At 47.9% G+C, this 72,089-nt stretch overlaps 1 protein-coding gene across 1 annotated transcript; it reads left to right on the forward strand.

Moving 5' to 3' along the window:
* Window positions 1–19,435: 19,435 nt before the first annotated feature.
* LOC138582376 (keratin, type II cytoskeletal 1-like) lies at window positions 19,436–35,213 on the forward strand. Its single transcript, XM_069653640.1, has 9 exons — window positions 19,436–20,063; window positions 20,322–20,542; window positions 22,044–22,104; window positions 22,315–22,410; window positions 24,055–24,219; window positions 30,125–30,250; window positions 30,967–31,187; window positions 33,366–33,400; window positions 33,936–35,213. Exons 1-9 carry the CDS (start codon window positions 19,536–19,538, stop codon window positions 34,229–34,231), a joined length of 1,749 nt encoding a protein of 582 aa, XP_069509741.1. The 5' UTR covers window positions 19,436–19,535; the 3' UTR covers window positions 34,232–35,213.
* The last annotated feature ends 36,876 nt before the right edge of the window (window positions 35,214–72,089 follow it).

The following is a 72,089-nucleotide window of genomic DNA, read 5'->3' on the forward strand; positions in this document are numbered from 1 at the left end:
TTATCTACATTTGCTGGAGAAGTTAGTTCCTCTGAACCAGTACCCAGACTTTGGTTTTCCAGCAATCACGCTATCAGTTATACTTTCTTGCCTCTTACAGAAAGATTCTCTTGTCTACAGAGAGCTTTCAAACTCTCAGTATTTTCACCTGACAAGGACTCTTGACTGTAAACTTCCATAGTAGACATGTTTTTGAAAGTTGCTTTTTAGTGCTAAGCTTTGTGGTTAGTTATCCTAAAGTGTTGAAAAGCACTCTAAACTGTATACTCAATACAAATCCCACAGCTGTACACCAGTGTTACGCGGAAACCTGTGCAGTTCCCTCTGGGACCACTGCAAAAGATTTAGGACTACAGGTGTTTGGCAGTAAACCCACTTGGTAGCAGTCTGTACCACACAGATTCACTTGGTAGCTGTGGCTGAGCAGTCAGACTTCTCTCAAGAAAAGTTAGGCAGTATGTGGAGTATACAAAATAGGGCAATTTACACAGTAGAACAAGCAAACACGGAACAGAGCTTCGGTATAAAGATATATAGTTATTTATTTATAAAAACACATCTATGAAAAACACACTGGCACTAATACGGCAAACAACTTCAATCACAATTACTATAAGTAAATCAATCCCCCTAACAATAGTTCGACAAGTCTAGGTTCAACGGCACCACTTATTTGCAGACAGAGGCGAATGCTTTAACCTAGATGGCACTCTAGTATCCGTTAGTACGGGAGAGAAAAGGCAGGGTATGAAATCAACTCGGTACCAACACTTTTACGAACAAATGCAAGGCAAGTAAGGCAGGGTCTACTGTAGATCGCAAAGTTCAGAAGCCAGGCCCACTCGGAGAGAGGCAAGGCGATATGTGCCAAAAAGTATCACAGTGGAAATGCACTTCGAGTCTTTGTCGCAAATTGCCACAGAAAGATTGGACCAGTTCAGAACAGAAAGTTAATAAAGCTTGGAGGCGACCCAATGGAGAGGCGAGGATTAAGAAACCTCACGCTAACCGTCACGAGGGAAGCCAGGCGGACACGGTACCTTGTATGTGGAGAGACAGCTCCGGCGGGGGCAGTTGTTCCTGGTGGTGGATGCAAGTCGGGGCTTTGCCAAGAGAAGAGATGATCTCGTCGTCAAAGGAAAGTTGAAGATCGTTGCACCACCAGGGAAGAGACCAGCCGCGGAGTGCTCGGTCACAAGGCACCACCTTTTGGTCGCGGTACGGGTTAGTGGCTATCCGGTTGCCGGGGTGCTCAGCAAGGGCAATTCGACCACTACGCCCTGGAAGCAAAGAAAAAGCAAAGGGGACTGGTTGTTCCCACCAGTCAGGGGAAGAAGACTCTCCAGCCGGGAGATCTCCTCTGTCGTCGGGAAGTGGTCAGTCGGTTCAGCAGGGCTCCACCGGAGGTGTCGTCGTTGCAGGTCGGCTCAGCTTTACCCTCGTCAGATTCTTAGGTCCTGTGGCGACTTCTGAAGATCCAGTCCCAAAAGCCCAGCTTTTATGCAGAAAACCCCCATTCATTCAGCCCAGCTGTCAATCAAAACACGCTAAGTGGTGAGCGGGGTGGTTCACCAGTTGGGCCAATCACAACAGAGTGCGACCGGAGTTGGCAAGGCAACTCAGTCCAGGGTGCCTAAACCCCCTCCCAGACCCCCTGTGGTACCCAGACAGAATGGCACCACTTTGGAGGGCCTCTGTGCAGAAGCCCGCCAAAGGTGGAACAAAGGGCTCAACCTTTGGTTTAGGAGTCACAGAGACGAACACAGACGCCATTTTAAAAAACGAGTTCTGGCAGAAAATACCACCCGATAGATTTATTTAAGATAAATAAACCGGTGTGTGGGATGTTTTTACCCATGCATCCGAGCCCTACCATAAAACTGTGCAGTACTGCCATGGAAAACATCATGATGGCCAGAACTCCCCAGAGAGTGCACAGGGAAAACATGAAGAATAGGCTGCCACCCATTTTTGCCTATATTGTGAGCACAGGAGGGCACTGCCTAAAACCACCATTGGGCTACACACACAGTAGCCTGAAACCATAGGGAATGGCAATGCTGATTGCCAAAAAGCAACTCAGAACTGTGGGGAATTCATTTTCTTAATCCCAAAAATGGTTGCTTTACCGGTACTCACCACTATCAGAAAGCCGGCGTTTTAAAACCACCAGACTTTTGTGTAAAACTGAACAAATGAAACAAAACTAGACCAAGGAAAGACTTGCTAAGAGGTGGATACAATGTAAAACTATATTCTGAAATGACTTGAAGGAAGTAATTATTTAATGTATCGGTAAAAATTGTCAGTTTGATTTGAATGTAGAAAACTGGGAACAAAAAGTGACATTTAGCTGAAACCTGGCTTAATGAAACTGAATTCTGCCTGACAACTACCCCCGACAGGAGTTGAAACTGGATCAACAGCCACTCTTCCCAGACCTATCTGCATCCTGCCACCCCTTGCCAAAAGGAGTTTACACCTCTCTGATTAGATTAGGGGTGGAGCACCTGGGAACTGGAAGGGACCGAACAATGCAACTTCCTTGACTCAGGCAAATGTTATATTGGGGGCGTCGTAAAAAAGCTTCCTCTTGGGAGAAACTGGGGGGCAGCTGTGCCTCTGTGAACAAGCTGGCTTGGGGGAAGTGGATAAACCAGTTATTCCACCATGTGATGTGGGAAGCCACAACCCTTTTTGACCAGGGCATAATTTAAAAAAAAGATGGATAATTCATAGTACGGACTTGTCAGAATTATATAAGTAATACCATTATTCTTGTGATTTTTCGGTGCACATTTTAAGAGGCGTTAGGACCCTGTGGTGTATTCTGGGGGGTTGCTAGCGGAAAATAGGGTCTTACGCCAAATGTCTGCATGTTGAAAATCTGACACTTCATCAATTAATGTCCATACTCCTTGCGCACATGTGCGTAATTTTGGGTAAATGTCCGATATTGCAAAACCAGTTAAAAAGCGCAAAATTTTGTCATTTTTGAATGCAAGCCCCCAGGAAGATCAGAGGCGGACAAGCATGGACCATAAGGAATATATAATGTGTACCTGTACTTTCAACAAATTGTTTATCTGGGAAAGATGTATTTGAATCAAATATAGATTTGTGGGCAAACTGACCAGGGGAGGATCCTCTGACCCATAAACAGACTTCATCATGATGACAATCCATTTCCTTCCCCCAATCATGGGAGAGAGGAGAATTGGGCCAATGACAAGTAGAGAGGGGCAGGCTTAGCTAGGCCCAGGCATACACCCATTTTCAAAACACATAAAAAGAGACTGCTGGGACAGGTAGACACATTCAATTCCATTTGCTGCGGAGCATGCTGACCGACAACTTCACACCCAGAGATCCAGACTTCAAATCCATCAATCTCCAGAACCTGTAGCAGAAATTAACTCCAGAATTTGTAGCAGAGAGGCCTGAATCTACCAGCTGAATCCTCTTCAGCAGGCCTCAAAACTAAACAAACTATTCAACAGCCGGGCGAGCTGTTTGAAGTTTTGCCGAGAATGTTTGCAAGAACCTGTAGCAGTACCCAGAAAGCAGTGTTACATCCAGAATCCAGAGAGGCTAGACCAGCAGAGCAGAGCTGACCCAGAACGCTGTGAGCAGAACCGGTGCCTGATTGACCCGCCTAGCAGACAGAACCACAGCCAGACGTGTTGACCAGATCCGTGACGAGGCCTAGTTCAAATTTATATTGTGAGTACCTAGCAGAACTGTGCAGAACCAATCTCTTAGTTAAAATAATCTAACCCAAACTATTTTAACCTAAGTAGAACAGCCTCCTAGAAATCATGTCATCTGTCATTTTTAAAGCTGCACAACTGTCACCTGTCAATTCTGCAGCTGCAAGCTGTCACCTGTCATTTTGAGTTTACTTTAAATCCGAAAAACTACCTTTATTTAATCGTCCGTATCTCTGGAACCGTGTGGGCTAGGAACGAAATTTACTGCGATTTGCTCAATTTCTCCACTTGTCAAAATAGCAGCTCCATTCTTTCTTTCGTTAAAATCCGTTTGCAACTTGGTAATAACTCGTAGAGCATTGCTAAAGTGAGCCTGAACTAATACCAACACGCATCTCCCACTCACCCTGAATCTCTAGAGGGAATTAAAATCAGTTGGCACATTTTCCCATCCATTGCCATCACATTTAAAAGCATTTTGGGCCTGTGTTTCAAACTCCTACCTGTTTCCTCTAAGCTTGCTGGGGGGGAACTGAAATTCGTATTGTATTTGATTGCATTCCTGAGAACTGTGTGCTCCTCTTTCCATCTCCTTCCATTTCTTACATTGCATAGGGGAGGGGGGTGATTTGCCAGAGAAAAAGTGATTATCTTATCTTTTGCTAAAATCATATCAAGTATTTCTGTACTGCATTTTATTCCTCATTGCTTTTCCCTTGAAACCATAAAAGTATTTTTGCTACTTTATCCATCCTATACTAACTCCTCATTGATTGTAAAGAAGTGTGCTAGTGCCAGATTACCCATTGTTGATCAACATCATATGTCTAAGTGTACTATCAGATATTAATTTATTATAAAAGTGTGATATATGTATATTGTTTAATATACCCCATAGAGTTATATTCGGGGTCGAATATAACAAGTAGTTTCCACTGCCACCAGCCACAACTCGATGAGGGGGGACGGGACAGCGCCCCCTCGAATAACAGACCCAGGGGTAATCGAATTACCCCTACCAGTACGTCCACAATAGGATGGTTTGTACTAGTTCTGTTAGTAAATTTAGGTCTAGTAAGCCAATGGTGACTTTACATGCCCGGGGAGACAGTAGTCAGTCCCCGGGTATGGAGTCTATGGTGGGGATCCTCTAGGACGCCCCAGTGTTACGGCACGGAGGGTGCGGTGTAACACACATAGAAAAACATATGAGACCATATGGAGTAAAAGACCCCATAGCCCATAGAACACATTGACATTCAAAGGAATTAACCACATTCATGTCCAAGAGTGGGAGAAAAGAGTCTCACTCTTGGCAGGATGGAAAAAAACAAACTCCAGAAATCCAGCAAAGCTGCTGGGGGACTCACTAGGTTAGGAAATTCAGCCTAAACAGAGAATTCTCCCTAACAGACCCACACGGCCAATTCACGTTTAGTACTTCCCGGAACCCCTGAAATACACGTACCCTGCTGAAAGCGCTTGTGAGACTTCCCGCGCACCCCGAAATACACGTACCCAGGACATTCGCGTGTGGAACTTCCCGCGCACCCCTGAAATACACGTACCCTGCTGAATTCGCTTGTGAAACTTCCTGCGCACCCCTGAAATACATGTACCCTGCTGAATTTGCGTGTGAAACTTCCCGCACACCCCAGGAATACACGTACCCAGGACAATCGCGTGTGGAAATTCCCGCGCACCCCTGAAATACACGTACCCTTCTGAATTCGTGTGTGAAACTTCCCGCACACCCCAGGAATACACGTACCCAGGAGATTTGCATGTGGAACTTCCCGCGCACCCCTGAAATACACGTACCCTGCTGAATTTGCATGTGAAACTTCCCACACACCCCAGGAATACACGTACCCAGGACAATCGCATGTGGAACTTCCCGCGCACCCCTGAAATACACGTACCCTGATGGAATCGCGTGTGAAACTTCCCGCGCACACCTGAAATACACATACCCTGCTGAATTCGCATGTGAAACCTCCCGCGCACCCCGAAAATACACGTACACAGGACATTCGTGTGTGGAACTTCCCACGCACCCCTGAAATACACGTGCCCTGATGGAATCGCGTGTGAAACTTCCCGCGCACCCCTGAAATACACGTACCCTGCTGAATTTGCGTGTGAAACTTCCCGCACACCCCAGGAATACATGTACCCTTCTGAATTCGCGTGTGAAACTTCTCGCGCACCCCGAAATACACGTACCCAAGACATTCGCTTGTGGAACTTCCCGCGCACCCCTGAAATACACGTGCTCTGATGGAATCGCGTGTGAAACTTCCCGCGTACCCCTGAAATACACGTACCCTGCTGAATTGGTGTGTGAAACTCCCCGCACACCCCAGGAATACACGTACCCAGGACAATCGCATGTGGACTTCCCGCGCACCCCTGAAATACACGTACCTGATGGAATCGCGTGTGAAACTTCACGCGCACCCCTGAAATACACGTACCCTGCTGAATTTGCGTGTGAAACTTCCCGCACACCCCAGGAATACATGTACCCAGGACAATCGCGTGTGGAACTTCCTGCGCACCCCTGAAATACACGTAACCTGATGGAATTGCGTGTGAAACTTCCCGCGCACCCCTGAAATACACGTACCCTTCTGAATTCGCGTGTGAAACTTCCCGCGCACCCCGAAATACACGTACACAAGACATTCGCTTGTGGAACTTCCACGCACCCCTGAAATACACGTGCCCTGATGGAATCGCGTGTGAAACTTCCTGCGTACCCCTGAAATACACGTACCCTGCTGAATTGGTGTGTGAAACTCCCCGCACACCCCAGGAATACACGTACCCAGGACAATCGCGTGTGGACTTCCCGCGCACCCCTGAAATACACGTACCTGATGGAATCGCGTGTGAAACTTCCCGCGCACCCCTGAAATACACGTACCCTGCTGAATTCGCGTGTGAAACTTCCCGCGCACCCCAAAATACACATACACAGGACATTCATGTGTGGAACTTCCTGCGCACCCCTGAAATACACGTGCCCTGATGGAATCGCGTGTGAAACTTGCCGCGCACCCCTGAAATACACGTACCCTGCTGAATTCTTATGTGAAACTTCCCGCACACCCCAGGAATACACGTACCCTGATGGAATCGCGTGTGAAACTTCCCGCGCACCCCTGAAGTACACGTACCCTGCTGAATTTGCATGTGAAACTTCCCACGCACCCCTGAAATACACGTTCACCGCTTGGCGTTTGCTGTTTGGCAGCCCTGTGAACTGGTCCAGGGTTAGCGCAGACATTTGCGATGAATTGGGGATTTTCATGGCTTTTCCTTGCGCGAGGGCGTTCTTGGGGGAGTAACTGGGCTGCTGCAGGGTCGCTGCGCCACTCTGCGCCACGGCTGGTTTTGGAGGCTAAAATCCATGAATACGCTCTGCGATGAAATGGATTTTATCGCACGCGGCTGGCGCAGTGTATCGCACTGGGACACTGTGCGCCAGCCGCGTGCGCCACTTTTGTTCGAAATTCTATGAATTACCCTGTAAATCTCTCCCTTCTCTGCTTGTTCTTCAAACAGATCATCATCGGTGATGTCAGTCACTTGATATCCTTCTTCAATGGCAATTATCGTGCACCTTTGTCTGCCCTCGTCATCGTAACCGTCACTCAAGGCTACTTTCCCTCATACTGCAGCTGGGTGTATCATCAAGGGAAATTCTTGTCCCTCCTCCTCGTGCATGGGTATTCTGGGTCTAAATAAGAACTCATCAGGGGTTCTCATGATCCTGTCTGCAAGGCCTGGCAATTCTGCCATAAGCACACGCATGCCATATGCGACGATTTCTGGCTCTAATGGTATGGCCTTCATGTCTATATGCCCGGAGTATGCTCTAATTATTTTGCATACATTTGAGTAGTGCAATCCTGGAGTGGAACATATTATGCCCTCCTTCATGAACGAGATTGTCATGTTCAACTTTTCCATTAAATCTCGACCCAAAATATTGACTGGGGTCTGCCGGGAATATAATAACAGTACATTCATTTTGCACTCTCCTATGGAGACCGGTAGTGCATTTGTGAAGGGAACATGAGTGGTAGCTCCTGTGAAACTCTGAGTATCTATGGCCTCGCCGGACAAGGAAAACTTGCCTTCATGTATACACAAGCTTGTTGCACCCGTGTCAATTAGGAAGGAATATTCACTATCCCCTATAATGACATCCACCCAGGGTTCCCTGTGAGGGTCTGGTGTCACTGATAGGATAGAACACATCAGGGTTCCCAGCGAGCTGTCCTAGTTTATATACAAATTTGGCCCACTGTGTGCTGGTGCATTTCCCCCATTCCCATTGTTACTTCCCATTTCAGGGTTCATGGTCTATGATAGTTGCAGCGGTGCCTGTAGGGATTGTCCTTGTGAAAAATTCCCCATGTTATGCGTTTGCACACCTTGCTGCGCTCCTTGTGCTTGTTGTTGCACCGTGTTATTCTGTACACCCCCTGCTGTAAAACTGCAGGTGCATTTGCCATGCCTGCTCTTGTTCCTTGGCCATTCTGCATCATGCCTTGGTTTCTGCATATGCGCACCACATGCCCTGTCATTCCACACAGCCAACAAACTGGTGGTGGTCGGATCATTTGCCCATTTGACATATCTTGGTTACCATTTTGCATATTCTGAAAACCTCCTTGATTATTTTGGAAACCTCCCTGATTGCTCTGCCATCTTCTTCCCCTAAATCCTCTTCCCCTGGGATAAAATCCTGTATTGCCCTGATTATTTTGCTGTGGATTAGCCACCTGCTGCATGCCTGTTTCAGCTGTGCTAGTTATCGTGGCTCCCTCAAGAGCATATTTCAACAATTTCTTTTGTACCAATTTCGCTTCCTCACCCTTACGAGTCGCTTCCTTTTTGCGATTCCTTTCTTGCGACAGTCTACAGTAATGTGCGATGGTCAACTGTATGTCAGCCCAAGGTTTTGCTTTGATTCCTACCAGTTTCTTGAGTTGTTTCTGCACTGGCTCTGGCAGCCCTTGGTATAGATTTCGTCCAAGATTCATGCATTTTGAGCACCCATAAGTCTTGGAAATTCTGTATATAAATTAACAGATCTTCAAACTCCTTCATCTTTCGCGTCATTATAGCTCCCGTATCTGAAGTATCTGGGTATAGTACGCGTAGCGCTTTCCATACTGTGGCTCTACAATTTTTAAATGGAGCTCCGTCATGCAAGGTATTAATGGTGGTTACACCAGGGTAGCCTGCTCGTGCCCACACATCGTCTGCTCTCTCACCAAGTATGGCGATCAGGAGGCCTTTGATGTCCCCTCTAGCTACCGTGTTTCCTCCTGTAATTTTTTCTAACTCATGTATCCATTTTCCAGCTCCCGATGTCAGCATTCGAAGCTTGTTTTTTAAATTTTCTCGATCCATGTGTGGCCATGGAATATATTGCAGTCTTATTCCCCCTTTCTTGAGTAACAGAAATTGGAATGTGTAGCCCTCTTAATCTTCCCTCATAGTTCTTCTATCCAAAGCAGGCGTAATATTCCTGCATCGCCATCTACCTGGCAATGCACTTAGTCTGTCCACATAGGGCGGTGAAGACACCCCCGTCTGACCGTGAGATGCTTCTCCATGCCAGTGTGACTGTGTGGCTGATTCTGGTGCTCTTGGTGCAGACTCATTGGTGTCTGACCATCTTATTTCCTTCTCCCTCTGGAGTCGCCTTTCACTTCGCCTCCCTTCTTCGTTTTTTTTGCTCTCTTCCCTCTCAGAGTCGGACATTGTATGTCCCCAATTCAAGCAACGTCTTGAATCTTCATTGTTCCTACTGATTTCTAATCTGTCCAGGGATAGTTCCTTATTCCCACTACTTCGGGTGATATCCTCAGTGTCGTAGAGCTGGGTGCTCTCTAGGCGCTCGTCTTCCCCCTACTCTTGGGGTATGTGTTCTAGCCCCATTTCATCATATATTCTATCGATCGTCTCTATGATGCTTCTGGTGTCGAAGTCATCATCAATATTTGCCCTAGATGTGCCTGGTACTGAATCGTATGCAGGAAAGAATTCTTCAGTGTCTTCCCAGTCCACGACTGGAGCGGGTTTTTTAACTTTTGTCCCCAGATATTGAAGATTGCGTGCTCTTTGTTTCCGCTTACGTTCTATTTCGTCATCAAATTCTTTGTGTTTCCTCGCCTCTTCTTTGATCCTATCTTCTTCCTTTCTCTTTTAATTTCTATGTTCATCTGCCCTTCGAACTTCCTCATCTCTTCGTCTCCTTATTCTTTTCTTTGCTCTCGTAACCTTTGCTGTATCTGTCTGTCTTGATTGTTGGCTGCTCTTGGGATGCGATCGAGCTGTTTTTCTTGCTCTTCGCGATATAGCTGTTCTCGCCTTTGTCTATCTTTCTTCCTTATCCTCTCGTCTCTTAACCTTGTCTCTTTCTCCTTTCTCTGTGTCTCATCTAACCTCTCCTTTTCCCTCACGCCATTGTTGCCTTTGCCATCAAATTTCAATAAAATGTGTCCTCCCATCCATTTGTCTTTCGCGAATGCTGTCTCATAAGTTCTGTCTTCGCTTACCTTCCATCTCTTCCCTTCTCTCTCCTTGTCCAGAGATGCACTTGTCTGTGCCTGATCTCTTCTTTCATCATCACGTCTCCCCTTGTCCCTTGGGACTGCGAAGGTAATATTCTTGTCCTTATCTTTCCCTTGATTGGAATACAAGTGAATTATAAACCTCCTTGTCCAATTTTGGTAACGTGGACAGAATCACAGGCTTATCTCTGCAAGGTCGTGGATCACTGGTTAGTTGCAACACAGCAAAAATACAATTATTACCCAACGATAAAAGGGACTGTCCAGTCAAGGTTGTATACAAATATCTACTTTATTATCATTCAACAGACAGTCCTAGCACACTACACAGTACAATCCCCTATGTAAAGGAATGCAGAGGAAAGGCAGTTTCTAGAAGGAAAGGGGATTCACTCTGGATACTGACAGGAGCTTAGTTTAATCGCAATAGTTCAAAGATACTTGGTTTCAACACAAAAAGAGCAATGGGTCGTAAAATGTCACTAGGGGCCTTGGGAGAAGGACCACAGGGACAGAACCACAATGTACCTTGTGTTTGTAGAGGTTCTTGTTGCTTGGCAAGGTTGAGTAGGTTTCAGGATATTTTGCAGATCCTGTGACAGAGTTCAAGATGGGAGACAGCTGTAGGTATCAGGCGGCAGCTAGTTTGTCGAGTGAGGCTGTACTGGTGGCTCAGGGTCAAGAATCTTTGTTTCAGTGCCAGATGGTGGGGCTGAAGTACAGTTGGGGTGTCTCCGATGACGTTTGTGATTATGGCTTGACAACAGTGATGCAGTCGGTTGCAGCTAGAGCAGCTCGACTTTCTCAAATATGTCCTTTAAGGCGGATGCTGTTTCCTGTGGGTCGATGCACTACTCCTAGCTTCTTCACTGGGCTTGTGTCAACCTTTAAGGTGGGCAGGCCAAAGCTGAGGAGAGTGTTGCCGGCAACAACCTTGTCCTTGGTTTGGTTCAGAGATTCCCTGGCACTTCCCACCTAGAACGCTTGCTTGCAGAGCCAAGCAGGGCATGCTATGTGCTGTCTGGGAACCTTCACTGGTGCTGCTGGAGGGTTCTCTGGATTTAGTATCTCCCTCTGTTCCCTGGAAGATGTTTAGGGGAAGAATCTTGCTTCTCCCTTTGGAAATCCTGGCCTCCCTTCACTGTCTGAAGCTGTAAGGTAGACTTTACCTTCAGCCAGAGCCCAAATGAGTTCTTTGAGTTATTCCTTGCAAAGTCTTCAGATAATCTGACAAAGGAGGGGCTCTGCTGTCTTTTAAAGCCAAATTGGCCACAGTGATTAGTGTAGGCTAATCCTACCTCAATTAACCAATCCTGGGTCCCCACCAACAATCTCCTGTATGCATGAGGTCATAACCAGAGCGCTTTGCAATGGAAAAGGTAAAGGGGTGAAAACATATAATACTAAGTCCCACCATCTTCCTGTCTGTTGTGGACTAATTGGTCTCTCTGGTTAATTGAGCTCTCTGTGGTGAGAATTGGCTGCATGCCCTCATCAAATCACATACTCCTATCTTCTGAATTGGGTCCTCCTGTGGGGGTTGCCTACTGTAAACACATAGTCCCAGACATGAAAGATCACTTCCCTTGATACTGAGAGATGGGAGCTGGCTTCAGGTTGACACAATGCCTATGAAAGGTTGTTAGGGATTCCTGTCTCCTTTGTGTTAGCCTCTGCAGCCAGGCCCCATATGGGCCTGTTTGGAGTATATTCTAGTAATATGTGAATTATGGTAATTGCTGCCACCATATGCACCATATGATCTACCATCATTCTATTTCTTTTAAAATTTCAAAAAAGCCCAGCCCAAGCGAGCACCCATCAATGCCACCCTTAGCTATCTCCACCTCACACCTCATTACTGTTCCTCTTGTTGTCCTCTGTGCAGCAACTTTGCCCCTTAACTTCTAATCCTATTAAACTCTGATCTCCTGGTCTTTAGAAATTCTGGAAGCCAAGTGTGTGCTCAGTAAATATCTAAAATAAAATAAATACTGTAAGGTACAGTGGAAAGGAGGATGGCAATAGCTGGGACATGTGATGGATGTGAGAGGTTGAGAAGGGGATTGCCTGTCAAAGGCAAGGGGTCAAATAAGGCAGTTCGTGGCATGAAGTGTTCCTGTTGAGCTCCATATAGCACAGGAACTCGAAGATGCAATTCGGCCAAATAGTTTTCCTCAGTTTCAAGCATCTAAACGCATGCACACCTGCTGTATCTACAATTGTTCCTATCAAAGTCATGCTTCGGCGCCTTGAGTTTGCTTCTTGTAGTGACTTGAAACTTGTTAAGGGATTCTTCAATATATGTTCTGAACCTTTGGCAAAATGCACAGGTGCCCACGTACAGTTGCAGGCATCCCCATCAGCACCTTTGCTCTTAACAATGTATTTACTCTGTAATTAAGTCTGCCACCAATTGCCAGCCTAAAGCTACGTGATGGCCTATCAAGGGCTGGTACGCTTAAGGTTTTAGGAAACATATTCTTGTTCCTTCCAGAAATGACACGTTGCAATGGTCTTTTTAAACAAGCGAAGGTGGTCATTGAGGTGGGGAACATGCTCCACCTGGAGCCCCCACCGTTGCAGGGCGTGCGGCGATCAGAGCGTGAAGCCGCAGAATGGAAATGACAGATACTTATGTGTGGCCGCGGGAGCCAGAAGAGAAGAGCTATTCCAACCCGGCGTAGCATCACGATGTCAGCAAGATGCCCGGCGCGTGTTGGGAGGGCGTCCTTCTGGGGTCCCTTGGGGTGTTCATTACAGCTGCTGCAGCATAAGAAGTGCGAATTAGCTGATACCCCATGATTTAATTAGTCGCTTATTATTCCACCTGTTTATGACATCTTCCTCCTCACACCAGTTCCAAGCTTTCACGAAAGAACAAAAATATGGAACGAGTCCAAAACTGCACAAAGCTTCTCCTGCCCCAATCTGGAATTCTAGCAAGTGGCTGCATAAGGAAGGCACCTGCCCTGGGGATCTGTCACGTGTGGAAGAGTGAACCGCGCCTGTTTGCCAGCCTCGCCCACTGGCGATGGCAGACACGCATGGGAGCCGATTTCTTTAGGGGTGACACTGCCAGTGATGGACCGGGAACCAAAAGTGGCCCTGGAAATGTTGTTCAAAGTGGGCCCATATTACATTGTGAAAACATATGTAGCAAACGAGACCCCTAACCCAACTGCCCAAGTATGGCTTGAGTTGTTCTCCCCCTATAAAATGTGGAGAAATGGGTCCAAATGTTACATTTTAAAACCCATTCCTTCTGCTGCATAATGATTACAATATAGTAACATTTAAATAAATAAAAAAAACTGACATGTCAAGGAGTGAGGACTAAAATATTGGAAGCTTTATAACAAATTCTTTAATTCAAATGAATGTGGGGGAAGAGGAGAGATGGAAGGTAGGAGGCAGTGTGGATGGTAAAGAGGGTAAGAGGAGGGCAAAACCAGGGTGCCTACACAAAAGTGGTCCATGGTGCAGAGAGCAAGCGGGAAATCTCCAGAGTTCCCTGTTGGCCAGTCCACCACTGGACACAACATTCACAATAAGATTTGTCCTCAGAGAAAAGCAGTTTAACTGGCCAAGGTAAAAACAAGACTTCTCATTCCAAGAGGTGGCTGAGAACAAAATAGCTGCCTTGCATGTATATAAAATTGGAGTCAAGCAAGTTATGGGGCAGCCTGTGGTGGAGGTATCTGGAGGGGTCTAATCATTCAGAGCTGACCTCCACCCCTTGAGTGCCAAGGGCAATGTTGTTTGTGTGTTGCACCCTTCTCGGCAACTAAGCAAATCAAGGGCACCATCCAGGCACTAGCACTGCACGGGGCTCATTGGAATGGGCCCAGCAGATAGTTCAGATCCTGTCCTGGGTCGTCTTCTTCCCGCAGATATAGGCTATACCAGTGCTGGCAACACGTGATCAAGGCCATGTCTGACTGCAGGTGTATGCTTATTTGGTTGCATCTTCGGAGGTTGTCTTGGCCTCTCAAAGGGTCACGCCTTTTTTCTGGACCTTCTAAACATTAACATAATAAGAAAAGGCATCTACCGCAGTGTGCTCCATGGAGTGAGGCTGCGGACGAGCTACACTCCCCCGCCATGACATGTGCAACTTTCCATAGTACACCCAGGTGCTGCTGTTCCTATCTAACAGTAGGGGCAAATGACACCTGGGAAAGACCAAACTGCAGTTTGGTAGGTACGTCACAGAATAGCGTGTTACAGTTCCCAGTGTAAAAAAGATTGCCACCCCCAAGAAAAATGTGCAAATAAATATAATTCAAACAAATGTTTTCGGAGCTGTACCTATGTAAATAGTCAATATTCATTAACAAGACAAATCAATCGGTTTCTGCAAGTAGAAACATGACTGCATTCTACAGGAGAACCAGTGACATTGAAAATGATTGCATTGTACCTGGGCATCCATGGAACCCACTCTGCCTCCTTCTCTAAGACTGGGACATCCACTACACTTATGTGAAAATGATAAGCAGGAGTGTCACAACATGTGTTGTAGCTTCAATGGTCACATTTTCATGATGGCCTTTCTATGGCTTACGTTGAACTGTTCGCTCAGGAACCATATTTGGGTGCCTTGGCTTCTGGTATTTACCAGCGGAATGTCTTGCATTTCTCCTTGGTGCTTGTGCTGTGTATATTGCCAATGTCTGTTGGTGGTCGCAAGTCCTGTTAATTGCCAGGTGTAGTCATTGTTCTATTATTTGGCACAGCATGCTCACTGGCATATGGGTCAGCGATGGCCAGGGTTCTTGCTCACCCATCCACTCAGCAGAGAGAACCGTCTCCCTTTCACCAGAGGCAAATGTCCATCTCATGATGGTATGGCTATACATACTCTCTTCATGAATGGATGCTCAAGTGTGCATGTCCCTGTGAGGACAGGGGATGGGAGGATGGATTGGCCAGTCCTTTAGCAGGTCGGACATCTTTCACCTAATTGATTATTCTTTTGAGATTGACCTCTGTCGAGGTTAAATGTTTCGGTAGAGAATAACAATACAGGAGTCAAGTCAAGGTGTTCTAAAAGCCATCATTGTCCTGAGTCACGCCATACAGCATGGGGCATGGCAGGTAGAACATGGGACGATCAGACGCGTCCTGTGTGGAATGCCAACTCCGATCCTGCTTTCCACATCTGAGCATGCGCAATCAATCATCAGATAGTACTCTGGCGGGGCTCCAGATCATTAGCCACATCCTCAACACAACTCATATTATTCCACAAATTAGGCCAATCCAGAACTGCCTGATAACCACTGTCCCACACAAACAAACGCCTGCTATTCTTCAGTGTATTACCAGCGTATAGCCATGTCAAATACCATTGGTTGTTGTAGTTGGATTGGGGTTGTTTGTTCATCTGATACTTTTTCGTAGTGAACTGTGCACAATACATCGGCTTGCATTAGAACAATGATCAGATGAACAAACAACCCCAATAAATATGAAACGGAAATGCTGTTGCCCCACCAACCTTCGCCCACTTACCTGTTTGCTCACCTACACGTCCTCTGCATCCCTGCAGCGTCATATCCGTACCTCTAGCGTGGGTCGGATCCGAAGCCGCAGGGTCCCCTTTTCTTTTTTTGTTTTTTATTTATTTTACTTTAATGTGATATAGTTTATAAATAAACTTTATACATCAAAATGAAATACACATAAACATTATTTTAATATATAAACAAATACTTAACTATTACACATTAACACTTGTTACCTAGACTATTGAGACACATAAACGTAAAAATATGAAATCATGAAAATCAATTAATGGGCACACTATAACTAAAATATGATATAATGATAAAACATACTTAGATATTTAAATTTTCATAAAACCATATATCTCTCTCATTATGAGTCTTCTCCCTTGTAAACACAATAATTCGTAATTTGAGGATTAAGAGTTGACCAAAAGAATGGCCATCACACAAATGCTTCAGATGTAAATTCCCAGGCGGCTCTCTACTGCCAGCCAAACATTGTACATTGCAATCAAGAGGCTCATATCCTGCGAATTAACACTGCTCCACCAGAAAGCCAATTCTGCAATGGAGTCAAGATTATGTACATATCTCCCATATTGGGTCTGGTATGTAACACATGTTTCCCATTTTCTACAATTGACTGGTTCTTACATATTCGGCAGTAGTGTTCAGACTGATGTATCTGGTCTATTACACCAGTGCAGGCCAAAACCGGCAAATAGTTCACCCTAAGTAGCATTATAAAACGCCTCAGTCTGACTGCTGGACAGAGATTAAAATAAAACTGTGGCTCATTCTAGGAGTATAGAACAAGCTTGGTAAATTGATAGGACTTTCAATTCTCCAAATGGGCCTAAATTCTTATCCAAACATGCATATCCGATTTTTTAGAGAGTGCAGTCCTAGTTTTAGGAGTGAACCCATCAGATGGAATATGCCACCCAATTTCTTTCAAATAAATATCGACCTTGTCTTTGAGGAAAAAGATTCCAGTTTCTTTAGAAGATTCCACCCTCAAGGTGTCAACAAGAGGGTTGCCTGTTCTGCTCAACATCAATAAATATAATTCTGCCCTTTTTTTAAGCACTAGAGATTTTAACGAGGTCAGTCCTAATTCCAACCTAATAATGGCCATCGGTATGCAGGTTGGGAGGCCTAAAATCTTTCTCTAATATTTGCCTTCCGCAACCTGTAACCAATTTAAATCCATATTAAGGAGAGCTTCCGGGCCATAAATCATCATCGGAACTAGGACCTGTTGGTATAAGAGTCGTGCAGCCCAAATTGTGAAACCTGCCTGAGTAATAGTACAGCGATATGCCAGCGAAGTTATTTGGGCTGCCCTAATCTTTCTGTTCTGTTTACATTGGAGATAGTCACCCAGAGTTTCTATGTCAATTCCCAAGTATCTATACTTTGGGGTATAGAGAATTTCCAAGTTCAGTATCTTCAGACTAGTACGTGCTACCTTTTTATTAGTGAATAGCATCACTTGAGTTTTCTGTAATTTTATTATTAGTCCGTTGCAGTTTGCTTATAGCCATAATGCTTCGGCCGATCTCTCCAGACTGCTAAATGGATGATTTAAAAGCACTAGGTCATCCGCATACGCAAGGACTGGACAGTGCTTATCGCCTATTTCGGGGGACAGTTGTGTACCTTTCTAATTGCTGCCGGTAAGTCATATGTAAACAGATTATATAAAGTAGGAGCCGTAACACAGCCCTGCTTTACTCCTCTGTTTTGAACGACTTCATCCGTCATATTACCTTGAAGATCAAGCTTAAGGGAAACTGTATTATTCTGATGAAAAAGCCTTAGATAGTATAAAAGGCCTTTTGGGCAACCAAGCAGCTCTAGTTTGGACCATAAGATATCTCTGCAGACCAAGTCAAATGCTGCTTTGATATCCACAAAGAACGCATTAAGCGGGGGACTTCCCTTTTTGCTAGCCTCTGTACGCAAATAATCTAAAATAATTAAGTTATGCATCGTTGAGTAACCCCGCGGAAAACCACTTTGAAACCAGTTAAAGATCTGCTCCTTCTCTGCCCATTCATGTAGTTTTTCAAAGATTAGGCCTGCAAAAAAGCTTACCAGTGCAATCAAGCAGCGACAGCAACCTGTAGTTGCACAGGTCGTTGTTGTCGTCTTTCTTGTGAACAGGAATAAGAGCAGCAGTTTGACATGAGTGTGATATTCTCCCTTCGCGCAGAACTTTATCATAAAGGATCTTTAGTACTCCCGCCCAGAAACAGGGGTTACATTTCAATGCGATATCGGCCACACCATTAGGGCCAGGTGACCTTGATGATTTTAACCTACTCATTTTCTCGACTAAAGTTGCAACTTTTTGCTTTTTGGTCTCCCGCCTCCCTTATTGAGAAAGCGTTGGACACCCCTGCAACACCCCAATGCCAAAAATACCGAACATGGTGAGCGGGGGACACCCCTGAAACCCTTGCTCCACTTGTCAGTATGTTTTATAATCGATCTAATGGTACTGGCCGAATTCAGTCAAATGTACCATTCGATCAAATATAAACGAACAATTTGACAAATACCATTTAAGGCGACTGATCCTCTGCTTCAGTTCCGTGGCTGCGAGCATCTATTATTATTATTTACAAATCAGAAAGAAATCCAGAAGCAGTGTCAGTGGACTACTCAAGAAATGTAGTTGAGATTTGCTCCAGTGATTTTAAAATCCCGGGAACAAATGGAGCACCCTCCAGTTCAATGCAATAGGTGGGCGAGTGGTGACTGGGTTCAATACACACAGAAGCATCTTACCATAACAATACAATGAAATTTCAATATCCATCTTTCCATATTTAAATTCGCGTTACGGCCGATACTGAATGGAAATGTGCACAGTTGTCACTACGCATTTGCCCTGGCCATGGCAGCAGTTATTTTCCCGAAGTGAACCAATGGGGTACTTGACATAATGACCAAACCTCAATGGGTGCAAAATAGCAAAGGGTAATTAATAGATGCAACATGTGCATGAAAAGCCTTCTATGCAACCATAGTAGGAATGTAAGAAGGGGACACTTCTCTTGGAAAGGACTTTGATGCTACTTTCTGTGCATGGCATTACCTGTACTAAGCCCGCATTGAAACAAAGCCAGTGCTAGTTAAAATATCTTAATTATTAGAAAATACACTAAGAACTTGATAGTCGAGATAGTTCTCCTTTTGGGAGACTGCTTAAATGTGTGTTGCCTGTTCGGCTAACAAGCCTCAGGCTTCACTATGCGGTGCCACACTGAGCCGCACAGCAAGGAGACAAAAACATGCTTCTCCAAAACAGGAATCATAATGCAAAACGCTGCCATCTAATGCCACCTCACGGCATGTACACACGATCGCTTTAAAAAAATGATGTTATCAGCTTTTTTGACATGGGAGGATTAGATGACAAGTCGCAGAAGACTGAAGTCTGCAAGCCAAGCAAGTTTTTTTTAATTCTATAGGTGTGATTAGTTTAACAGGTTGAGTAGGAGTCGTCGCTGCCAGAGATGCCAAGCCCATGATTACTCTAAATTATCCTCGTTACTCTAATGTGACCAAGCCCAACATTTCAAACAGATAAAAGGTGGAACCTTGAGCTCCATCAACAGAGGGGTTCAGTCTCCTTCACTCTATGCTCTGTTCCTGCACAACCTTGCTCTTTCTTTCAATTTCTGTCCCCCACTACGGAAGCCACCATGAGTATGAGGCAATCCTCACACAAAGGTGCAAGAGGGTTTAGTTCTTCCTCTGTTGGAGGAGGCTATGGCAGTGCAAGAGGAGGTGGTGGTAGTGTAAGGACGAGCTCAACCTCTGCCTCACACTATGTAGGGGCGGGCAGAAGCAGCATGAGTGTTGTTAACCTTGGTGGAATTAGGAAGAGTTTCATTCCAGCCAGTCTCCCTGGTCACGGAGGCTATGGAGTTGGCGCTGGAAGCGGCGCTGGAGGCAGTGGAGGCTATAGTGGTGGTGCAGGCTTTGGTGGTGGTGCTGGAGGAGGCTTTGGTGGTGGTGGAGGCTTCGGTGGTGGCGGAGGAGGTTTCGGTGGTGGTGCAGGCCAGGGTTTCCCAGTATGTCCTCCTGGTGGAATTCAGCAGGTCACTATCAACCAAAGCCTCTTGACACCACTCAACCTTGAGATTGACTCCTCCATCTCAAAGTTGCGCACAGAGGAGCGCGAGCAGATCAAGACCCTGAACAACAAATTTGCCGCTTTCATTGACAAGGTAAGGGTCGCACTTTAAGATAATTCCATTGAAATGTTAACTATTGTATATAGCATTCTGTTGAAACCATGTTTAAATGCTTTCTCTCCATCCCTAAACAGAAATCTAAGCTAAGAAAGACATTTGTGATAATGCTACAATACAAGTTAATATCGGTGCCTGCAACTTTTTTGATGCTTTAATCTGGTTTGTGCTCCAGGCGGCATCAGAGTCATGCAACTGATGTAAAATCGCAATATACCCCATCTATTGTTTAAGGTCCGATTCCTGGAACAGCAGAACCAACTGCTCGAGACCAAATGGCTCTACTTGCAGGAACAGGGTCAGAAAGGTGGGACCAAACAGAACAACCTTGGACACTTGTTTGAGAAGTACCTCATGAACTTGAATAAGCATCTGAGTGGCTTACAAAGCAGCAAGACCCGCTTGGATGGCGAGCAGAAATCCATGCAAGAGATGGTTGAAGATTACAAGAAAAAGTATGTCCATCAGTCCTGCTTCCGTTTTCCTATGTCATGTCATGTCATGCTTTATTATACTGCACCAGTCCACATTGTTCTATTCTAACAGCGCTGAGACTTGTCCACAATGTGCTTCATTGTGTGCCCCCCCCATTGATCTCCAAACCTTAGCCGTAGGAGAGGAAGGGTGAGTGGGGAACTGAGTTAAACAAACATGACATATTTCTGAAGGTAGAAGAGGAGATGGAAGCTAAGAATGAAGTGTGTGATAGTTTGCATGACTCTAGCGCCAGAGAAGAGTGATCAAAGTGTAGCGATGATCGGGGGCAAAGGGCTACTAGCACACACTGCTCTAAGAATAAGCCATTCACTCGTGAGGACAGTTTCTGGTACTTCACAGAAGCTCTGAAAGTGCTCAGTAAGTGGGTGTCTGATGGGCTTGTGCTTCAGTGCTCCCTTGAAGTAAGGAGGCGTGGTTCCGTTCGGTGTTACACCATAAAAGCGCGGTAATGAGTACTCACAAGGTGCTACCCAGGCGCTTGTGGGCCCACAGTTATGCAGCTGTTTGCCATTTCCAATGCTTTGTCATATATGACCGAGTGAAAAGACGTGTGTATTGATTGCATCACTTTGAGATACACCTTTAAGCACTCAGTGTTGAAGGGCGCAGTTGCATGCCGATCCGTGGGCATGTTTTCCGTGCAGAACAGGTTGGTCACCTGGAACACGATTCCTAAAGGAGTGAAGAATGTGTATGGTGTTGACAGTGGAGACATGTCCACGTGACACGTAGAATGTACTCAATGAGCCACCTGAATTGCCAGCATTGATCCGGCACGTGTTCCCATGACCATTGAGTATCCATGTCAAGGGTCCTCCGGGGACGAGTTCCGAGCACATTGCGTGGGCACTGCAAGTGTTGAAGGCTGGGCAACAATGGGCAGTCCTACAGGCAAACGCCCTCCACCCATGCAAGGGTTTATAGTTCTGAGGAGGTCGTTTCAACCAGGATAACATATTACCTAACACTGTGCACAGAAGAGACTTTTACTGAAACAAAAAAAGAAGCCCAGGTCCGTATCCCTGCGGCATTTCCAAACGTACAGCGTGGAAAGAATGGCGTCCATGAAAATAGGTAATTCAGCGATACATTGTGGCGCGGGGCGATTTTTGTCGTGGTGCAAAAGGTGCGTCACTGCAAACTGTATGTACAGGGGGGTCACTCTATCTGCTGACACGAGCAGAGAGCCATCAGTTTGAGTTTGCATGTATACAACACACCGTTTATCTACATCATGGCCGCTCTTAGAGCCCCAGGCTTTCCTTGATTGCCACAACCGCCTGAATTTTTTCCAGCTGCGTTTCCTCTAGGCTTGAGTGCGCTGTGTGACAGCTACTATAGTATTGCACAGTCGCTCTGGCGCGATGGGGGCTTTGTGCTACGCCCCATTCCCCTATCACTGAACCTCTGTACACATCAGGATATGCTAATCAGAATCTCCCGTCTTCCGCCCGACAGATATGAAGATGAAGTCAACAAGCGTGCAGCTGCTGAGAATGAGTTTGTTACCCTCAAGAAGGTGAGTGATGAGTGCACCTGTGGAAGTCATTGCTACTGCCATGCATTCAGACTCGAAGACTAACGGCGCAGTGCCTAACAAAAGTAACAAGTCAGACTTACTCAAGGAAGCCCGCGCTAAGTGTGACATGTTATGTGAGATCCATTTTGTGTAGTATTGTGAGTATCCACGAGAGGAGGATTGATTTGTAACACTTTGTTTGTCTCTTAGGATGTGGATGCTCTCTACATGACCAAGGTGAAACTGGACTCAGATGTAGGTTCGCTGACGTCAGAGCTAGAATTCCTCCATACTATTTATGATATGGTAATCACCCTTCGACTTCCATATTGAAACATCCTGTACACAGACATCATTTGAACATATACCACAGGGCTCTATTCTGTTGACGGTGATGGATGCCCAGGTTAATGGTCTCAATCTTAAGGTGAAGGCCTCTAATGAGGGTGAAGGTCACCCTGATGGCCAGGGCTCTACCACTACTAGAGCTTGGGCGGGGGCAAGAAAGGGTGGCCTCACTTTAGGTTCACATGACGCAGATTATCCATGTCCCCTTGACCAGTACCCGGTGTGCACACAACACAAGGATAGGCTTGGAATGGAGCCTTTATGGGACTTTGGACTCTGCACTCTGAGCTTGCTGATTGGCTAGAGAGCGGCACATTTTCCTGACCCGACATTAGACTGATCGAAGCTTTGGCAGCAGTAGTCCTGCTCAGAGCTCAGATTAACAGGAGTCTTCTTGCAGGTATTCCTGTTTCACGCATACACTGAGAGTAGTCTTGAATGTAGTGTTCCTGACCTGAGTTTAGACAGACAGGAGCCCTGGCTGCAGTAGCTCTGTTTTGAACTTAGATTGATAGGAGCCCTAGCTGAGGCTTTGCAGTTTTTTTCTTTTTTTTTTTAGCTTAGACTGAGAGTAGTCCGGGCTGCAGTGTTCCTGGTCTGAATTTAAATTGACAGGAGCAGTGAATCTCACACTGCTGGTATGAGCTTCCACCAACAGGTGTCAAGGTTCCAGTGCACCTTATCTGTGCTTAGTTTGGAAGGAACAGTGCAGTTCATATTTATGTCTAAACCCCAAGTGACATCACTGTGTGTACTGACAATCCTTTGATGAGTAATGGCTTTCACTTTCCTGTACTAGTGTTCCTTCAACAGCTTTCCTTAATCTAAGATATGTGCACTAATCGCTTGCACTAATTCCTGTCCTGATGTTACATTGACAAGAGAAGAAACTCTAGTACATTGTGATCTTGCATTGATAGGAGCCCCAATGATATCACAATACCTGTCCTTATATCCCACTGACAGGAGCCATGATTCTAGCATAATACCTTTCCCAGTGGTCGGCAACCCGCAGCTCTCCAGATGTTTTGTACTACGTGTCCAATGAGACCTCACGATTTATTGCACTGGCAAGGACTGATCGTCTCCTCAACTTCCACCAACAGAAGCCTCAGCTCTACATTCTTATACTGAGAATTCATTAGCATAAGCCCAGGCTGTAGTATTCAAATGCAGAGCTTCCAGATATCGACAGAAGCACTTACTCTAGCATTCCCAAACAGGCTAGCACTCTGAGATGCCCTCCCCAGGGTTTCGGTTGGGCGTTTCAGTTCACAGGGCAATAGTCCAATATTCCTACTCTGGCTTCCGGTCCGGGGTAAGATGTGTACCCATTCTTCTTGTAATACGTTCTCTCGACTGGAGTTCTAGTTTGGGAATCCATCAGGTCATATTTAGTGGTGTGTGAAGACATGGTTTGAGTGAAAAAGGCGATGTTTGCAGCCTGGAAATGGTTGTCACTAGAGAGGAAATGCGATGCCCTGGACATCTTGTGAGACTGTTCTCTTGCATCAGGATGATGCAGTCAGTTTAGGGGATCCAGCAAAGATGGTGCTCAGTGAAAGGTGATCTTGGCTGATTGGTGTCTAATGTTTCTTGCAGCAAATGTCCCATGCGCAAGGACAGACGACAGACACCCAAGTTATCCTGTCTATGGACAACAACAGACAACTGGACCTGGCCGGTCTCATGGCAGAAGTCAAGCAAACGTACGAAGAGATCGCTCAGAGGAGCAAACAGGAAGCCGAGAGCAACTTTGCAAACAAGGTATGGGACTTGGAATAAACAAGGTTTGAATGGATATTTCATTTAGGTGCATTCCCGCATGAAAACATGCACAACGCCTTGGGCTTCTGTACTGCACATGACCTGCACTCTTGACCTACCATTCAAGAGACAATCAGATTGCACATAGATGTGCACCGAGTGCTGTTCCATGAGCATTTGGATTAACACTTCACTTGTTTCGCCCACATCAGGTATACGTTTTACTGTCACTGTGCAAAAGCAGAAACTCCCCTGACTGCCTAAATCCCTGCCTCTCTACATGAGAACAGTGAATGCCACGCTGCCCAGTGTCATTACCATCTTGGAGCTGGGCACCTCATGGGCCGGGCCTTATTCTCCTTATGTTGCTTATCCTCATGGGTCAAACTCAATAGAGAGTTGTTGGGACATCTGATAATATTAGGATAGGAAGATTTGCACACTCAAAAATGGTCCAGTTAAAGAGTTTGTGCTTCCTTACGTTGCAGTCTCAACCTCCATAACATGCAGCTTAGAGAGTTCAGGAGTCATTGCGATATAGTCTCAAACTCCATAACATGCAGCTTAGAGAGTTCAGGCGTCTTTGCGATATAGTCTCACACTCCATAACATGCAGCTTAGAGAGTTCAGGCGTCTTTGCGATATAGTCTCAAACTCCATAACATGCAGCTTAGAGAGTTCAGGAGTCATTGCGATATAGTCTCAAACTCCATAACATGCAGCTTAGAGAGTTCAGGCGTCTTTGCGATATAGTCTCACACTCCATAACATGCAGCTAAGAGAGTTCAGGCGTCTTTGCGATATAGTCTCAAACTCCATAACATGCAGCTTAGAGAGTTCAGGCGTCTTTGCGATATAGTCTCACACTTCAGAATATGCAGGTTAAACAGTTCAGGCGTCTTTGCGATATACTCTCAACCTCCATAACATGCAGCTTAAACAGTTCAGGCGTCTTTGCGATATAGTCTCAAACTCCATAACATGCAGGTTACAGAGGTCAGGCGTCATTGCGATATAGTCTCAAACTCCATAACATGCAGCTTAGAGAGTTCAGGCGTCTTTGCGATATAGTCTCAAACTCCATAACATGCAGCTTAGAGAGTTCAGGCGTCTTTGCGATATAGTCTCAAACTCCATAACATGCAGCTTAAACAGTTCAGGCGTCTTTGCGATATAGTCTCAAACTCCATAACATGCAGCTAAGAGAGTTCAGGCGTCTTTGCGATATAGTCTCAAACTCCATAACATGCAGCTTAGAGAGTTCAGGCGTCTTTGCGATATAGTCTCAAACTCCATAACATGCAGCTTAAACAGTTCAGGCGTCTTTGCGATATAGTCTCAAACTCCATAACATGCAGGTTAAAGAGGTCAGGCGTCCTTGCAATATAATCTCACACGTCAGAGTATCCAGGTTAAAGAGTTCAGAAGTCCTTACAATATAGTCTCACACTTCAGAGTATCCAGGTTAAAGAGTTCAGACGTCCTTACAATATAGTCTCACACGTCAGAGTATCCAGGTTCAAGAGGTCAGGCGTCCTTACAATATAGTCTCACACTTCAGAGTATCCAGGTTAAAGAGTTCAGACGTCCTTACAATATAGTCTCACACGTCAGAGTATCCAGGTTCAAGAGCTCTTATTTCCTTACTTTCGAATCTCGCACTGAATCACATAATGGTCTTATTGTTCAGGTATCCTTACCTTTTTGTTTTTTTATTGTTTATTTAGTTTCTTACAAAACCTTTTACAACACTGACATTCTGGTCACTTCATGAAAAAGAAAAGTCCTTTTACATTATATTAATTCAGCTTACTCCCCAGGCCGAGTATAATGTCACTGTCGATCTTGACCACCCCGCTAGCGACAGCCCCTCTCCAGCGTTATTATCCCCCTTTGACCAATGATGTTTAGGAGCCCATATCTCGTTACAGGACCCCCAATCCTTTACTACGGTGTCGCGATAGCGTCAGAGCCGGGCTGCTCCGACGGCTTTAGGCATTCATTAAAAAAGTCAATTAAGGCAATTGATAAACTCACACATTCAGTTTCCACCATTCGTCTGCTGATAGAGATTCTGCCTCCCTGATGAATTTTGGATCTCATTTCTGATAAAGCCTCACATAACATCCCAGGTGCAGCAGGGTTTCATGAGACCCTATCTGTTTACAGAACCGGCAAGTTGAAGGGGCAAGACCATCTTTGTATCTGATCGCTAACATTTCTCTTGTCGGTAATAAATGAAGTCTCAGTTCCATTCACTGTGATCTGTATTTAGTGTCAGGGAATTTATTCAGGTACGGCTGGGGCTGTCCAAGGGATTTTGTCTCATTGTCCAGCTGCGTGTGGAGCTTGTATGCGCTTGCTTCCTCCACAGCTCGAATCCTGTCTGATTCCCATCGTTTTTTCCACGTTTTATCTGTATTTGACATCAGTTATTCAGGCGAGGAATCCACTGCCAGTAAAAGCTTTCAACATCTCTGTTCCCAGTTTTGGCCCATGAGGTTCTCATATGTTTGTCAATTCTTTGTGTAGTAGTTCAAAGCATTTAGTCTTATTCAAGTCTATGTATTTTCTAAAGAGACAGAGAGATTTCCAGTCCACCGAGACCTCCAGCGAGATTAGGCCCTGCTCACGTCTCAATATCTGCATTGGCGTTGATTTAGGTACGCCCATTACCCGCTTCCAAAATTCGCCCTGCATAAACGACCAAAATTGGCCTTGTGTGGCCTTTGTTGACTCTGAGCCATAAGTTAGTATTGGAATTAGTTCGGCTTTACAGAAATCCATCACTGGTTGCATGGGAAAGGCGCCTGATTGGACATTGCTTCTGCTTTCCCTATGAGGCTAGCCGTGTAGCCATTCTCGACAAGATTTGCCGAGAACAGCAGGCCCAGATATTTGAAAAAGGTGACTATCTCCAGTGCCTCCCCATCAATTCGCCAAATAAATTGTTTTTTCCCCTTGGAGGAGTACTGAAGTTGCATCCCCTTCGTTTTTTCCTGGTTGATGGTAAGTTTGTTTGTTTCGGTTTATGCCTCTAGATGATTAAATTGTCTCAGAAGGCCTATTGGGGTCCTGTCCACCAGGACCAAATCATCTGCATAGAATAGGTGTCTCAGCTCTGTTCCTCCAACCTTTGGGCAAACATTTTTGCATCCTTTCATGCAGTCGGGTAGGTCACAGAAATACAAATTATAGATGTAAGGAGCCAACGGGCAGCCTTGTTTGACTTCACGCTCCGTTCGGATTTTAGTCGACATCAGCCCCTCCCCATTACATTTTATTCTAAAGGCTGTATCTGAATGTAGAGCTTTAATGTGTGCCATTAAATCCGGAGGACATTAGATTCTTCCATGGCTAATGCTGTCAAACGCTTTGGAGAAGTCAATGAATGCCAAGAAGCATTTCTATTTTGATTTGATCATTTTGGTTTTTAGCACGCAAAGCAAGAACATTGAGCTCGATGTTCCGGCTCCTTCAGTAAAGCCGAATTGGAAGAGGTCTTGGTGGCTTGAGTCCATGGCCCAACTTTTCAATCTTTGTAGCAGAAGTGTAGCATACAGCTTCCCCAGTACATCTAAGAGCGCTATCGGCCAGTAATTCTCTGGGTTGGCACCATCTCCTGTTTTGAGAATAGGTTCCACAATCACCTCTTTCATGACTCTGGGATAGATCTTGTTTCGAGCACTACATTTAGAATCACATCCAAGGCGGCTGCCCATTCAGTCAGGTTCTCCTTTAGCATCATGTTAGTCAACCCATCTGAGCCAGGTGCTCGAGAAGCTTAGTGCTTATTATGAAGGAAATTAAATCCTCTTGGCTGTATGATAGGTTACAAGGCGTGGCTCTGGTTCGGCTTGTTGGTTCATCTCTTGGGCACATGTAAAGATTCATATAAAGTCTATCCAGTCTTTCTCTCATACTCCGTTGACCAGCGGCTGGGGTTGTTTACCAGTAGCCGAGTTTATAATTGCCTATGACTCTCATGAGTTGTTTTTCCTCAACATGGTTTCTAACATCAACTGGGCGTTTTTTCTCAGGATTTCCAATTTCTTGGATTTTACCCAGTTCTTGTAGGTGTTCTTTAATGTAATAATTTCGTATGCCTTTTCGTCCGCATCCATCTTTAGTGCTATTTTCACGTCTCTTGTTAGCATTTGTTTTTTCCTGGCAATTTCCAGGTGAAAGGCGTGTTTGTGAGCTGTTTGGGTGTGCTGCATGAAAGGTTTTGCCTTGTGGTGCGTCATCAGCAGCCCTCACTTGTACTCCTGTTGTAGGTTGGCTTTTTAAAGTTTGTGTCAATGTTATGACATCTTGCTTATCCATCCCTAGCCTGGTCCCTCCATTGTCCACCCTCAGATTCGGGTTGTAAATATCGTTCAATGTTGAGTTAAGTTCATGCCAATTGAACCTTAGAATGTTATGGCCGCTCTTCTCCGTATAAAGTACTTCTAGTAGGACGATCGAGTTCCAACATGCCAGGTAGGTTTGGGTACTTTATCCTTTTCCAGTGCACCCTTCAGCACGTGGAAATGGCAGGATTTCATCAATTGAGCCCAGGCCTTCCATCTCTTAGCTTTTTTGGGACCCAGTATTTGTCGACTTGGTACCTCCCATTTGTTGACCGGTCCTGCAGACCAGATTAAAGTTGCTGCACACAATGATCACACTGTTTGGTCTGCTATCTGCTTCTTCTATGAGTTTTGCCACTTCTTGCAGCATTTGTGCTACAGTCCTTGGTTTCGGATTCCAATAGGTGTTAATGAAAGTGAGGTACTTTCTTCATTACGTTGTGTGCTCCCCTTGGTGGTTCTTAGTCTCAATCTAGTTGACTGCAGGTATGGTCGGCAGTTTATTGGAGAAATTGGCTCATACTGGGTCCCTGATTTCACCAGAGTTAGGTGTCCTGCAGCTGGTCTGCCTCACTTTGCAATCTCACACTCCAAAACGTTAGTGGGAAAGAGTTCTTGTGTCCTTACCTTGCAGCGACACACCCCAGAATAGGCTGGGTAACTATCTCAGGTCCTTTATTTTACATTCCCAGACTATAGAACGTGTTTCCTATGTTAACGCTCTTTTGAGTCCTTACCTTGCATTCTCGGAAATAACATTGCAGCCTTACACTGCAGAAATGAGTGGGTAAAGAGTTCACGTGTCCTTGCTTCATGCTACGCGGGTTTAATTGTCATGTAGTTTCAGGGAAACCGTTAAATGCTGTTACAGAAAATGTACACTAGTTGCACATGACAGTTATATTGCCACACTCCATATTAACTTGTACTTAGCGACAGCTACACATGCATTCATTGTGACCAAAGCAAAGCCAACCTAACTTCACAGCACGCGCCACCTGGACTTCCTTCCGCCAGCAGGCCAAACGAAGATATAGTGCCCTCATCGTCACTGCAAAAGCTGGAGCAAGTAGCATAGGCGCAGGAAGGATGGCCTGCACATCACACACAGCTGCCTAGCCTCCCGGTACCAGCAGAAAGAAAGCAGTCTTCACGTCAAAAGAGATCATTGGGGTGGGAAAAAGCTTCGGCAAAGCTTGAAAAAAACAAGTGGGATGCTTTTGTTGAAAAAAGGGGACGAATGGTAGGTCTTACTAATGGGTTGCATTGCACTTCAAACTCAGCCTGTGTTGTCAAAAGACCTCAGAGGAATGTGGATAAAAGCAAGAGTCTAGGATTGTTTCAATTGAAACTCATTGAGGAGAACCTCCACAAGCACCGAGCAACAGCAGATCCTCATCTCTGCTGATCAAGGATTTGGCATGTTCTGGTGCAGGCGGTCCTTACAATGGTCTCTTCATACTGTACTTTGACATGACCCGGGGACATTGAGTGCCTACTGAACTCCTGGCATGCTGCCTCTATCTAACCTTTTCCTGTTTCTGACTCTCCAGTACCAGCAGCTGCAAGCTGTGGCTGGCCAACATGGCGACCATCTGAGAAACACGAAGAGTGAGATCTCCGAAATGAACAGACAAATGCAGAAGCTGAAGGCAGAAATTGAGGCAGTGAAGAAACAGGTAGGACACGAAATTGCCAACAGGTGCATCTTTCACTTCTGACCACTGGAGACCACAATAATCACGCAGAACGGTGGGTTTTGGCGGGTGATCCTGGGGGCCTGCATTGTGAGGGTGTGCTTCAGAGAGATGGAGCCGCATGTGAGAAACGCTTAGCAACATTTCACATACATCTTTTGCGTTCACGAGAAATTAACCTCCAACCCCATGTGTACAGGCAGCTCCCTTCTCTTTCATGGGCATGTCTCACTTTTGTAATATGACAATTTTAAATGTATGCTTTCAGAATTACAGCACTCACCTGAAGTCTGGCACATACTGATAATTCAGATGCTCAGAAATGTGTTCGATGATATTAACCATTTTATACAATATGCATGTTATTGACAACCACAAAAAAGTAGCCCAAGAGCTCAGTCCACCAGTCCTCTAGACCAGGACTTTCCTAATCCGATCCTTGAGAGTTTAAACCACACCAGTTTTTCATGAAAACCACTGACTGTACTAATTCATTTAGAATCACTATAGCAGAGTGTATTTTGTGTGGTTATCCTGCAATCCTGTTGGCTCTTGGGGACTGGATTTAGCTGCCCGGATCTAGAAACAATAATCTTTCTTAGCTACACGAAAATGTTGTTCACACTGCAATACTGTAATTCAGGAATCCTCCAGAACACTGACCGCTACTGAACAGGTTTCCGTTTTGCTCTTTGTAGATTACCAGTGTGCAGGCACACATTGCAGAGGCCGAAGAACGGGGAGAGCTTGCACTGAAAGATGGCAAGAAAAAATTGGCTGACCTCGAGGCAGCCCTTCAGAAGGCCAAGGAGGAAATGGCCCGCCAACTGAAAGAGTACCAGGATTTGATGCGTGTCAAGACGAATCTGGATGTTGAAATTGCCACCTATAGGTGTCTGTTGGAGGGTGAAGAGAGCAGGTTAGTGCAGGGCCCGCCAACACCCTCTGCATATTATTGTACCTAGTAATAAGCAGGTGGATGCCTTCTACCGAGATCAACGTTTGGACATAGCGCTCATTTTTCTTTCTGCTTCTGAAAACGCTCATCTCAGCAAGACATTCCAGTGAGAACAATGGCAGATATGATATGACACGGAATTACAGATGTGCAGTCAGTGCTTTAAGTGGGGTAAGAAATTGAGGGGGGGACTCATTTGAGGGCGTGGCTTCCGTGGTGGGCGTGGCCTGAAAGTGCGCAAACCATGGTAAGGTGCTCAAACAAATATATACATGTATGTAAGCTTTTATATATTTGTGTGAGCACCTTAATATGGTGTATGTACTTTTGAAGCCATCTTCTATAAACATAGAAATGTTACATTTTTCTATGTTTATAAAAAGTGTCTTGATACGTACACAATTCAAGCCATCTTTATAATGCTTTGAGGACGGACAAAACCTGAGGTGTCTTTGTCCGTCGGGACAGTTTTATAAAAGATGGCGTGAATTGTGTAATTTTCAGCCCATATTTTATAAACACAAAAATAAAATATGGATTGATAAGTACACAATACAAGCCATCTTTTATAAAGCAAGGCCAACGGAAAAAGACGCCCCGGGCTCAGTGATCTGTGCTCTGCTCTGCAGAGCAGATAGATTATAGAGCGGAGGGGTCTTTGACCCTCTGCGAACCCGGGGGCTCCATGATCTAATCTGCAGAGTAGATCACAGAGCTCCCAGGTAAGCTGAGGGTCATTGACCTGGGAAGGGGAAACAGAGGGACCATAACTTCCTCTTGTGACCCCTCCTAAGAGGGGGCACAAGAAGAAGTTACAGTGACTGACAGACGTGCCAGCCAGCGCCTTGCTGAAATTGCATCTTCCAGTTTCAGCAGTGCTGTGGCTGGCTGGCACTTCTGTCAGTCACACAGCTGGCTGACTTTAAAATGGTGGGCGCATCTCCCGTCACGGCTATGGCTGTGGTGGGATACTGTGTCCTGCCATGGCTTTGAGGGACTGCGGGCCCCAGCAGGGCCCCGACTCAACCCCACTGTTTAGAGACTGCCGGGCCCAGCTGGCCCTGGCCCACTTAAAGCACTGTGTGCAGTGCCTCTCATCAAGATAGGAGTTTCCGACTATCAGCCATCCTTCTCCTCCCTCCACCGGTGCGTGAAAGCCATTTGCACCCCGAGGGTTGCTGTGATGTAACATGCTCCTACACCCCTGGGGCTCAACATGGCAGCAGGGAAAAGGCAGTGTTCAATCTCACATGGCCGCAAAAAGTAAATGCTTATGAAAAAGGAGCTTTACCAAGTCTTGGTGAACTAAACTCAGCTGTCCCACTGCTCCATGCCCTGCATGCCGCAAGCGAGTCCCATACTAGGCTCCACCTTATACTGAAAGTTCACAAGAATGAGAATACCAGGCCAATGGGAGCAGTACAAATGCGAAAACTAGGTTAAGAGAGATAGCAATGGCAATGTGCAATGTTCAACCACCATTCAAGCTATAGTAAAACTTCAAACTTTACAGGGCATCGGATTTTTTTTTAAATTGGAAGTTCCTTTGGGTATGCAGGTGTTGTTTGTGTTAGTGAGACACTGCTGCAGATGGTATAAATCATATTGATAAGGCTTGTGTGTGTCCAACTCTAAAAATAACAATTTAGTGGAAATGATTGTATCAATTCCTGTCTTGCATGAACTTTCAAACCCCCATGGATTACAGCTGAAGTGAAGGAACCTAGTCCAAGTGTGAGCAAGCCACGCCCACGTCCATGGACACTGGTCCCACCTGCCCCAAGAGAAATGGAGTGCAAGAGCTGCTCCAATGGAAAGCCAGCGCGTGCCTTCACGTTTACTATTGACAGAAATGACTGCTCTTAATCCCGAGGGAAAGGAAGGGGAAGAATGCCCACAGTCAGGTGTCCAGTCTGCAGCTTTTTGCAAGTCATGTTTGGCACAGTGTTAGCAGAATGATACCAGCTTCTGTTTATCATGGCCTGTGTGTCCATGAATATGTATGCCCTGTACTGAACTAATGGAGTAGGTCTGATGGACAAACAATGCACCTGTTTGCCTGCTTGGTGATGCTTCTGCTTACATCTGAAAGGACACGTGCCCAGCCCATTTCCCACAATCTCTTTCTTTCTTTTTCAGGATGTCTGGTGAGACCCAAAGTAGGGTCAGCATCTGTAAGTACCCGTACCCTGGCTCTTTCATGTCTTCACTGGGAAGGGGGTGGCCTTGTTACTAGATAAATACCGGTCAGAGCTCTTTACGAAAGCCTCAACAACCTCATACATGTTCTTCACGTGGTGGAAGGTGCCTTGTCCCAGCTAATTGATGAAACGGGCATGAGGGATTGCATTCATTGGATCGCAGGAAGATTCATAACTGTGATCCATGTGCTGCGTCTTGTACATCCTATGGGGGCTAAGCCATACCTGTACATACAAAGATCATGCTAAACTACTCTACGAGGTCCTGGTCAGGGCCTCTTCTGAAACTAGTGATGGTCTTCGCTCAGAGCACAGTAATTTCAGACTCAAGCTGCAAGCCATCATTTCTGTGTCAGCAAGGTTTCATTATATCCTATTTCTTGCTTGCAAGCACCTGTAGAGGTTAGCTCAGACATGTTACGTATACCAGGAAAGTCCTTAACTCAATGTGTTTTCCCGGGATGGAAGTCCACTTTTGAATGAATCTCTTGTTGTGTGTTTATTGCAGCTGTGGTCAGTGGGAGTCACAGCTCCAGTGGAGGAGGAAGTGGTGGTGGTGGATATGCCTCTGGAGGAGGCAGTGGCGGACATGGCTCCGGAGAAGGAGGAGGCAGTGGTGGCCATAGGTCCGGAGGAGGAGGTTTCGGAGGACACAGCTCTGGAGGAGGTGGCGGAGGACAGAGCTCCGGAGGAGGAAGCCGATATAGCTCTGGAGGTGGAGGATATAGCTCTGGAGGAGGCACCAACCGTAGCTCAGTGGCTGTGGCCTCAACGACTTCAAGCTCTACGAAGAAATCCTATTAAGTCAGAGATTGAAAAACAAAGTAACCAGATTCTGCCTAAATGAAGAGCTTTCTTGCCTGCTGCCAGCAGCACCGACCATTTAAATTATCCATCGCAAAACATTTATTTCCATCTCTCTGTCTCATCAATACACTGTACCTGCAGATTTCTAGATTATTGGTATCTGCGTCACATCAAGGTTAGACTTTGCATTATTCAAGATCGCAAGTGACTATTAAATCCTAATAATGGGCAAGGTCACGCCTAGAGGGGCACGATGGGAGAGGAGATCTATGTTGATAGACTGCTACCTGCTATTGGGATAGAGGAGAGGAGAGCTGGCAGTGGGCGGTCCCTTCCATCGCAGCACTACTCCTGCTGTAATCCCCTTGGCTGCTGCAGTCTTAGGCTTCATGCTGCGCAAGTAATTGGTGCTGTGCTGCTGCTGCTTCCCCCTGGGTATCCTTGCATTCTTCCCACCAGGGAATCTTAAGTTTGAATGGAATGCTTTCCTCAAAGAATGCCAGCGTAACGTGCGTCAAAGGCCCCACCATAGACCCGTGTTGGCTGCTTCATTATTGGGGCGTACGGTAGGCTGGCATCTGTAATGGAAAAGTGCCGGATACCGAGGTTGAATTGCTTTCTCTTTTCCGGGGTTGGGGGAGTGTTTTACATCTTGACTTCTGTCCTTCTTGGTGTCAAGTCAAGGTTTTCTCTTCCATGCAATATGAATTCACAGGACTGAGGAAATCAGCAACTGCCATACGGCCTGAAAAAGACACCGCACGAAATAATTTACCACCACAAGGAAAACGTGGCCAAACGTTCCTAACTTTGTAGATGTCCCAACTGTGCGACTGTCGTTGTCTGAGCGTGTTCGAATGCCAGGCTTCCTGGTGCTCTGTTATGTACATAGAACCCTGTTCGTATTGCTGGTAGTGGGTGCTCAGGGCTCACGCCCTAGTCTCTCTTGTGTCTCTCAATAAACAGCATGTCAAATTCATATTCAATTGTTGGACTTGGTGTTTCATTTTTTTTTAGCGTCGCTCCAAAGCAATGGAAAAAAACGTACTTGCTCCAAAACTGTGAAAGAACTGTACAGGACTTTTCACTTCTAAACAAAAACCAAAGTCCTAATATGAGATGTAGCAATTCCCCTGCATTTAGGAGTGCTGTAACATCTCAATTACTCCCACATCATTCATCATCAACCCACACATACACATATGACAATGTGCACCCTAATATATAAGGGTTCTACTTCTCTCTCGGAGAAACAGTTGTATTTGACATGCTGCACTTACAGTAATAGCAGAAGAGAACCCCTCACTTCTGGCATTCCATCCCAGGTAGATAGAGAATGAAGACTCCACAGATGGGGAAGAAAGGAGTATGGGGAATAGTGAAGCGGATCTTGGATCTCACACACGAGCCGGGGGCAAACTGAAGCTATGCACTCTGTGGCCAGACCCTGCTGTCCACTAGGAACCTAGATGGCTTTACCCCCTGACTCGATGTTCCAAGCTTTGTACCGACCAGCTCTCTTGTGGGAAATCACACCTTCCTTCCAGACATTACGTTCCAATCAATGGTGCAGGCCCTGTTCTTCCTCAATTGGACGGTGGCAATGTCCTGCACAGCATTCTACCCATTTCCACTCTGGCACCCAAGAGAAACAACCTCCACACTGCAGCTTGCTTCTTCAAAGAACTCCTCAAATCTGACCATATGTTTCAACTACAGCAGTTGCCCCTTTCACTTTCAAGACCAGCTGCATCATTTACAAAGCTGGCAGTATCTTGCACACTCTCTCCTACCTGACCAACAAGGCCACCATCTTTGGTTGCCAACTCTCCACAGGAAGCTAGGACCTTTTCAGATCACAGCAGCAGAAATGCAAAAAAACAAATCCTAGGAAACATTGATCTTCACCCCCAGGCTGTGGAGCCTCATACCTGTGAACATTGGATATGCACTCACTCACATGCAGTTCAGAAAGGGGTTCAAGGCCTTCCTCTTCAAGATGCATCATCTTCACGCACTGTTTCTATGATACATCAACATCCGAGACACCAGTGTTCCACGGATGAATATCGGGTTCTAAACCATCAATCAGCCCCACATCTCTAGTACACCAGAAGGGATCCGAAAAGATTGTAAACATCCTTGTCCAATTTTGGTACTGTCGAGGTTTTATAACACGGCACACTCCAGCCAGGGACTCCTTCCCCCGACAATGAATGTGGCACACAATAAAAACGCTTATCTTTAATAAACCACAGATTTGTTTTGAGTAGGCCTCCAACCTGTCTCGCACCCATCTTCCCGAACACCCCATGTCACAATGGACTAGGAACCAGGCCAGTGTGTATCAATTAGATATTTATTTAATGGAAAAGGAAAGATATTCAAAATACAATTTTGCAACAGCCACCAGTGTTGTGGTAACACAAGTGCAATGATTCCTACAGAACAATTGGTTCCAAATCCTAACACAGTTCACATGGATCTTTAATGACAAAACAGTAAAAACGTTTTTAAAGCAATTGATAGCAACACGGTTAAGCACTCCGCCTGCAACACTCACCCACAAACATCAGCTAACTTAATTCCTTTTGAATGGAAGGCAGTGGCAAGGAGTAAGGATAGAGGGAGAAAAGTCATATTTGGAATAAAGCCCACCACTCCAAGATGGGAAGTCAGAAAAGAAAACGAAAACCCATTTTTATAGCAAAACGGAAGAATCGGATTTGGATGATTACTCGCAGAGCAACTCACAACTTCGGTTGGACAGCTAGAAAGAACATTTGTGTGGCTACACTTGAGGAGATAGGGTAGCTTATAGACTACTAATCAGCACACCAGGGCAACGTGGAAACAGGGTAGGAAAATCGATTTTGAGGAGAAAGCAAATGCAAAAGAAAAATACACACAGCAAATGGAAATTCGTTTCACATGGCACTTGTAATGACAGGTAGCTAAGGAGAGGTGCTTAGTTTTGAAAATCGCAAATCGTTTTCTATGGACAAGGACAGATGCACGTAACAGGTAAGATGCTAGCAAAAGTGGTTGCTCTCAATGGGACTACGGTTGAGGTTTTTAGTAGCACAGATGCAAATAGGATTTCGTAGGGAATGCACACAATAAACTGACAAATTCGGTATTCAGTGATGAGACTAATTCTGTTGAGGCAATACTTTAATGACTATAATTATAAAAAACACTCAATGAAATTCTTGATTTCAAATGGCAACAATATTGGACGTGAATTTCAATGGGGGAATTAGATACTCAGATCTTATACATAGAACTGAAATATTTATCAAAGGAATATGCTAACATACACGGGCTGATACAGATTCTTCTATGGGAAGGTGAATGAATTATACTGGCAATTTGGCACTTTCAATGGGATTTTCTGAGGGATTTATGTTACAAAAAGAGAGGTTTATGCAATTTGGGATTGGGGTTATTTGCTACTTACAAAGTAAGTTTTGGTTTGGGATTCTGGACAGCCAGCTGGATCTCAGGACTCTCTGGACAGCTAGGCAAGGGTTCTGCTCTCTGCACTCTCTTGGATGGGATCAGCTAGGCAAGGGTCTGGTCTCTGCACTCTGCAAGATGGTAAGGTGCAGTTTCCTTCCATCCTCTTTCTCCTGTCTCCCTGGATTCTTCTCTGTGCCCCTCTGTCCAGTACAGTCTCCCCTTATATAGCCCTAATGACATCATTTATTTTACAATCTGCGGGAAGTACCCTAGAATTACTCCTACCCTGGGATAGAACAGCCTACCATTCCTCCCTCCACCCACAGGCATCATTGGTTCAAGGGGAGAGAGCATCATCAGCCTGTTTGTCATTTATTATAGTTATTTGTTGTCCGGTCAACTTTTTAGAAGAACTAAGTCATATATCATAACTTCTAACTTATACTAGACACTGTCATAAGGAATAATAGGCAGTTTTAGGGGGTTATGGGGAATTAGGAAAACCAATAGCCAACTCTGTGCGAGGTAGCATGTCCCCTTGGCACCTTTTTGTCCTTTTCATGAAATGCATAATAGTTATCACTCTGGAAATGATCAAGCATTTTCATAATGTATATCTCCATCTTTCCACCAACTGTCATATTTCTCCCATTTTAAAATCAGCCAGAAACGAGTCTTGACTGGCCATTTAAGTTCACAAAGTCCTAGAAACATGCACTTCGTTTCTGAAAATCCGCCTGGAAATCACATGGATAAATATCATAAAATTAAATTATTTCTTATTCTGAGTGCTGGGAAACATGCCTAAAATGCATAAATCCTTTAATGTCAATTTGGAAGATCTGTCACATATGGGAGGGTGGTGCTTCATCCCCCACAGCCAAATGTCTCTCCCTGGCTCAGCTTGCAACAAAAGACTTTTATTGCACCCTTTGAAGTTTGTCAGTTTGTCCTTGGGAGTGGGTGCAAAAAAGGAACTCAAACTTCTTGGTCAAACTCTGGCCACGCTTGCTTTCTTTGTCTTTCCTGCTAGTACTGCCTTCTAGTCTGGCAGAGCAGTGGATCATCACGCCCTCCGCCACATCACATATCATTGCGGAAGGGTTCACTTATTAATGCGACTTCCAGTGGGAGGCCAGGCTTTCAATTGAGTTTCATGCCTGAGCCCAAAAACTGGTTTTACTGGTATTCTGAGTCGTTTTCCAAGGTGGCCGCAATCTTGTGGGGACAAACATAATGTACATTGTGTAGCCAACTTCCCAACCGCACACTGACATTTCTGTGCAAGCAAAAGCTACTGTCTCACAGTGGCTTTTAAACATCATTTCCCTTATTTTCTTTCACACGTGTGCAAGCCGTATTTCATTTAATGTTTGAAATGTGGTTCAGTAGGTCATCGGCTTACTTTTAATTTGGCCTTTTTGAGTGGGTTTGCTATTACTGTTGGTTCATGGACACCGAGGGGTATGGCACAGGGTTCTTTGATGTGACATGCAATAAAAAGGACAAGCCAAGCCGTTTTTTCCATTTGCAATGTTTTGAGCGCTACGGTTCACATGAAATGGAAAACAGAAGCCATGTTGGGTTGCAATGTTGAACTCCTTGCCTGTCATGTGAATTAACAGTAAGACAAGGCCATTCTTTTGATGTAGTGCAAGGTTGTCCAACATACGGCCCACGGGCCACAATGCGGCCCTCCAAGCCATTTCATGTGGCCAGCGAGGCTGTACAGACAACATTGAACAAATAAAGAAATAAACTGGGCCGTGGTGGAGGACAGTTACTGCCTCTGATGCCCCTAAAAGGCGGGGGGGGAGCACCAGAGGCAGTAACAGGCCACGGCCCGGTTTATTTATTTATTTGTTCAATGTTTGTCGGGTCCGTGGACCCGATTAATTTATTTATTTCTGCAAAACATTGCAGAAATAAATAAATTAATCGGGTCCACGGACCCGGCAAACATTGAACAAATAAATAAGTAAACCAGGCCGTGGCGGAGGACTGTTACTGCCTCTGCCATGGCACGGTTTATTTATTTATTTGTTCAATGTTTGTCGGGTCCTTGGACCCGACTAATTAATTTATTTCTGCAATGTTTTGCAGAAATAAATAAATTAATCGGGTCCAAGGACCCGACAAACATTGAACAAATAAATAAATAAACCGGGCCGTGGTCTGTAACTGCCTCTGGTGCCCCCAGCACCAGAGGCAGTTACAGGCCATGGCCCGGTTTCAGGGGCGCAGAGTATGAGGGTGCTATGGTCCCCCTAGCCCCCCAGGCCGGAGAGAAGAGACGCAGTATGGATGGCCCTTTGTTCCATCAATACTATGTCTCTCTCTGGCGGCCCGGGTAAAAGCCGGGTAAAAAACAATGTTTAAAATGTGTGGGATGGATGCAAAGCAAGATGCTCTTGTTTTGCATCTGTTCCTCAATTTCTAAAAATCGTTTTGGTTCGGGTATACTTCTACATCTGTGTGCACGGATGTAGAGGTACACCCAACCCAAAACGATTTTTAGAAATGGAGGCACAGATGCAAAGCAAGTCTGTCCCTCAATTTCTAAAAATCGTTTTGGGTTGGATGTATTTGTACATCTGTGCACCCCGCTTGGCAAGAGGGGTGCACAGATGTAGAAGTACACCCAACCCAAAACGATTTTTAGAAATGGAGGCACAGATGCAAAGCGTCTGTCTCCTAATTTCTTGGTAAGAGGGGTGCACAGATGTAGAGGTAAACCCAACCCAAAACGATATTTAGAAATGGAGGCACAGATGCAAAGCAAGTCTGTCCCTCAATTTCTAAAAATCGTTTTGGGTTGGGTGTATTTGTACATCTGTGCACCCCTCTGTGCACCCCTCTTAGCAAGAGGGGTGCACAGATGTAGAGGTATAATATGCCCAGAGGGATCGAATCTGTGTTGCTCCTTGTCGTCTTGCTTCCAAGGCGAGCACGTTGCCCCTAAACTGTCCTCCTGAGACTCTGAAGATCTGAAGTACATTTAATGATACAGAACCAGAACTATTGAGCAAGTCTAACATCATCTTCATCATCATCAGAATAAATCAACACTGTTGTGGTTATACAAGAGCTAATATATTTAAAGGGATGGAATTACTCCAAATGCAGCAGCACTATTCAATAACCCAAAGTGTTAAGCATAGTTAATGTGAAAATACGACACTTCTCACCATTGGGACAGTACTGCCTGGGACAGAGTTTCACAGTGAAGAAGTGAGCAAGTGATCCGGGGTATGCAGCCCACACACACGCATGGCATTCCCATGCACCCACTTGCGCGATTTGCACCAAATTAGTGAGATTGTGCTCCAAGGCACACGCACAGTCTTTGCTCTGAGGTTTGACACACTCACAGGATGGGATGGCATTTCGTTCTCCTATCCTAGTTGAGTTGCTCTGCCTTTTGAGGACTACTACAACCTGGATGATTATAGAGGGGTGGAGTAGGGCAGTATGGGCCTACTAGAATGCAACTGGAAGGCTTAAACCTCCTTCTTACTTGCCTTTAGTATATGCAATACATGCTATCCAATGTTTGCACTGTTCTGCACCCCCCGTACCTCTCGCACCAAGTTGGCGACTACATGCAAATGCGGTCATATATGTGCTGGTTATGTCACTTCCTATATTTGGGCACCTCCCGGGAAATTCATAAGTCGGCTCCCCTGCCCAATTTATTTATTTGTTGAATGTTTGTCGGGTCCGTGGACATGATTAATTAATTTATTTCTGCAATGTTGGGTCCGACCAATAAACCGGGCCGTGGCAGAGGACTTTTACTGCCTCAGGTGCCCCCTGGAATTGGATTATGCTTCTTTCATTAACACAGAAGTAATGTATGTGTATTACACTGCACATGCTCAGGCAGCATCAATCATGCTTTGTAGAGGACAATGCTGGCCTAAATTGGGAACAGCCAGCATAGACATGTTGCTACAGAGGCATATTTTGGGCACAACCAGAATGTCAATGTGTTACATCAGTGACAGTGCTGTCTTACACTGTGGACACATTGATCATTAAAATGTGTTGTGTTCTACAATGTTCTTGTCTGCTGTTAGTGACATGGAATGTACATGTTCCCCTGTAGAACAGATTGTAAATTTATGGCTTTTTGGTCACTTTTCCTGCTGTAAAATTCACAATTTCAGCCGCATATCTTGAAAAAAATATCTTGGTGGGGGAGACCCCCCCAAAACCCTCCCTAGATTGTTATAGTTCCCTCGCTACGCTCGGTCGCCCCCACTATTTCCGAGAAATATCAACACATACACACTGGAAGAAATCACAAGAAACTAACCTTTGATCACTGCCCCGACACCAAAAGCTATCTTTGGGACAGCATGGCTATGCCTGTGAAGCTAGTGTGTCAAAGGTCACACACCATCGCTTTTGAATATACTTTGTGTCAGGCTGTTCACTTTTGGCTAGCCGGCCCTCCGGGTCACAAAAAGTGAATGCTTCGGCCCCACATTCAAAAAGGTTGGACAAGTCTGATGTAGTGCATAACTTTTTGTGATGCAGATGAAATAACTCAAAAGCAGGGCTGTTCTTCACTGCAGTGTAAAGCTTATGGTTATGCAGATGAAAGAGTAGCAAACGCAAGGCCATTCTTCACTGCAGGGTTCAAATGCTTGCCACACATGTGCCTGGAAACAAAGCATAGCCGTTTTTGGTGGCAATGTTTAATGTAGTTTTTTAGGTGACAGGGATTTCTGTTAGGGCTTGTAAATGCACCCCACAGTAACATGGACGGAACAGCAGGTTTATCGCTGCAAGGTCGTGGATCGTTAGTTAGTTGCAACACAGCAAAAATACAATTATTACCCAATGATAAAAGGGACTGTCCAGTCAATGTTGTACACAAATATCTTATCTACTTTATTATTATCAGACCGTTCTAGCACACTACAAAATACAACCCACCCTGTAAAGGAATGCAAATGACAGACATTTTCAAGAGGTAGAAGGGATGCCCTCTGGATATTGACAGGAGGGTAGTTGGTAACGTAATTAATCACAATAGTTCAAAGATACTTGGTTTCAACACAAAGGGAGCAATGGGTCGTAAAATGTCATAAGGGGCATTAGGAGAAGGACCAGGGGACAGAACCATAATGTACCTTTTGCTTGTAGAAGTTCTTGGTGCTTGATAGGGTTGGGTCAGTTTCAGGGCACTGTGCAACTCCTGGGACAGAGTTCAAGATGGAACACAGCTGTGGGTATCCAGCTGCAGGCAGTTTTGTGAGCGAGGCTGGAAGGACACCTGCAGGCTGGTCTACACAGCTGCTCAGGGTCAGTAATCATTGCCTCATTGCTGGTTGGTTGGTCTAAAGCGCTGGTCGAGGTGTCTTGGACAACGTTAGTGACTGAGGCATCACAGCAGTCAGCTGTTCAGTCGGTTGCAGATCGAGGGGCTCGACTGGCTCAAAAATGTCTTTTAAGGTGGACGCTGGTTGATGCTTGTCCATGCACTCCTCCAAGCTTCTATACTAGGCTCCTGTTGTCCTTTAAGGCTGGCGTCCCAAAGCTAAGGAGAGTGTTCAACATCCTTGTCCTTGGTTTGGTTCAGAGATGCTCTGGCTTTTTCCACCTAGGAAGCTTGCTTGCAGAGCATAGCAGGGCATGCTATGTGCTGGCTGGGTACCAGTTGTGGTGCTGCTGGAGGGTTCTCTGGGTTCTGTATCTCCCTCTGTTCCCTGGGAGATGTTTAGTGAAGGGATATTGCTTCCCTCTTTGGAAATCCTGGCCTTCTTTCACTGGCAGAAGCTGTAAGGCAGACTGCACCTTCAGTCAGGGTCCAAATGAGTCCTTCTTCTTAATCCTTTCGAAGTTGTCGGATGATCTGGTAAATGAGGGGCTCAGCCCTCTTCTAAAGCCAAATGGGACCCATTGATTGGGGCAGGCTAAGCCTACCTTAAGGAACCAATCCGCGGCCTCCACTAACAATCTTCTGTTTTGCGTGAAGTCAGGACCAGAGGGCTTTGCAGCAGGAAAGGTAGGGGTGACACCATGTACTCCTAAGTCCCACCCATCTTCCTGTCTTTTGTATATCAAAGTGTCTCTCTGGAAAACTGAGCCCTCTTTGGCTCTGGATCAAAGCACATGTTTCTCTTGAAGTTTGTGATGAGAGCAGGCTTCCTGTCTCTGTTAAATCACATACTTCTCCCCTGAAAGAGGTACACTCTGCAGGGGTTGCATACGGTACTAGTGGAACCAGACATGCCATTCAGTGTCCTTCAAACAGAGGGGTGGGAACTAGCTTCAAGTTGACACATTGCATACCAAAGACTTGTTAGCAATGTCCTCCTGTTGTATGTCCTGCGATCAAGCCCCTTTAACAGGCTTGCCTCAATTAACTCTCATCAGTATGCGCTGCCACCAGCAGTTGAGATAACAGGAGGGCAGATCAATGGAGCCTTTGATATTTTAATTAGGCTGCACATGGCTGGAGGAAGGGGTCACCTTCCTCCTTGTTGAGCTGCTTTGATGTACCTGTGGCTGTCACATTCCAGCTGAACATGACAGGGAGGATGGTGTCTGTAGGCTCTGTCATCACTGAATCCCTGTGACTATGTGTTTTGTGCGGTGAGCAGGGAAAATGTGAGCCAAATGGCCTCAAACATTTTCGGAGGTTGACCTCTCATCTTTCAGTTTCATTTTGAAAAAGTCCACGCAAGTGCACACTCCTCGTGCATATGGTTGAATTCCTCACATGTCCTTCATCCTCCACGTTTGAACCACCACCCTACTGAGGGTCTGGTTCATCATCAGGGCAAAAGTACTGACTCAGGCCATCTGCATTTCCATGCTGGGAGCCTGGCTTGTGCTGGATGTCCATATCTTATCCCTGTAGAGCTATGGCCCAACACAAAAGCTTAGGTTTCTCCCCTTACGTGGACATTAACCATTGCAGAGACCTGTGGTCCATCTGGATCATAAAGTGAGACCCAAAGATGTAGGGTTTCAGCTTCTTTACGACCCATACTACGGCGTATACCTCTTTTTCTATAACAGCCCAGTACCTTTCCCTTTTGTCAACCGCCTGCTAATGTAGGCAACAGGTTGCTCTACTCCTTCAGAGTTCAGCTGTGCTAACACTGCTCTAATCCCCAAATCACAGGCATATGTCTTGATAATGAATTCCTGACCGGAGTCTGGCACTTTCAGTACTGGGGCCCTGCTCAATCCATCCTTTAAATCCTGAAAGGAGGTTTGACAGGTGGGGTTCCAAGTTACCTTCTACTACATCTTCTCAGAAGGTACGTCATTCAGGGGCATAGCAAGGGTCCTATACCCTCTGATGAATGACCGGTTGTACCTGGTGAGACCTAGAAAGGCTCTCACCAGCATCTGTGTGGTGGGGATGTCCCACTCCTTCACATCCTTTACCTTCACTTCGATAGGTTGTTTCTTACCTCCATCGACCAAGTTGCTGAGGCACTGTCTGGCACTTTGTGGTCCTGATAGTCAGACCTGCATTCTGCAGTGCCTGAAGCACTTATTTCAGGTGGGAGAAGTGATCTTTCCAGGTGTGGCTGAAGAAAGCAATGTTGTCTAAATAAGCGACACTGAGGTTTTTCAAACCCAACAAAACCTGGTTAACCATCTGCTGAACAGTGGCAGGGGCAATATTCAATCTGAAGGGCATCACAGTATACTGATAATGTCTTTCCAGGGTTCAGAATGCTGACCTCCCTCGCTCCATTAGTAAAGTCGCCCTGCCAATAACCTGCCATGTGGTGAAAGGCACTCATGTACTTTGCAGCTCTGAGCTTGTCAATTAGCTCATCTGGCCGAGAAATAGGGTGAGCATCTGTCTTTGTGACAGAATTGCATCCCCTGTAGTCCACACAAAAGCAAACTTCAGTCTTCCCACCACTGTTCTTGTTAGGGACCAGTACCACTGGGCTTGCCCAGGGGCATGCGGGATGGCTCTATCACTCCTAGGGACATCTGGGAAACGTCCTCCTTGATGTTGTCCCTAACCTTATCAGACATCCGGTGAATGCTTCTCTTCACCTGTTTACTGTCTCCAGTGACCACATCATGGGTGCACAAAACTGCACGGCATGGAGTCAGCAAAAACAGACTAGCAAACTGTCCCAATAACCAGTGCCTGTCGGTCAGTTGCTGCGCTGATGGGTACGTTGTAAGGTTGACACCTTCAACTGATCCATCTGTGGTTTCAGTGTGCAGTAGGTCTGGGAGAGAATTGGTGTCCTCCTCCATCCCTCCATCTGTCACTAATGCCATGACCAAGTCATACCGGCTATAGTGAGATTTTAGTCGGTTTACGTGACAGACCGTGCACCTATGTTTAGGTCCTTTCACGTCACTGAGGTCATTCACCTCACTGACATTTCACAGCACACAGCAAAGCCCAGTCCACTTGTACTGAAGGGACTGGGTTTGACAGTGCACCGGGGAGACCCCCTGCTGGCCCAGAGAGCCGAGGTTTGTTCCGCAGTACTTTAAGACGAGATAGCTGCACCTAGAGATGAATGGGGGTGCAGATTTATTACTCCAACACCAATCAATAAGGACAACTCAATGGTTTGGCAAAGGGAGTCTGTTTAATGACAAGTACAAAAAACGGGGAGTCATGAAAATCAGCAGTGATGCGATTGTCCTTCTCGCTTCAACTCCAGCGAACTTCATACAAACAGTGATAATTATACTAAAACCTTGTCATAATCTGAAGTGTAACACTCAAAAGTTGATAAACCTTTCTATTGGTTAGGAAAAGGTAACTTTAATATAGGTACTATATCTGTATATGGTAATTGAGTGAGGGGATTGGATAAACACTATCAGGTGGGCTCCTAAGCCCTTCCTTCAAAATCACTACTGTAGATGTCACTAAAAGTACGACGTCCTATTGGTTCTACTATCTATAGGATCCTAGATTATTTGGTCCATTATGATTGGGTTGGCACCAATCCCATCCCTAAATTTCCACGTTGCTTAGCAGCACGCAGAATTATCAGCCAGGTGCAGGGGCCCCACGATTCACCCGGCCTTCCTTCAATCCATCATTACTTTAGTGGCTATGTGTCAATTAGTTCACTGTGGTTGGCCTCGAAACTGTATCTTCTTGTCTGGAAAAATTATGGTATCTCTGTCTGGGAGAATGCCAAGCGTAAGTGTGAACCTGTGCTCCTTCTCGCTCGGGTGGTAACGTGCTGCTCACACCGTGAATTTGCCTAGTTCCTCTCAATTTGTGCATTTAATTCTTATTCGGCTTGCCATCTGCCTATGCCTCCTTATTTCGACCTTCCAAAGACAGGATATTCTGTTCTTAAATTTCAATTATGTGTAGCTACTGTTCGCTTCTTCTATTGGTATGACCTTGGCTCCTCTGGCACAAGTTGCTTTTGCTGAGTTTCAATTCAGCCTTCACTGCTCATTTATCTGGAATACAAATCTTGTTGGGTTTGGCCTCTAGTAACCTGAATTGATTAAGCTTTAGTGCAAAGTGTAATCTCACTTATAATACTATGCTTCATTTTGAGGTAGATTATGCATAATGGTGCATGCAGCTCTATTCTTGTACTTAGCATAGCAAGCCGTACTGTTTTCTTAGCCTTCTTGCGGTTTCAAGCATATGTACAGGTGTAAACTGATCCACTTTGTCCATTTTGCTTACAGTTTAACTCTCTTTCGTTTTGATAGCTTTCGATCATTTTAAGGTTCACAATATCTTTCTTCATGGCATTTCGTCTCTTTGTTTCATCCTTGGGTCGTCATATCTTCTATCTGTGCATGCGTCTGGGCCATCATGATGTCACCATTCGTCTTCCATTAAGGCCTTTCTAGGTTTCTTCCAAGACGGTACTTAAGCAATCTTCATTTCGTTTCATTTGCTGGTAGGGTTGTGTCAATGGATACCTTACTGTCCATGGTTGTCTGGTTATTTGTACTGCGATAGGTATTTTTCTTCTGATGGGTACTGGACCAAGCCCTACTGTGTCTCTCTGCTGGTCTATCTGTTCATTATACGTCACATATTTTGGTGTGAACATTCCTGGTACTTCAAAATGGGCCATGGGTGTGCAGGCTTTATTGGGGACCTCCTCTATACTCCGCCCTCTGGTTGATTCATCAACCACTTCCACTTCCTCCTTCGTAGTCATCTCACTTAGTTCCTCTGTATGTGTTCTTACTTCATCATCTGGGTTCATTCCTTCTCCATCTTCTGGGACTGTACATGATGGTTTGAACGAGTGTCTCTTTGGAGTCCATATTTTTATTACTCCTTTCAGGCTTCCTGCTGTTCTTACATGTTCGTCTTTATTCCATGTCATTAATCGACATTGTCCATTTGGGCTACAGTAAATCCATCTTCCCACATCATTTCTGTGTGTCCTGGGATAAAGAAACGTTGTTCCCTAAGGTGCGTACTCGCTAGTGTTCACAAAGTCTCTTATTTCTTCACCAGTCAGGTCTTTGGGCTTCCATCCTGGCTCGACATCAATCATGATCTTCATCCCTATGGCTTTTTTCGCAGTTTTCTGGCATTGTGAGATTATTGTTTGTTTGTTTGTTTGTTTATTTATTTAGTATAGCGCGCAAAACCCAGAGGTAACAGGGCGCAACAGAGGTCAGGAAGATAGGATTACATAAAAACTTGGTTACAGAATAAGATAGGCATGAGAAAAAGAGCATTGCATTTACAGTTACATTGTGTGGGATGTGCATATATACATATAATTGAGCGAAAGCTTACAAATTTACATATTTAGTGCTGTGCATAGGGGCAGTTCGGTTGCATTTACATATTTACATATTTAAGGCTGTGCATGGTAGTCAGGTTATAGCACTGGCATGATCAGATTAGATGGCAGGGTTAGTCGTGAGGATCATTGGCCCGCAGCCAAGTGAGGGTGTTTCGCCTGAAGCTATAGTAGGATTGGTCTGTCCTAATGTAGAGTGGGAGGGCGTTCCAGTGTTGGGCTGCCAAGACAGGGAAGCTGCTGCCGCCGGTTTTCTTTTGTCTGAAATTGGGTACCTGCAGGCAGTAGGAATTAATCGATCTGGTGGGGCGGGTGGACGTTTTTTTCTTTATTCTGGATGCGAGATAGGGGGGGGCTGCGTTGTTTAAACATTTGTAGGTGAGTGATGCCGTTTTGAGGGAGATGCGGTCGTGGATTTTAAGCCATTTGTGTTCTCTCCTTTTGTTGGAGATGTGTTCCTTAGAGGGTAGGTTGAGGGCTGTTCTGAGAGCGTTGTTTTGTAGTGTCTGTAGTTTGTTGGTTATGCATTTGTTGGCTCCTAGGTACATGGCGTTGCAATAGTCCAGTCTGGATAGTATTAGGGCGTTGGCTATGATGATGCAGCTAGCTTGGGTGAGGAAGGCTCTGCTTGCCCTAATTAGCTTGCATGTGTAGGTGGTGGAGGATGCTAGTGAGTTAACTTGTTTTTTTAGTGACATGGTTGCATCAAGGTGAAAGCCTAGTGTTTTCACTGTTTTGGCCACTGTGATGGTGTTGCCATCAATGTTGAAGGCCTTATAGTTGGAACTGAGTTTTTTGAGATTGGTATTGGATCCGAGGAGCAGGATTTCGGTTTTCTCATCATTTAGACATAGACCGTGTGTGGCCATCCATGCCTGAATGATGAGATATATTTTGTTTACCAAGGCCGTATCTGAAGCGTAGTTGCCTGAAAGGGGTATGAGGATCTGGGTGTCATCTGCATAATTGGTATATGAGACACCCAGTCTGTCCAACTTGTCAAATAGGGGCTTGGTAAAGATGTTGTAGAGGGTGGGAGAGACGCAGGAGCCTTGGGGCACCCCACAGGTTATTTTAATGGGGTCTGCTGAGGCTAGGGTGGAGAAGACCCTCATAGTTCGGTTGTCCAAGAATGATTGGATCCAGGCTATGGCCTCTTTCGAGAAGTGGGCTGCTGAGGCCAGGTGTTCGCACAGGACTGCGTGATCTACCAGGTCAAATGCTGCCGACAGATCGAGGAGTAGTAACATGGCAGTGTTCCCTTTGTCGTTAATCTCATTGATCTGGGTTTTAAGATCGATTAAGGCTGTCTCGGTGCCGTGCTTCGGTCTGAAGCCTGATTGGTGGGTGCCTAGTAGTTTGTGAGTTTCAAGATATTGCTGAATCTGCAGGTATGCTACTCTATCTATTATCTTTAACAGGAATGGCACCGTGGTGATGGGCCTGTAATTGGTGGGAATAGCGGGGTCTAGGGTTTGCTTCTTGAGGAGAGGCAGGACCCAAGATTCTTTGAGGTTACTTGGTATGGTGTTGGAGGAGAAGGATGCGTTGATCAGCTTGGTTATAAAGGGGGCTAGATCCCTAGCAGCATCCTTGATTATCTGGGGAGGGCAGTTGTCGCCTTTGCAGTTAGATGGTTTAAGTGAGGCTATAACTTTTTCTGTTTCTGGGATAGATATTTTGGTAAATCTGAAGAGATTCTGGCCTGGACGGTTGGCTGTTTTGTCGTGGTTGCTGGGAGATGCTTCATTGGTGGTGAGAGAGTCTTTTTTCAGAGCGATTTTGGTTTGGAGAGTTTTGATTTTATTAGTTAGGGCGTTTTGGACGCTGGTGCACCATACTTTATCTTTAATTATATTGTCTGATGGGGGTATAGGGGATTCTAGTTCCCTTAGTATAGCAAATAGTTCTCTGGTGTTGGAGCTCGATTTTGCGATTCTTTCAATGAATAGTTTCTTTTTGGTGAGTAGAATTTCTTTTTTGTAGTTGTTTGCACAAAGTTTGAGTTGTGATTTATTCTCTTCTGTAGGGGAGTTGCGCCATTGGCTTTCAAGTTTTCTTTTGTGCAGTATAAGTTCTTTCAGGTGTGGGGTGAACCAGGTGTTCAGGTGGGCTTGCTGTTTGCTTTTTTGCAGTTTTAGAGGGGCAATGATGTCTAGTCCTTTTTTTATGATATTGTTATAGTTTTCTACTAGGCGTTCTGGTTTTAGATTATCGGGGAGAGCATTGAGGGTTGGCAGTAGTAGTGGTAGGAGGTTGTCAGGGGTTATGTTTTTTTTTGCTCTAGTGGGTAGTGGTGGTGCCATGATTTTTCCTTTGTTGACTTCTTTATTGAGAGATAAGGTGAAGTCAATGAGGTGATGGTCTGTCCAGTGCTGGGGAGTGGTTTTGGTAATGACGGTGTCGCAGTTTAGAGTGGCGATCCAGTCCAAGGTCCTACCTTTATTATGGGTGGGGGTGAGCACTCTTTGGATTAGGCCGTGTTCATCTAGCATGTTGGCTATAGCTTGTGCTGATTTGTCGTCAGGGTCGTTTAGTCCTAGATTCAAGTCGCCTAGCAATAATATTTGGGTGGTGTCTTTTATGTTGTTGGCTAGGAGGCTGGATAGGTCTGCTTCGAATGAGCCAATGGGGCCGGGTGGCCTATATATTAGAAGGATGGTTAAGGTGCGACAGTTGGAGATGGGTAGTTTGGCTACTAGGAGTTCGCAGGATTTGAGAGGTGCTTGAGGCAGTGGTCTTAGCTCGAGGTTTGTTTTAGCTATGATGGCTCGGCCGCCTCCTCTGTTGTTGGGCCTGTCCATTCTGATTATTTGGTAATTTTCTGGAATGGCTATTGAGAGTGCTGGGCCTGCTGCTTCGTGCAGCCATGATTCAGTGATAGCTAGGAGGTCGAGGTTGTTTGAGGATAAGGTGTCTGCTATTTCTGTGGCGTGGGCCATTATCGATCTGGCGTTGATCAAAGCTCCGGATATAGTGGTAGTGTTGGGTGTATCCTGGATTGTTATAGGGATGAGTTTGGGTTGGGTGGAGTTGTAGCAGGGTGTGATGTGTCTCGGGTGGATTTTGGTGTGTTGCAGGGTGGGTCTCTTGTTGTGGTAGATGGGCTCGTAGGAACGGGGTAGTCTGGCTCGTAGTCTAGTGTTTCTTTCTAGGGTTGGACAGGGTGCATTTTCTGCAGGGTACATGGTTATGGTGGCAATGAAGATGGTAAAGTGTAATATATGTATGAGGAGATACAGTAGGGTGGCTGTTTGGCTCTTGCTGAGGTACATTGTACGGTTTGGCATGTGTAAATAGACAGGGGGTTTACCTGAGTTCGCAACTCAGGCTAAGAATGGCATGTGCAAATAGATGCAAGTAAGCAAGTAGTTCACCTAAGAACAGTAATCACATTTAGGCTAAAATGACATGTGCAAGTAGATGCAAGTAGGCAAGGGGTTCACCTAAGAGCAGTAATCACATTTAGGCTAAAAATGGCATGTGCAAGTAGATGCAAGTAGGCAAGGGGTTCACCTAAGAACAGTAATCACATTTAGGCTAAAATGACATGTGCAAGTAGATGCAAGTAGGCAAGGGGTTCACCTAAGAACAGTAATCACATTTAGGCTAAAAATGGCATGTGCAAGTAGATGCGAGTAGGCAAGGGGTTCACCTAAGAGCAGTAATCACATTTAGGCTAAAAATGGCATGTGCAAGTAGATGCAGTAGGCAAGGGGTTCACCTAAGAACAGTAATCACATTTAGGCTAAAATGACATGTGCAAGTAGATGCAAGTAGGCAAGGGGTTCACCTAAGAACAGTAATCACATTTAGGCTAAAAATGGCATGTGCAAGTAGATGCGAGTAGGCAAGGGGTTCACCTAAGAGCAGTAATCACATTTAGGCTAAAAATGGCATGTGCAAGAAGATGCAAGTAGGCAAGGGGTTCACCTAAGAACAGTAATCACATTTAGGCTAAAAATGGCATGTGCAAGTAGATGCAAGTAGGCAAGGGGTTCACCTAAATTCGGTAATCACATTTGGGCTAGAAATGGCTACAGACATATAGATAACTCTGCAAGTTGGACCAGTTAGTAGAAAAAGACTACCACATGGTCGGGGGGGCGCATGATACCAAGAAGGATCTGTGGTGTTGAGGGCATTGCTGTGTATGAGTAAACATGTATTCGTGTCTACTGTACTTGCTTCTTGAGTACTATAGAGTGATAGCTGTTCAGTAAGTGAGAGAGCTCCAATCACACATTAAGAAATGCGTGCAATTTGTTTAACGTTAGAGAATCTCAGAATTTCCGCAGCTGGTGATTGTTACCGCTTTTGTTGTTAGAAAATCAACAATTACAAATGTAGGTGTATCGCTTCAGTTATTTCTTATAAGAGCTTAGCCGTCTTATGTAGTTAAGCATTACTCACCAAAACAGTTCAGTTAAGCTGATAGGTATCATGGTGCTGTACATGGCCAATGTACCATATATGTTTAGAATCAGTATAATGCGGCTGCGGGCGTCTCCAACTTCTGATAGTGAGAGATCCTGGAGTTGAAAGGGCAGAGATCCTGGCCCCTGGCTCCTACGGCTCCCAACAGGCACCCAACAGGCCTTAGAGTGGCCTTCGAGCTGGCCGCCGGCGTGATCCGCCTGCCGGCGGTTACAGCTGATGTAGATGAGGCTCAGCCTCGGTTTCAGGCCGCGCTGCGCCCGGCATGGGCGAGTCAGGCGCCGTGTGGGGACAGGGTCAGGCAGGCCCTGTCCTGTTCCCCGCTTGTCGCGTGGTTCCTCTGCTGGGCTGGGGGTGCTGGGGGGGCTCCTGCCCTCGCCCCACGATGAGGAAGAGTGGAGTGAGGGGGTTGGCAGGCACCCAACAGGCCTTAGAGTGGCCTTCGAGCTGGCCGCTCGAAGGCCACTCTACTATACCACTTATTATCTTGATAACACAAAGTCCTAGCAATATCATCACTACTATGGCTCCTAGGAACTTCAATATGTCTGCCATCCACTGTGGAACCCAAGAGAATATTGATCCTCACCAGCTGTCATCATCAACTTCGTCAGTTTTGTCAATCATCTGGTTCTGTAGCTTGGTCAGCAAACCTATTGCTTCTGTTAGAGTTCCGTTTTCTTCATCGTGTGAAGGTATAAATGTGCAACATGATTTCCCAATTTTTGCACAAACTCCTCCATCCATGGCTGTGATCATGTCAAGGACATATCTGTTCTGGAGAGTCATCAATCGGATTGCTCTCAACTCTTCATTGATAGCATTAAATCCTTTTATGGTAGTGTTGATCATCTGCAGTACTCCCATCTGGTTATCTGCAACCACTTAGTATTTGCTACAACTTGAATTCTTAGCATGAAAATCATTGTGAAAACTGATGAGGTGAGGCTGGACAGTCTGTATTCATATTGGATCGCATGAAATGCTTCTTCTGATTTAGTGGAGAAGTAATTTTCTCTCTTTATCCGAGTTAGCAGTTCCACAGATCTCTTGTTCCTCAGGTGAGCATCTGCTTTCGGGAAACTGTCAATACTCAGGTCACTTTTTGGGATTACTAGTGCTGGAACATCAACATTCACTGCTGTGCATGTGCTTCCCCAGTTCCTTGCAGTCTGATGTATGCTTGGGATCCGCATGCCCAATAATGATCCATAATTACTGCAGTTCCATGATCCATTCCTGGAGCATCAAAAATTCTTCCACAGTTCTGATTCTCTCCCATCTTTCTTGTGCCATTGTTCCTGAAGCACAATTTTAGGCTTTCTAGTGGCACTATCTGCAAGGGCCCTCCTCTGTCCTCGACCCATGTCAGTAGTTTTACAAGTTTTGGCTATAATGGCTTACACAGTCTTTGTGAGTTTTCGATGGCTTCCTTGCAGGCTCCGAGGACCATCCACGCTCGGCAGATCACTACTCCTTCCTCCCAACCGTTTGGTGAAAGAACCATTCCCCAAATCTGCAATTGGCCTCTGTTTTTCCAAATGTGAGCTTCTTCTGGAGTTTTTCCTTGGACATTTAATCTCGGGTTCACTTCCCATCTGATTTCTTCACCTTTAACTCCAGGCTTCTCATATCTGATCACATGATTCCTAGTGTGAGCTCTGTTTCTTGTCTTAATGTCCTGGACATAATCATCTTCATCGGGATGAGCTGTTTCAGTTGCCCATATCAATGAGGCATCTCTTCTCGTGAACTGTCCTCTAGTTTTGCACATCGCTACGTGCGAGAGACAGTGTGCTGTCGGGACGTCAATTTCTACAGATACAGAGACCTTGGAATTCCCCATGCTGTACGGTAAGAGTGCACAAACAAAGCATTCCTGTTCTGAATTTCGTCTTCTAACATCTTTCATGTGCTGGTACCAAATGTTATTTCCCAGGTGTGCTGTGCTATCCAGGTAGTCGTTCAGTTCATTGTCATCTCCATGCATGCTTCTCTTGATCCTTAGGATTCTCCTGTAGTTTGCTATAACTATATCCCTAAATGCATCTGTAGTGCTCCTTTTGGTTATGGGATTCTCAGGTATCCTGGTCCATGGTGCAGGTCTCTTCATCTGTACCAATGTAGTGGGCGGAGGTTTTGCAATTCTCTCCTTTTCCTCTTGCATTTTTTTCCAGCTAGTTATAAATGTCCATACCAACCACCAGCCTGACGCTGATCCAGTGTCTATCTGCATCGTAGAATTAGTACTCGTCCCTTGTGTCAGAACATATGTGCTTGGCAATACAGTCTCTGAGATTTTGTTCTTCAGTTCCTCTTGTCGTTTTCTTGCTCTGGCTATGTACGGGAATAATGAGTGTATTATCAGTTGTGTTCGTGCAGAGTTTCTCCGAGTCGGCACTTGTTTTCTGAAGAGTCTCTGATATGACTGCTACTGTGGGTTATTCACCCTCTTGTTTTCTCACAACATTTGCTGTGAAGTTTCTTATGGCAGGCAGTCTCTTCTTCTCAACTGCCTTGGTTTGTGGCTCTGTGGTCATTGACACTAGGCCTGTTTTGTGTGTATTCAGTGTTTGCGTGCATGTGATTGTCAGTGACTTCGCTTCATTCATTTCATGCTGACCCTGTCTCCGGCTTTTCTCCTCATCCATTTCAACAAGTGTGTGTGTGTCATTGCTAATCACATCCATTTCAAGTTAATTTACTTCACTGTCAGATTTCCTAGGGTCTGGTATGATTATACACGGTCTGGGTGCTTTTTTGGGTTTCATGCGTACATTCCTAGGTGGGGTCACTGAAATTGGAACGCTTTGTGCACCTAAAAAGAATGCAGTTCTGATTGTTAATGACAATAAAATAATGATTAATATAATGCATAGATACATTATGCCCTTGTAGGTCAGGTGACAGCATTTTCTTTCAGAGAAGCGAGGGTGCCTCTCTGCTTATGAGAGGACCAGGTTGCTGCTCTGGACCCACATCTCGATCATTCGCCGAAAGTCAATGTTATTATTCCCTCGCCCAATATCATCTTTCGAGTTATGTGTTTAAGAGTGTCAGGTACTCCACAAGTTTCCCTCCTCTTGTAAATGACAATTGTCTTTTATTTCAGGATACAGTCCCTTTGCTAGACTATGGCAAATCAATAAAAATAATACTTCAGTGAGTCACTTTTACTGTGCGGGTTCAAAGTACATAAGCTCCCAATCTATTCCTCCGATTTGCTTCAGCCCTGAAGACATATTCTACTGTGATCAGTAGAAAATAGGAAAAATAACAACTAATATAACAAGGGAATTGCTTGACACTGCTTCCTCGATCTGTCCCTCGGTGGAAGGTTTTTTAGAATCTCCTCAGATAGCTCCTCTGATGGTTAGAAAGTTCCACTTGAAGCATGATTCCATGCAGGAGCATTCCCATCTGCACTATATTAGCTGGGTCTCTGATGTATGTGAGGATGTCCACATCGATAGGTCTCCCCACTAGCTCTGGAAAGTCAGTGACTAAACGAAAAAGGACACTGTGTGCCAATCGGCTGTCTTCTGTTGACAGGGACATCTGTCCTGTCCTGCTGGGTTCAGGATTATATGCTTTTTCCTTGATGTAAATAATGTCTGCACTGTCCGGTTGCGTGGAGTGTGACTTGAATTACTATATTATTTAAAGATGGCTTAAATGTTCAGTGTTTGCTGGGTCTCGAAGAAATGTGAGTGTATCTGTTGTTCTTCCGACAAGAGTTGGACAGTCTTTTAATATACGGAAGAACAGTACGTTGATAAGTTCATTTATTTCTGCCTGTGTTGGGAACATTTGATTCCTTCTCATTGTACTCAGGGAGCATGGTAAATTGTTCGGCAATGACAGTGAGGAGTTGTCTTATTGTCTTTTCGTTTTCAGGATCTTGTAAACAGTCTGTGACACTGGTAAGCCTCCCTACCAATGACGGGTATGACCTCAGTACTAAGTCGAAATAGTTGACCACATCCTTGGCGATGTCGCTACTGCGGGACACCATAAGTGATTCCGAATAAAGTCTTGGTGTGGAACGAGTCGGGATACTGTATTTGTTTCCAATGTAAATGTCCTCCGTCAAAATTTGTCTCATCGAGGCTTAAGTGTGCCTCAGTCAAAGTTCAAAGTCAACAGATTATATTGTGGCTTATGCGTGCAATTTTCTTATTCACCCTGCAACTAGGATGCACAGAGTCTCCTTTTTATGTCCTTACCCCTTTGTGCTTAGAGGAAGTGTCCACAACTTGCAAAAAGTTCTTTATCTTTACTTTACTGGTCATGCGTTCTTCTTCTTCGTCATGGATCTCCTGTGCACGTGCTGTGGTTCTTCCCCGTCGCTCGTCGATTCCTCTCATTGGGGTGCAGGCAGGGGACCTTCTCCAATGTAGGATTTGATATCACAGAGAAATATAAACGCTCTTCTGCCTTGTAGTTTCACTGCGGACTGAGTGCAGTCTTCCACTATAAAAGGACCGTTGAATCTTGGCTCGTCCCACTTTTATCTTATATGGTTTCTCACCAGGACAGTCTCTCCAGGGAAGACGAGTGGAACATGTAGACCTTGAACTTGGTCTGCAGCAGGGTCTCTTTCTGTGTTCTGTGCTGGGCTGCACCCTTTCCGTCATCGCTGCAGCTGGTCTGAAATCACAGACGTCACATCACAGAATCACAGGCAAGATGTCATGCAGTTCAGATAGTTTTGCATTTCAAACCCTAAAACCTCTCCTGTTGACTGGGCATAACAACTAGCTCTATCTCAGGGTGGCAGGGGAGTCCTCATTCTTCTTCCTGTGGCTATCTTGTGTGGCGTAAGATGATGGTCGGAGCCTGGTTGGTTCCAAAGTGCATACAATGCCAGTGGAAGGCAGTGCAACCATCCCTTTCTTAGAGTAAGCTTCAACGTGGCTATTCTTTCCTTTAACAAGCCGTTGAGCTACTCAGAGGTTCCATTACGTTGCGGATGATAAGCCGACGAGAACTTGTGCTTTATACCAAGCAGCAAGCTAATCTCCTAAAATATTGAATTAACAAAGTGAGGGCCATCGTCTGATCTCATGACTTCGCACACCCCTCACTTTGGGAACACTTCCCTCACTAAAAATGTGGCCGCACAGGTAGAGTCTGGGTGTGTACATGGACCTGCCTCTATCCATCTAGAGAATGGACACACCACAACAATTAAGTATCTGTACCCATTACATACTTGAATCATGTCGACGTAGTCGACATGCAAGTGCTGAAAAGGCCCATTTGGCCTTGGGATGATTCCTTCTTTACTTTTAATGTGTGCCCTGGCGTGAATTGCTGGCAGATTATACAGTTCAGCATAAAGAATGCAACATGCTCTGCTAAATTCAGTATGAACCAGTCTTCCGCGAGTGTTGCGGCTAGATTCTCTTTTATCATGTGGGCTGGGTAATGTAGTTGCTCCAGCGCTATTTTTAATAGGGCTACAGGCATTACTGGTTTACCAGTGCTATCTTGTCACCACAAACTGTCAGAGGGAGAACACCCCCGATTTTTCCACAAGTTCTTCTCTTCCTGTGGTGCCACCCCTTGGAGTTCCATTAGCTGTGTTTGCCCCAAATTGCTGTAACTCTCTGGTGTGGTTCGTGTAACATCATTCTTTCATTGGCAAGGAAAATTTCCACCGCCATGATCGTTTCACCTTTGGATGCCCCACACTTGGCTTCCGTGTCTGCTGGTTGATTACCTAGTGAGATAAAATCTGTCCCTTTCTTGTGGGTGTCACTTGGCCTGCGTGCACTGTTGACGTCACATAGGTGGAGTCACTGTACACCGTTACTTCCTGGTCTGCATGATTCTCAATGGCGAGTATCAATGCCAATAATTCTGCAGCCTGTGCTGAATAATGAGATGGTATTCGTGCACTAAGAAGCACTTGAAACTCTCCATTTGCTGTGTGCTTCATTACAGCAACGCCTGTATATCTTTGTCCGTCACTTTGATCATCGATCCTCGAAGACCCGTCAATAAAGACAATCTCTCCTCCTGCCAAGGCATTTTCCTTCACCCTGAGGATTTCATCATAGAATTCTTCATAATTGCACAACGTAGCTGGGTTTACTATCTTACATCTGACTATTTTAATTGAAGGATTTGAAATGATCACTTCATAAGCAGAAGCTCTCTGAGATGTCAGTGTGCTTTTTGGTTTCTCTAAAATGCCAAATAGCGAGTGCTTGACGTATAACGTCATGGAGCATCCCATCACGATGATTGTAGCCTTCTCTATAGCGAACGGTGCAGCAGTTAAACTTTGTTCGCATGGGAAATTACCTCTCATTACTCGGTCCAAATTCCCACTGAAGTATGCCAGGGGCTTGTACCCCAGCGTGGTTCTCTGTGTGAATACTGCTGTGTCATGACACTGCCATTCCTGTTTGAAAACAGGTAAAATTCCTCTGCATAATTAGGGATCCCTAGAACTGGTGCTGTGCAAATAGCTCTTTTGAGTTCAGTAAATCCTTCCTCCATGGTCTCAGACCATTCGATCATATCCTTTGTTACTTAGGCCTTCATTAGGGCCTGAAGTAATGGTTTAGTATAGGAGCTGTAGTCGAAGACCCATGCCCTGACATAATTGCATAGGCCTAGAAAGCTCTGCACTTGCTTTATCGTGTGAGGCTTAGCTGTGTTCAGTATGGCTTCAGCTCTTTCTGGGGTTACTCTCTTTTCTTCGTGTGAGATCAGCTGGCCTATGTACAGCACTTCTTGTTGACAAGTTTGTAACTTTTCCTTGTGAACTGTATATCCTTTCTCAGACCGTATAGTCAGTACCTGAACAGAATTGTGCCTGCATTGCTCTTCTGTGGTGCTGCAAATTAAGATGTCATCCACGTATTGCAGGACGACACTTTCTAATGCAATATTGCTCAAATCAATCTGCAGGACTCTGTTGAAAATAGAAGGGGACTCGCAGTACCCCTGTGGCAGCCTCGTGTTTTTGAGACGCATTTGTCTGAACGTAAATGACGTCAGATCTTGTGCGTCACGGTACAACGGGATTGAGAAAAAACGCATTTTTCAAGTCAATCACTGTGAAATGTTTTGCCTCAACGGTTATATTATATAGGATTATGACGGGTTAAGGACTAGAGGGAACTCGGCCTCAACAATATTGTTTATTGGCCTTAGGTCCTGCACTAGCCTCCAAGACACCATTTACTTTTTTTCCACAGGGTACACTGACGTATTACATGGTGACTCTGACATCACCAAGATGCCCTGGCCATCATTGATGAAATTGTCTTAAAAATTCCCTCGTCTGCCTCTCTAGACAGGGGATATTGTCGGGCTCTTGACAGAATTGCTCCTGGTTTCAGTTTAATCTTCACTTCCCCAATCCCTTTCAAGAGTCCTATGTCATAGGGTCCTGTAGTCCACACTGAGACAGGCACCTTGGCTATGTTGTCCTCAAAATATTCAGGACCATTTAGTGCCAATATCATTCTCTGAAGTACTTCTCTTTTAATCATCTCTACCCAAAAGGTGAGAATCACTTCCAACTTTCAGGCCGATTTATGGAATTAATGTACGCTGAAAATTCCGGCGCAGAGGTGCCAAAACGTGCGATTCGCAGTAAAAGTGCGAAATTCGCAGTGCAACTGCGAAAATCGCAGGGAAACCAGCGCACATCGATTCATGGAAGTCCGTGCGCGAGAAAAATGTTGGATGTGCGCTGAAAAAGAGCGCGGCTCACGCCGGCGCACAGGTCATCCAACGGCGTGCGCCACGGCCGCTGCGAAATCGCACATAGCGCGGCGCACATTACAAAAGTAGGCGGAACACGGGGCGTAACACTCGGAATGGGGAAAAACGCGTGAAAATATGGGCGTCACGGGGGAAGTTCAGGAGGCAAGTGCGCGGAACGCCCACACGCTCGCCTACAACTCGTATTCATGGAATCGAATAGGGCAAACCAGCGCATGGTGAAAGACGCGCACAGGGCCAAACAAGTACGCCACAAGAAAGCAGGCGGTAGCGTCCCTGCGCCTGAAATAAATGTGCGCTAAAATGTGCGCTAAAAAAAAGCACCCATATACAGCTATGATGTATATACAGTGGCACTCTAGGACAAATGAGGTGCAAAGGGGTACCGACAAACACGGACACACGCTGTGTGAAAAATAGCGTGTGCGTGTATTACGGGGATCGCGGGAAGTTCCACACGCGATTGGCCTGGGCACGTGTATTCCGGGGTGCGCGTGAAGTTTCCCATGCGAATTAGCAGGATACGTGTATTTCGGTGTGCGCGTGAAGTTACACACACAATTTCAGCAGAGTACGTGTACTCCGGGTTCGTGGCAAATTCCACACGCGAATCCAGCAGCCTACGTGTATTTCGGGGGTGCCGGGGAGTCCCACAGGTGAATTGGCTGTGTGGGTCCTCCCAGCTGTTCCCTCTACACTCTCCACGGCTCCTGCAGGCGGCCCACACCACAGGGGACTACCCTGCACCCCTGCACATGTCCCGCAGGCAGCCCATCCACCATGGCCATGCCCTGCAGCCAACCCACATGTCACCTTGCACTACTGCCCACCAACGCATGTCTCCCAGCACCCCCACCCCCCAGCATCCAGGGGCACTCTCCACCAGGCCCCCACTCCTGTCCCCCTGCACCCCCACCCCCCAGCACTGTGGGGCACCTTCCACCAGGCCCCCACTCCTGTCCCCCTGCACCCCCAAACCCCCTGCATCCAGGGGCACCCTCCACCAGGCCCCCACTCCTGCCCCCCTGCACCCCCACCCCCCACCAGTCAGGGGCACCCTCCACCAGGCCCCCACTCCTGTCCCCCTGCACCCCCAACCCCCTGCATCCAGGGGCACCCTCCACCAGGTCCCCACTCCTGTCTCCCAAGAACCCCACCCCTTGCCGTGAGATTTGCCTGGGTACGTGTATTCCAGGCGTGCGCGGGTAGTCTCACATGCAATACCATCAGGGTACGTGTATTATGGGTCCACGTGAACTTCCACACGCGATACCAGCAGGGTACGTGTATTACAAGGTTTGCGGGAAGTTCTACACGCGATTGCCCTGGGTCCGTGTATTTCGGGGTGCACGGGAAGTTTCACACGCGAATTAGCAGGGTACGTGTATTTCGGTGTGCGCGGGAAGTTTCACACGCGAATTAGCAGGGTACGTGTATTTCGGTGTGCGCGTGACGTTCCCCACGCAATTTCAGCAGGGTACGTGTACTCTGGGTGCGCGGCAAATTCCACACGCGAATCCAGCAGCCTACGTGTATTTCAGGGGTGCCGGGGAGTCCCACACGTGAATTGGCCGTGTGGGTCCTCCCAGCTGTTCCCTCTACACCCTCCACGGCCCCTGCAGGCGGCCCACACAACAGGGGACTACCCTGCACCCCTGCACATGTCCCGCAGGCAGCCCATCCACCATGGCCATGCCCCCCAGCCAACCCACATGTCACCTTGCACTACTGCCCACCAACGCATGTCTCCCAGCACCCCCACCCCTCAGCATCCAGGGGCACCCTCCACCAGGCCCCCACTCCTGTCTCCTTGCACCCCCACCCCCCAGCACTGTGGGGCACCCTCCACCAGGTCCCCACTCATGTCCAACTCATGTCTCCCTGCACCCCCACCCCCAGCAATGCAGGGCACCCTCCACCAGGCCCCACTCATGTCCAACTCCTGTCCCCCTGCACCCCCACCCCCCAGCAGTGCAGGGCACCCTCCACCAGGCCCCCACTCCTGTCTCCCTGCACCCCCACCCCCCACCAGTCAAGGGCACCTGCCAGCAGGCCCCCACTCCTGTCTCCCTGCACCCCCACGCCCCAGCACTGTGGGGCACCCTCCACCAGGCCCCCACTCATGTCCAACTCATGTCTCCCTGCACCCCCACCCCCCAGCAGTCCAGGGCACCCTCCACCAGGCCCCCACTCCTGTCTCCCTGCACCCCCCCAGTCAGGGGCACCTGCCAGCAGGCCCCCACACCTGTCTCCCTGCACCCCCACCCCCCACCAGTCAGGGGCACCTGCCAGCAGGCCCCCACTCATGTCCCCCAGCACCCCCACCCCCCACCAGTCAGGGGCACCCTCCACCAGGCCCCCACTCCTGTCCCCCTGCACCCCCACCCCCCTGCATCCAGGGGCACCCTCCACCAGGCCCCCACTCCTGTCTCCCAGCACCACCTCCCCCCAGCCATGCGATTTGCCTGGGTACGTGTAATCCAGGGGTGCGCGGGTAGTCTCACATGCGATACCATCAGGGTACGTGTATTATGGGTCTGCGTGAACTTCCACATGCGATACCAGTAGGGTTAGTGTATTACGAGGTTCGTGGGAAGTTCCACACGCGATCGCCCTGGGTCCGTGTATTTCGCGGTGCGCGGGAAGTTTCACACGCAAATTAGCAGGGTACGTGTATTTCCGTGTGCGCGGGAAGTTTCACACGCACATTAGCAGGGTACGTGTATTTCAGTGTGCGCGTGAAGTTCCACACGCAATTTCAGCAGGGTACGTGTATTTCGGGGGTGCCGGGGAGTCCCACACGTGAATTGGCCGTGTGGGTCCTCCCAGCTGTTCCCTCTACACCCTCCACGGCCCCTGCAGGCGGCCCACACCACAGGGGACTACCCTGCACCCCTGCACATGTCCCGCAGGCAGCCCATCCACCATGGCCATGCCCCCCAGCCAACCCACATGTCACCTTGCACTACTGCCCACCAACGCATGTCTCCCAGCACCCCCAGCCCCCAGCATCCAGGGGCACCCTCCACCAGGCCCCCACTCCTGTCTCCCTGCACCCCACCACCTCAGCACTGTGGGGCACCCTCCACCAGTCCCCACTCATGTCCAACTCATGTCTCCCTGCGCCCCCACCCCCCAGCAGTGCAGGGCACACTCCACCAGGCCCCACTCATGTCCAACTCCTGTCCCCCTGCACCCCTACCCCCCAGCAGTGCAGTGAATCCTCCACCAGGCCCCCACTCCTGTCTCCCTGCACCCCCACCCCCCACCAGTCAGGGGCACCTGCCAGCAGGCCCCCACTCCTGTCTCCCTGCACCCCCACCCCCCAGCACTGTGGGGCACCCTCCGCCAGGCCCCCACTCATGTCCAACTCATGTCTCCCGGCACCCCCAACCCCCAGCAGTGCAGGGCACCCTCCACCAGGCCTCTACTCCTGTCTCCCTGCACCCCCACCCCCCCAGTCAGGGGTACCTGCCAGCAAGCCCCCACTCCTGTCTCCCTGCACCCCCACCCCCCACCAGTCAGGGGCACCTGCCAGCAGGCCCCCACTCCTGTCTCCCTGCATCCCCACCACCCAGCAGTGCAGGGCACCCTCCACCAGGCCCCCACTCCTGTCTCCCTGCACCCCCACCTCCCCCCAGTCAGGGGCACCTGCACGCAGGCCCCCACTCCTGTTTCCCTGCATCCCCACCCCCCACCAGTCAGGGGCACCTGCCAGCAGGCCCCCACTCCTGTCTCCCTGCACCCCCACCCCCCAGCAGTGCAGGGCACCCTCCACCATGCCCCCACTCCTGTCTCCCTGCACCCCCACCCCCCAGCAGTGCAGGGCACCCTCCACCAGGCCCCCACTCCTTTCTCCCTGCACCCCCACCCCCAGCAGTTCAGGGCACCCTCCACCAGGCCCCCACTCCTGTCTCCCTGCACCCCCACCCCCCCCAGTCAGGGGCACCTGCCAGCAGGCCCCCACTCCTGTCTCCCTGCACCCCCACCCCCCCAGTCAGGGGCACCTGCCAGCAGGCCCCCACTCCAGTCTCCCTGCACCCCCACCGACCACCAGTCAGGGGCACCTGCCAGCAGGCCCCCACTCCTGTTTCCCTGCACCCCCACCCCGCAGCAGTGCAGGGCACCCTCCACCAGGCCCCACTCCTGTCTCCGTGCACCCCCACCCCCCCAGTCAGGGGCACCTGCCAGCAGGCCCCCACTCCAGTCTCCCGGCACCCCCACCCCCACCAGTCAGGGGCACCTGCCAGCAGGCCCCCACTCCTGTTTCCCTGCACCCCCACCCCGCAGCAGTGCAGGGCACCCTCCACCAGGCCCCCACTCCTGTATCCCTGTACCCCCACCCCCCCCCAGTCAGGGGCACCTTTAAGCAGGCCCCCACTCCTGTCTCCCTGCACCCCCACCCCCCAGCAGTGCAGGGCACCCTCCACCAGGCCCCCACTCCTGTCCCCCTGAACCCCCACCCACCTGCATCCAGGGGCACCCTCCACCAGGCCCCCACTCCTGTCTCCCAGCACCCCCACCCTCCAGCCGTGCGATTTGCCTAGGTACGTGTATTCCAGGGGTGCGCCGGTAGTCTCACATGCGATACCATCAGGGTATGTGTATTATGGGTCCGCGTGAACTTCCACACGCGATACCAGCAGGGTACGTGTAATACTGGGTTCGCGGGAAGTTCCACACGCGATTGCCCTGGGTCCGTGTATTTCGGGGTGCGCGGGAAGTTTCACACGTGAATTAGCAGGGTACGTGTATTTCGTTGTGCGCGTGAAGTTCCACACGCAATTTCAGCAGGGTACGTGTACTCCGGGTGCGCGGCAAATTCCACACGCGAATCCCGCAGCCTACGTGTATTTTGGGGGTGCCGGGGAGTCCCACACATGAATTGGCCGTGTGGGTCCTCCCAGCTCTTCCCTCTACACCCTCCACGGCCCCTGCAGGCGGCCCACACCACAGGGGACTACCCTGCACCCCTGCACATGTCCCGCAGGCAGCCCATCCACCATGGCCATGCCCTGCAGCCAACCCACATGTCACCTTGCACTACTGCCCACCAACGCATGTCTCCCAGCACCCCCACCCCCCAGCATCAAGGGGCACCCTCCACCAGGCCCCCACTCCTGTCTCCCTGCACCCCCACCGCCCAGCACTGTGGGACACCCTCCACCAGGCCCCCACTCATGTCCATCTCATGTCTCCCTGCACCCCCACCCCCAGCAGTGCAGGGCACCCTCCACCAGGCCCCACTCATGTCCAACTCCTGTACCCCTGCACCCTACCCCCCAGCAGTGCAGGGCACCCTCCACCAGGCCCCCACTCCTGTCTCCCTGCACCCCCACCCCCCACCAGTCAGGGGCACCTGCCAGCAGGCCCCCACTCCTGTCTCCCTGCACCCCCACCCCCCACCAGGCAGGGGCACCTGCCAGCAGGCCCCCACTCCTCTTTCCCTGCAACCCCACCCCGCAGCAGTGCAGGGCACCCTCCACTAGGCCCCCACTCCTGTCTCCCTGCACCCCCACCGCCCCCAGTCAGGGGCACCTGTAAGCAGGCCCCCACTCCTGTCTCCCTGCACCCCCACCCCCCGCCAGTCAGGGGCACCTGCCAGCAGGCACCCACTCCTGTCTCCCTGCACCCCCACCCCCAGCAGTGCAGGGCACCCTCCACCAGGCCCCCACTCCTGTTCCCCTGAACCCCCACCCTCCTGCTTCCAGGGGAACCCTCCACCAGGCCCACACTCCTGTCTCCCAGCACCCCCACCCTCCAGCCTTGCGATTTGCCTGGGTACATGTATTCCAGGAGTGCGCGGGTAGTCTCACATGCGATACCATCAGGGTACGTGTATTATGGGTCCGCGTGAACTTCCACACGCGATACCAGCAGGGTACGTGTATTACGGGGTTTGCGGGAAGTTCCACACGCGATTGTCCTGGGTCCGTGTATTTCGGGGTGCGCGGGAAGTTTCACACCCGAATTAGCAGGGTACGTGTATTTCGGTGTGCACGGGAAGTTTCACACGCGAATTAGCAGGGTATGTGTATTTCGTTGTGCGCGTGAAGTTCCACATGCAATTTCAGCAAGGTACATGTACTCCGGGTGCACGGCAAATTCCACACATGCGAATCCCGCAGCCTACGCGTATTTTGGGTGTGCCGGGGAGTCCCACACATGAATTGGCCGTGTGGGTCCTCCCAGCTGTTCCCTCTACACCCTCCACGGCCCCTGCAGGCGGCCCACACCACAAGGGGACTACCCTGCACCCTTGCACATGTCCCGCAGGCAGCCCATCCACCATGGACATGCCCCCCAGCCAACCCACATGTCACCTTGCACTACTGCCCACCAACGCATGTCTCCCAGCACCCCCACCCCCCAGCATCCAGGGGCACCCTCCACCAGGCCCCCACTCCTGTCTCCCTGCACCCCCACCACCCAGCACTGTGGGGCACTCTCCACCAGGCCCCCACTCATGTCCAACTCATGTCTCCCTACACCCCCACCCCCCAGCAGTGCAGGGCACCCTCCACCAGGCCCCACTCATGTCCAACTCCTGTCCCCCTGCACCCCCACCCCCCAGCAGTGCAGGGCACTCTCCACCAGGCCCCACTCCTGTCTCCCTGCACCCCCACCCCCACCAGTCAGGGGCACCTGCCAGCAGGCCCCCACTCCTGTCTACCTGCACCCCCACCCCCCAGCACTGTGGGGCACCCTCCACCAGGCCCCCACTCATGTCCAACTCCTGTCTCCCTGCATCCCCACCCCCCCAGCAGTGCAGGGCACCCTCCACCAGGCCCCCACTCCTGTCTCCCTGCACTCCCACACCCCACCAGTCAGGGGCACCTGCCAGCAGGCCCCCACTCATGTCTCCCTGCACCCCTGTCCCCCACCAGTCAGGGACACCTGCCACCAGGCCCCCAATCCTGTCTCCCTGCACCCCCACCCCCACCAGTCAGGGGCACCTGCCAGCAGGCCCCCACTCCTGTCTCCCTGCACCCCCACCCCCACCCCCCACCAGTCAGGAGCACCTGCCACCAGGCCCCCACTCCTGTCTCCCTGCACCCCCACCCCCCAGCTGTGCAGGCCACCCTCCTGCAGGCCCCCAGTCCTGTCTCCCTGCACCCCCATTCCCCAGCATTGCAGGGCACCCTCCACCAGGCCCCCACTCCTGTCTCCCTGCACCCCCACCCCCCACCAGTCAGGGGAACCTGCCAGCAGGCCCCCACTCATGTCTCCCTGCACCCCCACCCCCCACCAGTCAGGGGCACCTGCCACCAGGCCCCCACTCCTGTCTCCCTGCAACCCCACCCCCCACCAGTCAGGGGCACCTGCCAGCAGGCCCCCACTCCTGTCTCACTGCACCCCCATCCCCCAGCAGTGCAGGGCACCCTCCACCAGGCCCCCACTCCTGTCTCCCTGCACCCCCACGCCCCCCAGTCAGGGGCACCTGCCAGCAGGCCCCCACTCCTGTCTCCCTGCATCCCCACCCCCCCAGCAGTGCAGGGCACCCTCCACCAGGCGCCCACTCCTGTCTCCCTGCACCCCCACCCCCCTCCCCAGTCAGGGGCACCTGCCAGCAGGCCCCCCACTCCTGTCTCCCTGCACCCCTACCACCCACCAGTCAGGGGCACCTGCCAGCAGGCCCCCACTCCTGTCTCCCAGCACCCCCACTCCCCAGATGTGCGATTTGCCTGGGTACATATATTCCAGGGGTGCGCGGGTCGTCTCACACGCGATACCATCAGGGTACATGTTTTATGGGTCCGCATGAATTTCCACACGCGATACCAGCAGGCTACGTGTATTACGGGGTTCGCAGGAAGTTCCACACGCGATTGCCCTGGGTACGTGTATTTCGGGGTGCGCGTGAAGTTCCACACGCGACTGGGCCTGTGAGAGTGGGGTACGTGTATTCCTGGGGTGGGCGGGATGATTTACACGGTCGCCTACAACGCGCCAAAAAATAAATGGTCCAATCCTGAAACACGTACGCCAGCATGAAGCAGGCGCACGTCCCGCGCAGCATAAAAGAGTGCGCAAACAACAAACAAGGACAGACGCCAGGATGAATATACCGTTCCTAGCAGCAGTGGCCGTGGGATACCGCAGGAGGAGGAGAAGGATAGTCAGGGCCAGAATCTTCACACCCAGAACCAGCCTATTTGGTATGCCTGATGACCAGGTGAATGGGAAGTACAGGTTTCCACCAAACATAATACTCGACCTGGTCAGTGAGTGGGAGGATGACCTCACATCACCCACCCTGTGCTCCCAGGCACTCAGCCCCCTGGAGAAGGTCCTCAATGTACTGCACTTCTTGGCTACTGGATCATTTCACCAGACAAGTGCCATAGTGGGGGGGGTGTCACAGGCCACGCAGTCACGGTGCCTATACCAGGTGTTGGCCATCATCACTGCACGCCCATCAGTCCGCAGGCACATATACCTGCCCAGAACACCTGCAGAAAGGCAGGCTGTCAGCCAGGATTTCTACAGGGTGGCACATTTCCCCAAAGTGCTAGGTGCCATTGATTGCACCCATGTGGCTCTACGTCCCCCCAGGGCATCTGAGCACATCTATAAAAACCGCAAGCACTGGCATTCCATCAACGTCCAGGTAGTATGTGATGCCAAGGGAATCATCACCTCAGTATATGCCAACTATCCAGGGTCGACCCACGACAGCTTCATTTACAGGATGTCAACCCTAAACCGGGACATGGAAGCTGGGCGGGTTGGCGATGCATGGCTGCTTGGTGAGTAGAAATGCCACATCACACGCATGCATGACAGATACAGAGTAATGCCAATACCCCACTAATGATCCCCATCACCACCTCCCCTGGGGACAGTGCCTACCCTCTAAGCACACACATGATGACGCCAATTCGGAACCCCATCACGCCTCCCGAGGTCAGATACAACACAGCCCATATTGCAACAAGGGGCATAGTTGAGCGCACATTCGGAGTGCTCAAGTCACGCTTTCGCTCCCTTGACCGTTCTGGTGGGCAGCTGTTATACGCTCCCCCAGTAGTGTGCAGGATCATAGTGGCAGCATGTGTCCTGCACAATGTTGCAACACGCCGGGGCCTGGCTGTGGACATGGTGGTGCCCCCACATCCCCAACCACATGCACGACCGCTGCGCATGGGATGGGAAAGGGCACGGGGTGAGGCAGCCCGTATGCAGCATGTGGCTAATTACTTCACATAGAAAGCATACCCCTGTGGAGTGCACACAGCCCTGGCACATACCATCTGACAATCAATGATGACTCAATCTGACAATTCTGATGAATCAAGGGACAGTCAACTGTCAGAACCATAGCAGCCTGAGATTGTTCACATGGAAGTGTAACAATGTGTGCATCCCTACCTACACAAACACCACCAATGCAGTGTCATCAAAAGACATACTTCCATGCAGCAAAAATGAATACCCACTTGCAAAATACAACATGAGAACAGTGCCATGTCACTCAACCCCTCCCCGGCACGGCCACACAACACACCATGGCATGTCATGCAATGTGAGAGCAAACAAATTAATCCCCACAACATGCCCCAGGTGTCACCAACTACAGTGTCCCTAATGGAAACTGGCCACACATTAAATGCTCACAGTAATGCAGGACCAACAACACACATTACCAAATACTTACCAATAATACCAATCACCTACACAACCTCCAACCTACCATAAACATGACAGTACGGACTTAAAAAATTGGTAGCCTCACTACCTGATAATGCCAGCACTTCGAACACTTCCAACTATACAGTGTTAGCCCCACGCAAGAGTGTAGGTGCACTGCTTACAACATGGACTCCAGTTCCAAAGTAGACCGCCTTGTGAAGACATGAGAAATGGACCTGCAAATTAGGAGGATGAGATGGATGCAGAGGCACATATCAATACACCATGCAGTGTACAATACAACCACAATATGCACTAGGAATGTATACACAGTATTGACTACAGACTGCCCACACATGCTATGGGAGTCCAACGTCACTGTGTAACTCAATGTCACTTGGGCACACCCTTTGCAAACCCATGGAAACGGGAAGCAGGAGGGGTGTGTGTCACACAAACCCAAGCATCTGACCCATTTTCAGGACAAGCCTGCATGTGCCCAGCCACAATACAGCGTATGCCCACGGGAGCCACACAAGGCAACACACTGTCAAAAAAATCAAGATTAAAAAAAATATATATAATAAAAATAAAAAATATCAAAAATGGCCATGAATGGGCCCGGGGGGGGGGGCGGTCGGCCACCCAGGAGGTCCGAGGACAGGGTGCACACCAAAACGCACCTGTGTGGATCTTGCAGAAAAAAACACCTCCATGGGCTCATGGCCTGCACGGCTACCCTATTGTGGGAGAATCGCTGCTGTCGCTCTCCTCACCCTCTGCAGCTGCATCAGGAGGTGGTGGCACTATGGGAGGCAGCCCACGCAAAGCCCTAGTCTGGTCCTCCATGGCAGCAAGCATGCGGGTGTGGAAGGTCTGGTTCTGGAGGATAATTGTGCGTAGGTCCCCATGCAACAACTCACGGGATGCCGGGACCTCCGCCCTTGTTGCCTGCATCTCAGCTGAGAGCGTACGTGTGAGCCGCTCCAGCTGCTGTTCTGTCCTCGTGTTAGCTGAAGCCTCAAGCTCAACCAGAGTTGCCCTGAGCTGACGAGTTCCACCCTCAGGGCTTCCCTGTGGCCCTGGGATTCAATAGAAATGGCTTCCCGCAGAGTCTCCAGTGCCGCCCGCCTGTCCCTGTTGGACGCCAACATGTCCTCCCTGTGTGACTGGCTAATCGAGTCTGGTGCCTGCTGTAGTTGTTCAATTAGCCTTTCTTGGGGGACAATGGAAGTGGCCACCCTATCCATGGCCTGAGCCATCATCTCAGTTGATGCTGCCTGTTGGTTTGCCATACCGTATATGGATTGCTCCCATGCGGTATTGCCAGGTGGCGTACGGCCACCACGTCGGCGGCACCACACCTGTCTGGGGCAAGGCGAACTGCACCTTGCTGTGCCGGCACTGCCTGAGGCTGCAGGACTGCATTCCCCCTCGGATCTGCTGGCCCAGGAACAGGATCAGATGTAGCGGAGTGTGACCCTGCATCCATAGCCACCAAAGGCGGACCTACCAACACTGACATCCCCATTGAGGGTTCTACCCCTGGTGCAGGTGGGTTGGACAGTACAGAATCCCTCCCAGAAACACTTACCTGCAACGGCACATAGGTCTCATCATCCGAATTGACACCTGAATAGAGCTCGGGGGAGGTGCATCCATAGACACCCCTTGAGATGATGGCCTGCAGCAAGTGTGGGTTCTCACCCACCACCACACCACGTCCCTCACTGGTGCCCGGTCGGGCCTGAGACCCCTCCTGGGTCTGCACCAGCTCCCCAACCCCAGCAGTATCAAGTGCGTCATCCCCTGCAAAGACATGA

Source organism: Ambystoma mexicanum, chromosome 3q, assembly GCF_040938575.1.
Source record: "Ambystoma mexicanum isolate Mex_15411 chromosome 3q, UKY_AmexF1_1, whole genome shotgun sequence".
Lineage (NCBI taxonomy): Eukaryota > Metazoa > Chordata > Amphibia > Caudata > Ambystomatidae > Ambystoma > Ambystoma mexicanum.

What these genes read in the sequence shown, in the direction of transcription:
- LOC138582376 (XM_069653640.1), top strand. Translation starts at nt 19,536, where the DNA reads ATGAGTATGAGGCAATCCTCACACAAAGGTGCAAGAGGGTTTAGTTCT. An exon ending in AGTTTGTTACCCTCAAGAAG is followed by an intron (nt 22,105 to 22,314) that starts GTGAGTGATGAG and finishes TTTGTCTCTTAG; the next exon opens with GATGTGGATGCTCTCTACAT. An exon ending in TCCATACTATTTATGATATG is followed by an intron (nt 22,411 to 24,054) that starts GTAATCACCCTT and finishes TGTTTCTTGCAG; the next exon opens with CAAATGTCCCATGCGCAAGG.